This window comes from Sturnira hondurensis, unplaced genomic scaffold (assembly GCF_014824575.4).
Source record: "Sturnira hondurensis isolate 20B ecotype Veracruz unplaced genomic scaffold, ASM1482457v3 Scaffold0008196, whole genome shotgun sequence".
Lineage (NCBI taxonomy): Eukaryota > Metazoa > Chordata > Mammalia > Chiroptera > Phyllostomidae > Sturnira > Sturnira hondurensis.
Genome location: NW_028080827.1, coordinates 6857709 through 6914898, shown reverse-complemented (window position 1 = coordinate 6914898; position 57190 = coordinate 6857709). Strand labels below are relative to the sequence as shown.

The following is a 57190-nucleotide window of genomic DNA, read 5'->3' as shown; positions in this document are numbered from 1 at the left end:
ACTTGTTTCTTTTATATCAGTCTTAGACTGGACTCTCATAATCTGTTCCAAAGTAGGCATTATACCAAAGTCCAGGCTGCTTTGTCATATTTTCCCCTCTGTTTTAACTGCTCATTGCAAGGGCAATCATTAGATTGTAAATTCTTTGACTCAGAGATATCTTCTATTTTGTAGCCTTCTTTTATGCATGATAATAACACACTTCAGATGTGCAGTGAATTATTTCACCAAGTGAGTCTTAAGTGTGCTTCACTTCCTAGGCTGTCACCAGCCATCTTGTGTTCACTAGCTCAAAATATGAACTTTCTGTGTTCTTCCCCTCATGCTTGATCCTCCTGAAGAATGTTAAGCTTCTCTTTCCCTTTTTTTTTTGACAGCTTTTAATTGTGCTTTTATTCACCCTAGTTGGTTCAAAATGTACTTGTTTCAGAGATCCCACAAATACGGAGTGACCACCGACTAACACAGGATATCAGCCCCGCCTCTCGCCAGCTTCTCTTTCCTTGAAACTGGAAGAACTGAGTGAAGAAAGAAGGATCGAGGCCCGTGAAGAATTTTTTCTGCATACTGATAGAACTCTTTCTGACAGTTATCTGCGGTAGGCTGAATCAGTGACATTTTGTCCACATACACTTGCCTATCTGTCAAATTATTTCCTCAGGATAAATTTCTAGACACAGATATGTTGAACCAAAGAGTACACCCATCTACAATTTAGACAGATAATACCAAATTGCCTTTTCTTTTTTAAAAAAGATCTTATTTACTTTTCAGAGAGAGTGGAAGGGAGGGAGAAACACAGGGACAGAAACATTGATGTGTGAGAGACGCATCAATCGGTTGTCTCTTGCACATCCCCAAATGAAGAACCTGACCCACGATGTGGGCACATGCCTGACTGGGAATCAAACCAGTGACCTTTCGTTTTGCAGGCTGGCACTCAATGCACTGAGCCACACTGGCCAGGGCCAATTTCCCTTTCAAAAAGATTGTCTCATTTTTATACTCCATTCACTAGTATATGATAATGCTCTGAAAAACATAATTTTAAATAATTACATATCATTTCAGTTTATGGATGACTGATAATTTATTTGTTCAATTCCCTACTATGGTGTTTCCAATATTTCTCATTTCTATAAATAATGCTATAATAAATACCCTTATACATGTTCCTGTGAATATCTTTGAGAAAAATTCTTTGATGTTGAGTTACAGAGTGCAAGATAAGAGTGTTTTTATGACATTCTGATATATACTATTTACTTCAGGTCAATACTTAGAACTTAAAGTTGTTTTAAGAATTTACTTGATGCTGAATAGAAAAATATTTCTAATGACTAATATTGTTTATGGAAATAGAGGCTTGTGGAGTTACAAAAAAAACTTTAGACTGTTTTCCCTTTAGTTACTTCTTTGGTATTTTAGGCCCAGGATTCTAGCTTATTCCCTCATCTGGATTTTGTTCCTGTTTTAAGTAACAGATAAAAGGTACGTGCATGTGCCTTTGCATGTTGGAAAGTTAAATGTATCCATACATCAATATGAATCATTATTAACATAAAATGACACACCAATTTAAGGTAAGGGATTAACCCTTAATGAGTAAGGAACTAAACTGCAGTCAAGGAAATAAAATCTTTACCTGGCTCTTCAGGGAAAGTTCCTTTTACGGAGCTGGAGGAAAAAATTAACATTTTCCCAAAAGGTAACAGTTAAAGGTAACAGTTTAAGTGTATTGCTTATGACTAGATAACAAAAAAATCAGTACCTGTAGCTAAAAATCATTTCCTCAGTGTTGACCAGTCTTACAAGTACTGCTTTTTTTTTCAATTGTGAAAAAAGAGAAACCAAAAAGAATAATACTTCCAAGTTTTGTTGCAAGAAGTGTTTTGATTACCATCTAAAGTTAGTCAGATATTCAAATCTCTTCTCTTCTTCACACCACCGCCTCTCTGCTGAGCCAATTTTTGGCTGAGGAAAATTGGCAAGGGGGTGTTGTGTGTGTGTGTGTGTGTGTGTGTGTGTGTAATTTTGGATGTATTATCACCCTCTTGTGGCCTTTAGCCATATTACCATTAAGGGTTTTGATGCTCCAGTGGGTTTTTTTGTTTTGTTTTTGGGGTTTTTTTTTTTGCAGTTGGAAGCATGAAATACAGTGTATCTCCTGTTCGAAATCCCTCTGTAATGACATGTGCTCAGGGTCAGATTTGGCCAGCATGCTCAGGGTTCCCAGCCTGCATGAGATGTTATTGCTGCATTTATGCTGTGTTCTCACGTGGCTCCACAGTGTCAGAAGGAAACCAGATTTATCAGGGTGATGACTAAGTTATACAATGCCCAATCACTGGGTCATACCCCTTAAACTAACATAATATTGTATATCAACTGTCATTGAAAACAAAAAAAATTTTAATAAAATAAAAATTTGAAATTTGTTTATCAAAAATAAAATTAAATAACTAGTTGAATAAGGATATCTGGTAAAGAGATTTAATCCAAGTGATTTTGTGGTAAAGTGAAATTTTCATTTTTAAAAACACTTGAATGTATTGGGGTGACATTAATAAAATTATATAGATTTTAGCCGTACAATTTTATAACACGTCATCTGTGTATCCCATTGTGTGCTCACCATCTTGTCAAGTCCCCCTCCCTCACCACTATCTCCCCTTCACCCTCTTTTACCTCTCTCCTCCCTTCCCCTCTGATAATGACCACACTGCTGTCTGTTTATGAGTTCCAGGAGTGTTTTTTTGCTTAAGCCTTTCATCTTTTTCACTCAGCCCCCAAACCCCCTCCCCACTGAGAGCTTCAAATTTTTAGTTTTTTTTATGCTTGAGCTGAATCTGTTTTAGTGGCTCCTTTTGATGTGTAAGCATATTGGCTGGCAGGGGAGTCTGTAAAACCTAATTTATTTTTCTGTCTCATTGGTTATACTGTTGGTTTTCCCCTTTTTGTTTCAATAGTCCCCCATCTTAGTACAATTTTATTATGTTCTTTTTTAAAAAATGTCTTTTCTATCCTGTTCTCTTGTGGATGGTTCCTCCTTTCCCTTTGTCTTCTTCATTAATTTTTTCTTCTTTTCTCCCCATCCTCGTTCTTCTCATTTTCAGTTTCTTTGGTATCCTTGCTGCACGTCACTTACTTATTCAGCTTCCTCTACTAACACCCACACCCACAGCGGCTGCCCTCCCCTTTCTGCGTCCTCCTTTCTTGTTTCTTCCAATTCCTTCCCCAGAAGTTGGCGTTCCGGCTCAGTGGTGTTGAGTGCACTGACCTCATCCGGTCTGCTGTTTGGGTCTTTTAAGGACACCGCTCTCTCGTAACTCTTAAGTTTCCGGGAGGAACCTCAATCCTCCCTATTCATGGAAGCCAGTCCCTGTATTTAACCACAGATTTTAGAAGAAAGGTTTCAGAGACAACCTCTGCTTCAGTCCTAAGAAATAGTTTCTGACTCACTGCCTTTTGATCCTTTTTCTCAACATAAGTGCAGATTTTCACAGGACGTGGACTGGGACATTTCCAAGTTCATATTTGCCTGTCCAAACTCCTATTTGCACAGAGAACAATTATGTAGCAGTGCTTTGGAGTTGACACTTGAATCTCATGAAAGTGAGTTAGATTCATAATAATGAGAGGGAAAAATTTTGTGGAAAGACTTACTATCATTTTGGAAAACAGTTTAAATTTTATTATGAGATGTTTGATAACCTGAAAACTCTTCCACGAGGTAACCAGTTTTACATGTAAATAGTTTTTATCACTCCAGCTGAGTAAACAGAGCTCCTGTAGAAAAATAATTATTTGAGGACCACCATGGATAATGACAATAGCAACAACTTTCATTTATTAATCCAGAATCCCAGATTTACACATTCTCCAAATCTGAACATGTCTATAGTCATAGAATCTTGGATACCAAATTAGTAAGAAAAATATAGTTGAAGAATATACATACTCCCAAAAGAAGGGTTTCTCCTCTCCTATTCTAAAACTGATCCATGTTTATTGTAGAAAATTTAGAAAACAGAAAAGAAGAAAATAAAAGAAAATCTCAGCATCCAGAGTTAAATAGACAGTACTGACATTTTGGTATCTATCTTTTCACTACTTTAAATTTAGTTTTGGGGAAAGGGTTTGCAGGAACAAGTATAAAGGACACATAGACAAAAACAAGAGGGAGCGGAGACGGCTGGGGTGGAAACAGGAGGGAGGTGGGAGGGCTGGGGGGTGGGCTGGGATGGGCGTAAAAGGCAGAAAACTGTACTTAAACAACAATTAAAAAAACAAAATAAGTTATTTTAAAAATTAGATCTGAATTCAGTTACTTGGGACAAAATTCAAATAGTACAAAAAGGTACACAATACAAAGTGACATTTCTCTCCTACTGCCTTCCAGTCCCCTAGCTCCTCCCCTCTGGGGTGGCCGCTGTTTCCGGCTTCTGCTGCAGTCTCCCAGAGATAGTCTGGCCATTTACACGTCGCACACACACACTTAATTTCAATGGCAACTTTATACACATGCTAATCAGAATGTTTTTTTCTCCATAGGTACCTTGAATCCTTCCATATCAAAACATAAAAATATTCCTTGTTGAAATCATGAGGGTGTGTGACATTATAAAAGTTAAGTATTACTACTACACTTAAAATATTCAGTGTTTACTATACTATGACTAAGCAAGTTTCAATAGCTTTGTGGCCTATGGCAAAGCCACTTAACTTATCTGTGCTTCCTTCTGGTTCTTCAAGTATAAAATAGGAATGTAATAGGATCTATCTTAGAGGCTTGTAGTTTGGATTGAGTAAGTTAGTTCTTGCCCACAGGCCCTTATCCACAACTCTGAGATCCATATAGCTCTAAAATAGAAAATTGTTTCATAATTCGTTTGGTGGCAAATTCTGCCTGGAATGACCTAAAGTTATTTTAAGTTTTGTTTATCCCTTTTAGTTTGGATTTTCACACATCTTACCATAGAAATTTAGTTTTGGTTATTGGGTACTGCTCAGACATGACTGGAAATGTTAAATAATAAAGACTATGTGTATGTACTGTATTACCTTTCTAAAGTCTGGGAAAAGTTCTGACTTTTGAAACACATACGGCTCCATGGTTTTTGGATTAGAGACTGAGGACCTATATATAAAAAGCACTTAACACAGCACCTGGCACAAGGTATTATCGGTTAGCAGTATCAGCTTAACCACACAGTATGCTGTCTGCACATTCATCTTGTTTTTCTTAGAGTTAATAATTGCCTTGGTTTTCTGTTTGCTTAGTTTTAATGGGTCAGCTACAAATTTTTATATGCTCATTACAAAAAAAATACTCATTCAGAATATTCAAACATATCAAATATAAATATACAAAACTAAAAAAGTGTGTGCGTATAAATGTATGTATGTTTATAAATACAGTGTATTTGCCTGGCTGGCGAAGCTCAGTGGACTGAATGAGGGCCTGTGAACCAAAGGGTCACAGTTCCATTCCCAGTCTAGAGCACATGCCTGGGCTGCAGGCCAGATCCCCAGTAAGGGGAGCACAAGAGGCAACCACACATTGATGTTTCATTCCCTCTGTTCTTCTTCCATACCTCTCCTTCCCTCTCTCTAAAAATAAATAAATCTAAAAAAAAATAAATACAGTGTATTCTGTTATTGTCTCATCTTCTGCCAAAATGCAAGTTTCTGAGAATAGACGGTTGGTCTACTTTATTCTCTGTTGTAGCCAGTGCCTAGATCAGTTTCTGACACAGAAAGCACTAAAACCTTATTTGATGAGTAAATATAGCAGGTATTCTATTAGTTCATTTCCTTCTTAGCCTGCTTGCTCTTGGAACTTCTGTGCTCTTGCTCCAACCTGGACCAGTGCCCTCTAGGCCTGCAGGCCCAACGATCATCCTGCTAATTTTTTTGCCTCTTTCCAATCTTGGGTTTCCTGCCTCTAAAGCTTTTCTTTTTCTCGGTTTAGTCCCTCATTTTTGTGGACTACAATTCATAGATTGTAAAATTTCTAAGTAACTATCCCAGTTGGTATTGCTGTGTAACAAACCTACTTGAAACTTAGAGGCATTATGCCAGGACACCCACTTACTGTCTCCTAGTTCCTGGGAGACGGGAGAAGAGGAAAGGCTCAGCTGGGCATTTGTGGCCTGTGGCCTCTCACTGAGGTTGCATTTAAGGCTGGAGGGGGAAGGCATCTGCAGTCCCTGGGGGCTGTCAGCATTCTGCACAGTTTCAGGGCCTCTCCACTTGGTCTCTCGGTGTGGTCTACCTGGGCTTCTTCAAAGAATCACAGCCTCAGGGCAGTTACAACGCTCACATAGATGCAGGTTTCTGACCAATACCATTATTCTTCCCTTGTCCTTAATGATAATTTGATGGATATAGAATTCTGGGGTGGATCATTTTTCTTGATGATTTTGTTTTCTAACAATTCTTCATTGTTTTCTAACTTTCAGAATTATTGTTAAGTCCAATGTCATTTTAATGCCAGATTCTTTCTCAGCTGATTTTTTTTTAAAGATTTTATTTATTCATTTAGAGAGAAAGGGAAGGAGAGAAGGAGAGAAATATCAATGTATGGCTGCCTCTCATGAGTCCCCTGCCGGGAACTGGCCTGCAACCCAGGCATGTGCCCTGACTGGGAATCGAACCGCGATGGTGTGGTTCGCAGGCCCGTGCTCAATCCACCGAGCTACACCAGCCAGGGCATGATTTTTTTCTTTAGAAGTTTTTAAATGTTCTCTTTATCCCCAGTGTTTGGAAACTTCCCATGACTCAGGGAATAGATTTGAAAAACTAACTGAAGTCTTGCTTGGTTGAATTTTATGTTCTGCTCAATTTTATGTCCTGAAAACTGGGTTCCCTCCTGTTACTTCATCAATCTACCTTGAATTATCCTATCTGTCTTAGTCTTTCTGGGCTGCTACGACAAAATACCACTGACTGGGTAGTTTATAAGCAGTAAAAATTTATTTCTCACAGTTCTGGAGGCCAGAGGGTCCAAGAACAAGGGGCCAGTATGGTTGCATTTCAGTGAGAGGCGGCTCAAGCCTGCCCCTCCTGTGTCCTCACAGCTAGAAGGGCTAGAGTCCTTTGATAAGAGCACTAATCCTATCCATGAAGGCTCCATCCTCATGACCTAATCACCTCCCAAAGGCCTCGCCTCCTACTACCATCACTTTGGTATTAGGATTACAACAGGAATTTTGAGGGGGACACACATTCAGACCATAGCAATGTCTAANTTATTTCTCACAGTTCTGGAGGCCAGAGGGTCCAAGAACAAGGGGCCAGTATAGTTGCATTTCAGTGAGAGGCGGCTCAAGCCTGCCCCTCCTGTGTCCTCACAGCTAGAAGTGCTAGAGTCCTTTGATAAGAGCACTAATCCTATCCATGAAGGCTCCATCCTCATGACCTAATCACCTCCCAAAGGCCTCGCCTCCTACTACCATCACTTTGGTATTAGGATTACAACAGGAATTTTGAGGGGGACACACATTCAGACCATAGCAATGTCTAAGCAACCTTTCCTAATCCCCATTCCTAATGGTCATTTTCTGATTTTCCATTCTTCAGCACCTGCACATAGTTTATAATTTACTTCTGAAACTACAATTCTTTAGATATTTTAGGCTGTTTCATTTCCCCCAAAACTCTTTTGCATATATAAACAAATCAAGTTTGCTATTATCTTTATATTCCTATTTTTTATATCCCTATAGCACCCATTGCAAAGGCCCAGTTCAGAAAAGAATCTAAGGCAGACTTTGAGTGCATAAAGGCTTGGCATCTGCCTAGAAATGAGCTGCGCCCCATGTTTACTGCAGGACTTTTCTCTTCCTGTCTTTAATTCCAATCAACCTGCCCCTTCCAAAGACTAGTTCCTTCTACAGTACTCAGAAATAAGTCACATGGTTCTCTCACGGCGTGGCAGTTTATCATAAATGGAGTGAATTTTCAGTTAATGCATTATTTAATCGAGCTGTTGTTTTTCCTTTAAGTCTTTAAGATGTTATACAAGTCTAGCCCTGGTTGGTATGGCTCAGTGGATTGAGTGCCAACCTGCGAACCAAAAAAGGTCATGGGTTGGAATCCCAATCTGGGCACATGCCCGGGTTGTGCGCTGGGGCCTCTCACTGAGGCTGCATTCAGTTGGGGGTATGCAAGAGGCAACCAATGGATGTATTTCTCTCACACTGATGTTTCTCTCCCCTTCTCCCTCCCTGTCCCTCTCTCTAAAAATAAATAATTTTTTTTCAAAAAAAAGATATTGTACAAATTTAAAAACACATATTCCTATTTTCCTACTTAATATGAGCATATATTTTATGAGTTTAAAAGTATTTTTGCTACATTGTAAGAACATAATGGATACACTGTGTTGTAATGTAAACAACCTAGGTGAATCTCTGTCCTTTGACTGGGATATCCTGGTGCCTCACAGGTCACTGTTCTGAGGATCTCTCTTCCTGTTATGAAGGCAGAACATGGGTGAAAAAGGACAACCTCTCGAAAGCCAGGAAACAAGGTAAAGTTACCCTGGAGTTGTTTTATTCAATCTTATGCATCTAATAAATGAAATTCTTCACCTGTGGGAGGAAATCAAGAAATTACCTTGCCCTGACCAGTGTGGCTCTGTTGATTGGGCATCATCTCACAAAGCAAAACGTTGCCAATTGGATTTCCAGCCAGGGCACATGGTTGTGTTGCCAGAAAAGGTGTGTACTTGTACCGTCAATGGAACCAAAGGTTTGGTTCCCAGAAAAGGTGTGTACTTGTACCGTCAATTTTTTTTCTTGCTCACGTCAATGTTTCTCTCCTCTTTCTTGCCCTGTTTCCTTCTCTCTAGAAATAAATACATACATAATCTTAAAAACATATATATATTATCTTGACCTGGCTGGTGTGGCTCAGTGGATTGAGCGAGGGCTTTGAACCAAAGGGTCACTGATTTGATTCCCAGTTGGGGCATATGCCTGGGTTGCAGGCCAGGTCCCCAGTATAGGGCATGTGAGAAACAACTGCACATTGATATTTCTCTCCTCCTCTCCCTTGTCTAAAAATGAATAAATAAAATCTTAAATATACATATATATATATAATCTTTTAACACCATATACTTGGGTTTTTCAAACACAAACCCAATAGGATGAACTTTTCTATCTCTGCTAGTAAATGAAAAGGTTATTTTAACAATCTAAATATCAATGAAAGTGATCTGGGTGTGATCTCAGGCAAGCTATATTGGAAAACAATTGTGATTGATTTAGCTGAAATCTAATTCATTATATTATATCCCATCTGAAGAATGACAATGAATAGGTCGGTGTGATGTATGGTAAAAACAAAAGCAAAAAAATATCAAAGTACTAGAAATGATTTGCTTTGAATTATCCATATGGGAAAGACACATTAATTCTGCTCCCCATGATATGGGCACAGTGCTTCAGCATGCCTCACTGTAATTCAATTTAAGATTTAATTAATGCAGTTTTCAAGGCTAGTACTTTGGGTTTTTTTCTACTTTATTTTTATTTTTGACACTATTAGAATTGCCCGTTTCCTCCCTTTTTGCCCCCCTCCACCCAGCCCCTCCCTTCCCTCTGGCCATCACCAGGTGGTTGTCTGTGTCTAAGGGCTGTGCATACAAATCCTTTGGCTAATCCCTTCCTCTTCTGTCATCCAGTCCCCCCTCCCTCCTCTCCTCTGACCACTGTCAGTCTGTTCTCTGTAAGGGACAGTACTTAAATGAAAATAAAACTGAATCTCAATCAAATAGGATACTTGTTTTTCCAGTATCCCACAAAGTTGGTTTTTTTTTTAATTTTTGAAAAGGTTTTATTTATTTATTTTTAGACAGAGGGGGAGGGAGAAAGAGGGAAACAGCAATGTGTGGTTGCCTCTTGTGCGCCCCCTGCTGGGGACCTGGCCTGAAACCCAGGCATGTGCCCTATCTGGGAATTGAGTCTGGGACCTTTTGGTTCGAAGTCCACTGTACACCAGCAAGGTCCAGTATTCCACAAAATTTTAAAGGGATCCCATCTACCTACTCTTACATCACCCACTTTATACACAACAGCTCTAGGACTGATGACAACATACCAAGTTCCATTTCTTTCCCATTGGAACCCTGCCAGGCACTCTGATTTGCAACAAAAATATATCTCATAAACTCCAAACTAAAAACCCATGTTGCTTGTCCAAGGTCAAAATCCTCATACTGGCTTAATCAGGTAATAATTTAACACAGGATGTACTTTTTTAAAAAAAAATTGAAGCTTTTGAAAGAGACCTAGTTCTTTAACCTACGCAAGTCACTTCATTTTATTTTGAGCTTCTGTAAGGCAAGATGATTTACCCATTACTGTCTGCTTTCCCAGTATACAATTATGGTCATGTTTTCTAGAAGAGCAAACTTTTTCTCTGCAAAATAAATAAGCCAATGGACCCCTGTGAATAGTGTTTTAGCGGTAGTTTGTAATCCATTAGCAAATCACAAAATCAATTTAGTGGGTGCACTCCCCGCCAGCATTAAAAATAAAACAAAAAAAGCTGACGTGGAATAAAATAAAGGAGAATAGGAAATCTAGACTGCATCTTAGCAGAAAGGGAAGTATTATTTTGTGAAATATTTATTTCAATATTTTACATAATGTGTGTACTGGATTAGAAAGGAATTTAAAAAATCCTCACTTGAATACATGTTTACTGATTCTAGAGAGAAGTAGAGGAAAGGCGGGGAGGGGAAACAAGATAGAAAGAGAAAGAGAGAGAAACAAACATCCGTGAGTTGCCCCCCAATCCGCCTGGGGTCTGTATTGGCCCAGACGGGTTCGAGCCCACAACCTAGGTATACGGCCTGACAGGGAATAAGGGCCTTGACCTTTTGGTGTACAGACAGCATGCCAAACAACTGAGGCACTCTGCCACCAGGGCAAGGATGGGGACTGTTAGTGTGTGAGATAACACATTGCTCTAAAGCTGCGGGTGTAAAAGAGTGGTGCGAGGAAGACCCTTTCTCCGGCGCGGGCTCTGAAAGGGCCTCCTTTTCCCAATCACAGACACACCTGCATGCGGCCAGATTTTCTTCATATGCCTTCAACCAAAGCAGACTGAATGTATAAAAGCAGGTAGGAGAATCCAGCTGTCTTCTTTTAACAGATTGAATGAATAAGCAGGTACGAGAATTCAGCTGTCTTTTTGTAAGCCAGACATTAAAGATATTTTCAAATCTGTGAGACAATTTCACTCTAATTTTTTTCTTAGAAAAATTTAGTCATTTAAAAATTAAAAATGCTATTTATGTTAACCCGTTTATTATTTTTAAATGAATTTAAAAAATGTATGCTTTGGCTACTAATTCGGTAAATAGCGACAGATACCCACATATAATAAAGCTCTTTGGAATTCGCAACAATTTCAGAACCGCTTGTTAATATGAAACAAAGGAATTCAGGCCTGACTCCTGGCAGTTTTAACACGGTTAGAGGCCTTTCTAGGGAGCGGTTCAAGCACCAACCAATAACCGACACCCGGACGATAAGAATCTTTGCCAATAAGAAGAGATACTGATGAAAGGGCGGGGTTTACCCACCGTGTAAACGTACAAGAGTCGACAAACATACGTTAATGGGCACGCGAAATCGAGGTCACAGAAAGAAAGAAGCCTTTCAGCGGATCTTTGCGACACTGTCGCGTGTCGTTGGTTCTGTGCCGTAAAGACAGTCGCGGAGCAGACTCCAGCCAGGCAACGGTGGAAGTGCGCGGCGATGGCGGATATGGAAGACCTCTTCGGGAGCGACGCCGACAGCGATGCTGAGCGTAAAGGTGGGGTCGACTGGGCTTCGCGGGAGGGGCGCGTGGCGGGACTTCTGCGGCCGGAGCCCAACCTCGATCCTGTTCCGGGTCTGCGGACGCTACGACGCTGCGTGCGAGAGTGGTCGCTCTTCTTCCTCCCCTGCCTCAGCGCCCCCTGCAATCCAGGCGGTGCCAGCTTCCCTAGGTGTTCATAGAGCATTCTTGGTGTTCGTGGAGTATTCGGTACCTTGGCAGTGTTTAGAGAGAAGCGAGCACGGTGCAGGGGTGCAGGCGCAGAATCTTGGGGTCCCGCTTTGACTTGTCTTGCATAAGCTAGTGCAGAGTAAGTGTTGTTTGTAAGTAAGTGGAATTAGATGTTCAGGAATATGAGGAATGGGGGGACAGCTTTACAAAGGACCTGGGAATGTCCTCTTGAATGAAACCAGACAGACCATGGTGTGATGGGCAGTTCGAGATGTCTGGGTAGAGCAATTGGGAGGGATACCGGGATTGGGTGTGCATGGGCGTTGCACACCCGAGAGAATGTGTTTTCTGATAACCTGTGCAGAAACTCGAAAATTTCTCGAGTCACTTGTATTAGATCCAGGAGGGTATGGGGTCTGTGTTTGGAGAGGAGAGATGAAGTATTTATTGATGGAATGAATGAGTGTTTATGGTGCATGGAAGTATTTCTGGCACAAAGACTGGACATTTGAGTTTGGAATATGAATAGGAGTTAATTTGAAGAGAAAAGTGGCCCAAGACCAAGTTCAGAATTCTTGCAACCCTCCAGGCTCAAAGTAATTTTATCTACATTTTCCCTAAGCAAAGTGCATTATTGTGTTTGCTTTTGTTCCCTCTAACTCCAATTTATATATATATGTATATTTCCCTTAGAGTGTAGAAAGGGGAGCACCAGGTGAAAATCTAATCTGAGGGCTCTATCCGAGATTCTAGTCAGGATGAGTCTGGAAATAGAGTCCTATATACTACCTCTAGTTCCACTACCTTTGCTAATGTTTTCATTCACCCTCATTTTTGCTTGTCCATATCCCATTTGCCCTTCAAGTCACACTTCTATATGAGCCCTCCCACGACTCACTTCCATGAAGTTGTTAATTCAATTCAGTTAAGTTTTTATTGATCCCCCATCTTGTTACGGCTACCTTGCTAGGTGTCGAGGATGTAATGATGAAAAGATTGTCTCTGCATTCCCTCCTTCTCCACTCGCTTACATTGATGCTTAGTGCTTATTTGATAAATAATTAGATGGGTAAAAATAATAGTTTAGTAACATGTATCTTGCAGTGCTTCCCCACTCAGTGTATGGGGAAGTGATGTATGGAAGTAGCTGCATCTCTGGGCTCCATGTTTTACCTTCTTTTAAGTTAGGGGTGTCAAACTCATTTTCACCAGGGGCAACATCAGCTTCAGGGTTGCCTTCAAAGGGCTGAATGTAATTTTAGGAATGTATAAATGTAACCTACTCCTTAACTAGGGACAAGGAGCTTGGGGCTGCCACTGGGTAGAAACAAGGTGCCGGGCCAGATGAAACAAGGTGGAGGGCTGGATCAGCCTGTGAGCCTTGGTTTTGCCACCTGTGTTTTAAGTCTTTCTTTTATCTTACCATTGGATAACAGGACTTGGTAGGACTTCCAAATCTGCCCGTGAAGGTTGCTATTGGTCTTTAAGGTAGTGTGGGTGTGACAGTGCAATTCCCGTTGTGCCTAGCATATTTTATTATCTCCCTGTGCTAAAAGAGTTGTGGAAAATAACTGTGCCTGACAAACGTGTTGGCATAACAATGGGTAGAGTCTGTACCAGGGCCCCGAGTGTTTGTTTCATGCACAAACATGCTGCATAAATCCTGCCCCTACTAGGTTAAATTTATTCCTAAGTATTTTATTCTTTGGGGTACTATTGGAAATGGAATTGTTTTCTTAATTTCATTTTTGGATTGTTCATGGCTAGTGTAGACAACTCATTTTCATATGTTAATCTTGTATCTTGTAACCTTGCTGAATGTGTTAGCTCTAATAGTGTGTGTGTGTGTGTGTGTGTGTGTGTGATATAGAGAGAGAGAATTTCGGATTTTCAACATATATGATCATGTCATCTGTGAATGGAGATAGTTTTACTCTTCCCTTTCAATTTGGATGTCTCTTCTTGTCTAATTGCCCTGGCTAGAACCTTCTGTGCAGTGTTAACTAGAAGTGGTGAGTGGACATCCTTGCCTTGTTCCTGACCTTAAGGAGACAGCATTATGCTTTCATACAGTATTAACTGTGGTTATTACTCAGATGCGTTTTATCAGGTTAAAGAAGTTCCCTTCTATTCCTAGGTTGTTGACTCGTTTACACAGAACCATGTTGGTTGTAAAAATAAATCTTTTTTTAAAAAAGATTTTATTTACTTTTAGAGAGAGGGGAAGGGAGGGAGAAAGAGAGGAAAAGAAACATCAATGTGAGTACATCGATCAATTTCTCACATGCTCCCAGCCGGAGACCTAGCCTACAAAGTGGGAGTGTACTCTGACTGGGAATTGAACTGGCAACTTTTTGGTTCACTGGCTGGCACTGAATCCCCTGAGCCACATCAGCCAGGGCATAAAGTGAATCTCTTTAGACAGCCTATAGATGGGTCATTTTTTAAAATTGATTCTGAAAATTTCTGCCTTTTCATTGGAGAGGTTAATTCATATTCTATTTCAAGTAACATGAATATACATGAATATCAATTGGTTCCTCTCGCATGTCTCCAACTGGGGACCTGGCCCGCAATCCAGGCACATGCCCTGACTGGGAATCAAACAGGCAGCCTTTTGGTTTGCAGGCCAGCATTCAATTTACTGAGCCACACCAGCTAAGGCTGTAAGACAGCTTTTTTATCTACTCATTTACTTGTGGGCACTATTAATTGATTGATTTTGGAGAGAGGGGAAGAGAGAGAGAGAACCATTGATTTGTTTTTTTCCATTTACTGATTCATTCATTGATTGTTTCTTATATCTGCCCTGACCAGGGATCAAATCATTAACCTCCTGGTGGGGGGGAGTGGAGAGGGGAGTGGGTGGAAGTGTAAGAAGGTATAAGGGAGATGAATAGTAATGGGAAAAAATACAATTTAAAAATTAAACATTTAAAAAAACCCCAGCAACCTTGGCGTAACTGGACAATGTTCTCACCAACTGAGCTGCCCAGTCAGGGCCTGTGATTCTTTTTGAATGAGGTCCTTTCTGCTCCCTCAGTAGTGGTGCATGTACCAGAAATTCAGGCTCTTATCTTCAAGGCACCATTGAGCTGGGGAGCCGGTGGCAGGGTTTGGTGGGTGGCAGGTATGTCTAGGGTGTGCAAAATACCACAGAGTTTTCTTTCTAAAAATTTAGAAAGCATTCTCTGTTGCTGCAACTCTTGGCTAGTCTCCAGAGTCCCAAGAAGACTCATACTAACAGTTTTTGAGAAATATTTTCATTGCTTTTGTGTTGGGATGGGCTTTTGGTGTTCCTTATGCTGTCTTTTTTGCTGACATCACCCAGTGTTTATGTGATTCCATAGATTCTGATTCCGGATCAGACTCGGATTCTGATCAAGAGAATGCGGCTTCTGGCAGTAATGCCTCTGGAAGTGAAAGTGATCAGGATGAAAGAGGTGATTCAGGAAAGCCAAGTAATAAGGAACTGTTTGGAGATGACAGTGAGGATGAGGGAGCTTCTCATCAGAGTGGGAGTGATAATCGCTCCGAGAGATCAGACAATAGATCAGAACCCTCGGAGCATTCTGACCGTGAAGACAATGACCCCTCGGATATAGATCAGCACAGTGGATCAGAAGGCCACAATGATGATGAGGATGAAGGTCATGGATCAGATGGAGGGAGCCATCACTCAGAGGCAGAAGGTTCTGAAAAAGCACCTTCAGATGATGAAAAGTGGGGCAGAGAAGATAAAAGCGACCAGTCAGATGATGAAAAGATACAAAACTCTGATGATGAGGAGAGGGCACAAGGATCTGATGAAGAAGAGAAGTTGCAGAATTCTGATGCTGATGAGAAGGTGCAGAACACAGACGATGAGGACAGGCCTCAGCTTTCAGACGATGAGAGGCAACAACTGTCTGAGGAGGAGAAGGCTAATTCTGACGATGAACGGCCGGCAGCTTCTGATGATGGTGATGAGAAACAGCATTCTGATGACGACGAAGGACCACAGATGTCTGACGAGGAGAAAATGCCAAACTCTGATGATGAACGGCCACAGGCCTCAGATGAAGAACGCAGGCATTCAGATGATGAAGAAGAACAGGACCACAAATCAGGTAATTTGTTTCTGAGGGTCAAAATGGACGAGTAGAAGCATCTAGGTACAGGTATATCCCATTTGTTCTTTTTGCAGCCTCATCTTCAGTGCCCTATTTTTTCTCCCCTGTCCTTCCATTTTAGCCTTTTCTAAGTCTATACATTTTGCTTTTGGAAAAGTTTCTTAATCTGTGTATTATTTCGATTCCCCTTCCATTTGTTAATTGATGATAGATCAGGAAGAAAATAATTTAAAGATGACAATCTTAGAGAAGGACGTATGGTGCGAGAATAGCTAAAGGTGGTTCCACATTAGAGGTGGATAACTGCAGAGCATGCCTCCGGTGAGAATAGGTTTGCTCAGTGGAAAAAAAACCAATACCATTGAAACGTCTCCATAGGGTAGCTGCACTGAGATGTGAACAGTATGTTTCAGCTCAGGTTTCTGAGATACAAAAATTATTCAGAGATAATTAGGCTCCAAGTCGACTCAAAATAATTAAACTCACAGAAACTAATTTATAAAAGTTGAATTGCAAAATTGTCTCAAGAGAATCAGTTTTTTCTCTTCTGATAGTATTCTTCCCTTGGGGAAAATTCACATTGAGTGCCAGTTTATAATAATCAGAAGGTTGCCTGGGGAACGTAACATCCAGAAAGTGAAGAAGAGCTGGATGATCCCAAGGAGCTAGGATAGCTCCCAGTCTGCATCCCTACCCTAGGGAGATGGGCTTGGGTCAGAACGTGTGTCCGCTGGAGCATGCTGGGAATGTGCAGATGGCCTTGGGCCCTGGACCCCCTTCTATAACAGTTGTCTCCACTGTTCTGCTCGAGTTAACACATTCTTGATGTAAGAATTTTTTAAGGGGTAGAGATTTTTTTTAATTATATAAAATTTACCTCGATTGGGTTGGAAGTCTTCCAGAAGGAGTATCTGGGTTGCTTCATTTCTGTAGGTGATTCATTATCATTATATAGTAATTCTATTTTCTTAGCTTAAATATCAGGGGAAGGGTTTTTTCTCCTGCAATACATACGTGATGGGGTAGTATTAAAGACCACATTTTGTCATTATTTGGGAGAGGAGGCCAGAAAATTTCCAGAGACATATGTAGGTCCATGTGGTCTATAGGACTGCAGTAAGTGTTCAGTAACTAGTTCTGAGTGGAGTTATTAGCACTGTTGTCAGAATTGTTAGGGCTCCTGAACTGCTTCTCAAGTACTAGCAGACTGACCCAAGACTAGGGTCATAGTCTTGTAGCTAGCTGGTTATTCTGCTGAATTCTTATATTAGTTCTGCGGTGGTTCAGTTGATTTTCTTAAAGTTTACAATTAGGTAAACAGTCGTACGACCCAGAACATGATGTATTTTTCTCTTCCATTGCAGTATTTTTACCTCTTTTTTAATGTGATGAGTTATAGATAAATTTAATCACAAGTTTCAGTACTGCTTTTCTCATTCTGCCGAGTTTTTCTGCTTACAGAAACCAATATTCTTTTTATTAATTTTATTTCTAAATTAACTACAGTAAGTTGATTTTTATTTATGTGTGTACAGTTACTTTAGTGTTAATATGCATACAGATTTGTGTAACTACCACCACCCCAGTCAGGATACAGAGCTGTTTTGTCACCTTAAAAAACTCCCTTATAGTCCCCCTTTTTCAGTCACATCCTTCCCCCACCTCTGACCCCTGACAGCTACTGGTCTGTTCTGTCACTACTTTTGGTATTTTTGAGAATGTCATCATATAAATGGGATCATACGGTAGCCTTTTTTCTTTCACTTAGGCTTCTTTCCGTTAGCACAATGCACTTGAGATGTATCAGTAATCCCTCCGTAGTCGTTGCTGAGTAGTGTTCCATTGTGTGGGTGCACCGGTTTGTTCATCCCCAGTGTTGCTTTTAAAATGCAAAATTCAAGGTTATGATGTGACTGCGATTATGCAGAACCTCTCATTTTACTCTTACAGAGTCTGCACGAGGCAGCGATAGTGAAGATGAAGTTTTGCGCATGAAACGCAAGAATGCAATCGCATCTGATTCAGAAGCGGATAGTGACACTGAGGTTCCAAAAGGTACTTCAATTACTTCTTTTTCGTGTATTTATTTCTGTTCCTCTTTCTGCATTTAATGATAGTACGTGCTCAGTGTGGGTACACTTAGTGTACACAGGGAAGTTGTGCAGATAAGAGAAACTGCTTAGGCTGTTTCACTTGACGGACCTGTTTCTTCATTTACAGTTAGAATGACTCCGTCAGTAGGGGCTGAGGCGGTGGTTCGGGCGGAGGCGGCAGGGTTCATGCTTCAGTTTGAATGACAGTTCCAGAACAGCTTGTTCTTAAGTTCTTAACAGGTTAATGTCAGATGATGAACCTGGTTCTTTGAGCTATGGGTCAGATGAAGAGTTCGTAGAAAGCAGTGTTAGATGAGGTGGGTTTGTTGTGAGGATAAAAGATCTTCCTCTTCATCTCCATGGATGACTGTTTCAAATGGCAAATTACTGTGCATAACGATGTTAGTATAAAAGTTACAGCAAACTATTTTGATGGTTTGATTATGCACAACCGTCATCCAGCTGACTGGTAAATAAACATTAACGTTAAATAGCTTATGTAAATTGTCATAAGTAATGTAACTAAAGCAAACCTTATACAGGCAACTGGAGAGAAAAGGTGAGCTGGACAGAACAGCATGCTCTTTGGATCTGTAACTAGTAGTTATGAGTGTGGACTTCAAAATTAGATAATCCAGGTTAGAATCTTTGTAGCTCCACTTTCCAAACATATGATTTTGGTCAAATTAATTACTACACTTCAATGTCCTGATCTGTAAAAGGGAGGTGATACTAACCATCTTATAGGGAGTATTGGGTATGTTCATTCTTTCATTTCATTCACGGTTATTTCTTGAGCATCTCCTGTGAATTGGACTGTTCTGGGCACTGGGAATACAGCAATGATCAAAACAGATAAAGACCAGTCTCTAGGAGAACTCACAATCAGGTGGAGCCCGGGAGGGCAGGGAGACCGATGATAACAACACAGTAAGTGAATTAAACGTATAGTGTCTTGGATGGCGGTAGAACTAAGAACAAAAGGAATCAAGAAGAGACATGAGAATGTTGATGGATGGGTTGTAGTTTTTGTGAAATTTTTTTCACGTATGGATGAACTCTTTAGTACCTGACCATCCTCGTCTCCTCTTTATTATTATTAAGACTTAATTTTTAGACCAATTTAAGTTTCATGGCAAAGCTGAGGAGAATGTGTAGCGATTGTCTGTGTACCCATAGCCGTCCCCATTGTCAGCGTTTGTTACAACTGATGAACCTCCACCGATACATAGTTACCACCCAGAGTCAGCACTTTACATTGGAGCTCACTCATGGTGTTGTGTATTCTCTGGGTTTGGACAAATGTGTAATGACATGTATCCTTCATTAGAGCATCATACAGAGTAATTTCACTGCTCTGCAAATCCTTTTTGTTCTGCATATTCGTCTCTCCTCCCTGCTGACCCCTGGCAATCGCTGATCTTTCACTATCTCTATAGTTTTGCCTTTTCAGAATATATAGTTGGAACGTAGTATTTTCAAATGATTTCTTTCACTTAGTAATAGGCATTTAAGTTTCTTCCAGACCTTTTTATGGCTTGACAGCTTGTTTCTTTTCAGCACTAAATGACAGTCCATTGTCTGGAAGTAACAGTGTGTCCACTCACCTACTGAAGGACATCTTGGTTGCTTTCCAGTTTTGGCAGTTATGAATAAAGCCGCTATAAATATGTTTGTGTAGGTTTGTGGGTGGATAAGTTTGCAGTTCTCTGGGTGAAAATACCAAGGAGGGAGTTGCTGGAGTGTTTGGTAAGAGTGTGTGTAGTTCTGTGAGAATCTGCTAGACTTCCAAAGTGGCTGCACCGTTCTGCATTCCCACCAGTAAAGAATGAGAGTCCCTGTGCTTCACATTTTTGTCAGCATTTGTTGTTGTCATCGTGCTGGACTGTGGCCATTCTAATAGGTTGCCTCTCCTTTCTCAGTGATCTGCCCTCCACTTTGTCTCAGTAACTCACTGTTTTTATCCTGGACCAGGTCACCAGTCACTGTAACACTTCTATGATCTCAATTTCAAGCAGTCCACTTTCTGACCATTTCTCTTCACCCCCATACTGCCCGCCTTGGCTTGTTGGTTTATTACAGATTATTATTGTTTTGCCCAAACCCAGGTGAAGTTCTGCTTGTGAAGAGAGGGCCCTGGAGAGATATGGACCTGTAATTTTTTGTGTGTTTTTTTTAAGATTTTATTTATTTATCTTTAGAGAGGAAGGGGAGGAGAGAAGGAGAGAAATATCAATGTACGGTTGCCTCGTGAGTCCCCTGCTGGGAACTGGCCTGCAACCCAGGCATGTGCCCTGACTGGGAATCAAACCGGGATCGCATGGTCTGCAGGCCCGTGCTCAATCCACTGAGCTATACCAGCCAGGGCTGCATGTTTTTTTAAAAGATGTTATTTATTTATTTATTTTTCGAGAGAAGGGAAGGGAGGGAGAAAGAGAGTGAGAGAAACAGCAATGTGTGGTTGCCTGTCATGTGCCCCGAACTGGGGACCTGGCCTGCAACCCAGGGGTGTGCCATGGCTGGCCCTCAAACTGGCAACCTTTGGTTCACAGGCCTTCCGGTACTCGATCCACTGACCCACACCAGCCAGGGTGGACCTGTAATTTTAAAACTTGAAGGACTGTGTAGAGAAGAGGCCTATATGGACTCTTTAAGCCCCAAATTTGAGTATGTGGACTGTAGGAGGACATTTGGGCTCCCGGGGTCAAAGGAAAGTAGAACAAGGATGCTGTGAATGGAGAAAGCAGTGTCTCCTCTGCCTTTCACTGGATTTGCCCTGTCCCCTCTCCACAGACATCTAGTCAGATCTTCGAGAGCCAGGCTCAGAGTTGTGTTTGAGTGGTTTCCTGGTGTGGTCCAGAAACCTTGGGAATATGTCGAAGTGATAGCTTGGAAGAACCTTTGTTACAGATATTAATACCATGCATTTTTCTCCTAAATTGAAGATAATAGTGGAACCATGGATCTCTTTGGAGGTGCAGATGATATATCTTCAGGTAGTGATGGAGAAGATAAACCGCCTACTCCGGGGCAGCCTGTTGTAAGTAAAATTACTGGTGTGAACTGGGCCCTTATTCAGGGTTAATTAAAAACCCTTTTTCTGAGACTAAGGATCTCTCTTCCACCAAGAAGAGGAAGTTGAAAACTGAATTACAGTATGAAAATACAATGAACAGATGGCTTTCTTAGTCATGTAGGGAACTCTTGGTTTTAAGGGGGAGTAGAAATAACTGACCTGGCACATCTGTACTGAGGCAATAAAAAGGATTGAACTATTGACACATGAAGTTCCAGGGGAAAATGCCGAGTTTAAAAAAAAAAAGCCAATCCCAAAAGGTTACATATTGTATGATTCCATTTATGTGACCTTCTTAAAGTGACAAAAGTTATAGAAATGGAGAAGAAAGTAATGGTTGTTGGAGATTAAGGAGGGGTGAGGGCAAGAACCTAGTAGATGTGGCTGTAGAAGGTCAGCGTGAATCTTTATGTATGGAAATGTTCTATATTTGACTCTGAGGGTTAGCTTCCTGTTGTGATATTATACTATAGTTTTGCAAGATGTTACCATTAGGGGAAACTGGGTTAAAAAAGAAAGAAAGAGAGAGAGAAAGAAAGAAAAAGAAGAGAAGAGAAGAAGAGAAGACAAGACAAGACGAGAAGACAAGAGAAGAGAAAAAACTGCCCAGCATGAGGTTGGTGCCATGTTTTAAGAGACTAGACTGCAAGGGCCTGTGATTTGAAAACCGTTGATTTAAATGTTTTTCTTGTTCATGCTGAGAAGTGTGTTGTGTGCTGTGTTGATAATCTTTGATCTTAATTGGTAGAGTGACTTCATAACTTCCCATTGAAGTGTTAATTAATTTCTCACTTCTCTTGGTGAGTATGTGGAAGACAGGCTTGTCACAAGAGATTTTCTTGTATCGATGCTTCTAAGCTGATCTTGTATCCCATGAGGCTTTGGGGGCTGGGTGGGTGGGAATGGGGATGGAGGGCTGCCCTAGCCCTGTAGCAGTGTCTCAGTGTGCCCTTGCCTACCTGAGTAATTAAAGTGTGGAGGTTGAGCTAGACCGTTTCTAAGATCCCGTGAAGCTCTGAAACTCTATGATTTTTTTTTTAATTAGGATGAAAATGGATTGCCTCAGGATCAGCAGGAAGAGGAGCCAATTCCTGAGACCAGAATAGAAGTAGAAATACCCAAAGTAAACACTGATTTAGGAAATGACCTGTACTTTGTTAAACTGCCCAACTTTCTCAGTGTAGAGCCCAGGTAAGGAGATCAGCAAAAAGTTTCTGAATGTCGGGTAGAAATATGTGGGATGGTGACAGCTTTCTTAGTTTACATGAGTTGACCCATCACAAACTGGTAGACTGGTCATGTGTCTCTGAAGAAATAGATCAAAGATATTCTGTAATAGAAAAAGTGGGGACTGTTATAACAATAAAAGAGATTTCTGATGCTTGTAATTGTGTTTAGCAGTTTGATACTTAGTCATTGACAGATATCATAAGCCTTTGAGTGTTTTTGACTAGTACACAATGCCGAAATGGAGAGTAGGCAGTTTGCTAGAGAAACAGCAGATGTCCACTGTGGCAGCCATCGTGGATCCAGAAAAGCTAGTAGTTTTGGACAGTTGAATGGTGTTGGTGTTTTTCACTGCTAACATGCCAGTTATTGTGTGATTTAAGCTTTTTTTCCCAAGCAAAATGATAGAGAATGTGTGGCCTATTCCTTAAAGACTTACATAAGAATAAAGAACATTTAGAATAGTTAGCTTTGCTTGCACTCTAGTTCAGACAACATGCATTAACACCAAATTGCAAGGAAGTGCAGTGATTTGAATTTTCTTAAAGTTGAACGTGAAAATATTTGACCATTACGAATGTTAATTACATTATGATTTTTTTAGTTTAGTAGTATTAATACGTATATTATTATTTAGCAGTGGTAATATTCCTTACAAAATATGATTACTAGTTTGTGTTCAAAAATTTGCAGACCTTTTGACCCTCAATATTATGAAGATGAATTTGAAGATGAAGAAATGCTGGATGAAGAGGGTCGAACCAGGTTAAAACTAAAGGTACCATTTCATGTTTTACTCCTTTCTGTTTCTCCTTAATAAAGTGACACGTAGAGACCCTAACTTGAGACTTGAGCCTTTGAAAACGATTGTTTAGGGGTAGTAATCACACAATACAGTATACAGATGGTGTATTGTAGAAGTGTATACCAGAAACCTATATAGTTTTATTAACCAATGTCACCTCAGTAAATCGAGTAAAAAAAAGAAAAAGAAAGTCTGTTTTAGTAACGAATGGATTTTCTTCCTTTTCAAATGATTTTTTAGGAAGAAAATATATAGCTTTTGCTCTTTAAATATGTTACTTTCTGTCACTTTTCTTGCTATTATACTTTTTTGATGCTTTAAAAAATTATTAGATACTTCCTTTAGAATAAATGCTACTGTGGACATCAGATATACTGATGTACTCACTGCAGCAGTGAGTACATCAGTGTATCTATTGTATTTTCAGATTATGTAACAAATTATGTGTTTTGGTGTTTCAAACAACTCTCTCCGTGTGTACTGTGGGTTAAGTTGTAGCAACTTCCTGCAAGAGTAAATTCTCCAGGCTCTTTGATCTATGAATAAATAAATCATGTACAAAAGGAGAATTTGTTACTCATACCTAACAATTCCCCTGTGGCTCTCTTTGTATTCTTCTGATTGCTTCTACTGACTCTTTACTGTACTGAGTTCCTATTAACACTTGTCTTTGATGCCATGTACAGTCTTGTTACGTCTGTCCAAGGACTGCCTGTAATCCTCCTTTCATGGAGGCGGGTGTAGATTGAACAGATGAGTTGTACCAAAGAATAAGAAATAGTTTCCTTCATTACACTAAAACGAGCTGTGCATTTTAAATTCTTTTTTTAAATTTATTATTTTTCTTTTTTTCTTTAATTATTGTTCAAGTACAGTTTTCTGTCTTTTACTCCCATCCCAGCCCTGCATTTTAAATGCTTAAATCTGAAGGACTTCCTGTAAACACTTTTCAGTGAATATTGTACATGGTGTTAGACTGTTAAGAAGTGGCAGTCTGGCATTCTTAGAATTTAAGAGCTGAACTTTTAGAACAGTTTCATCCCTTCAAGTGTGATAGACCCACAAGTGCCTGAAGAAGCTTGATATAAGATGGTTTCTATCCAAAGTGAATGGGTGTCCAAAGCTTTTCAGCAAAATTTCACCACTCCTCCCTCTTAATGCAAATGCAAATCAAATGCAGATATAAAGGTACAAATAACTTGCTCTAGGTCTCAGAATTAATAGGTTTGGTGCGTAGAGTGGTTTTTTGTTGCTGTTCTCTGTGTCCTTTGCCCTGCTTCTCCCTAGCTCCCATTAATCCATCTGTTAGTATTTTCCCGTGGAACACGTGTATCTATTTTTCATGCCTGTTTTAGTGCCTCTGGCATTATTCTGCTGCTTTTCATTATTCCTCATCATTTATATAAGTCAATGTGGTAGTTCCTTATTTGTTCACTTTTTATTGGTTTTTGCATTTTCCTTTACTCTCTGGCATGATGTGTCAGTTAGTACATCAGTATATCTATTGTATTTTCAGATTATGTAACATCAGACTCTAGTAGAAGCACCGAAGTTTAGAAATAAATATTTTCTCTAAAACTTTGGAGCCCAGAGTTCAAAACGTTGGCATTTAACAGACTACTATCTTAAAACCTTGGTGCATGATGGAAAATAACACCAGACCCTTTGTTTCTTGAGTGATATTCTTGAGGCTAGGTTGACCATTCTTAGAGTTGGTGGGGTAATTAATTCTTTAAGGCATAGGGAACTGCGTACAGTTTATGTACGTACCTCTGTGAGGTCCGCTGTCTTTAGAAATACCCTCATGTGTCTTTCAGTCCAACAAGGAAAGACCTAGCATTATTATTACTATTTCTATTACTATTATTATTAGAATCACCTTGTATAATAGAAAGCATTTTTCAGAAGTGGCTTCTCAATTAATAATGGTCCATATGTATTTCCATATTTACATGTGGCTAAATATTTTGTATGAGGGAAAAGAAAGGAATTAGTGACAGGTATTTTTTTTTAAGATTTTATTTTTTTATTAATAGAGGGGGGAAGGGAGGGGGCAAAACTGAAGGAGAGAAACATTGATCCATTGCTTTTTGTACACCCTGAACTGAGCACCTAGCCTGCAACCAGGCATGTGTCCTGACTGGGAATTGAACTGGCAGCCTTTTGGTTTGCAGGCTGGTGCCCAAACCACTGAGCCACACCAATCAGGGCATGACAGGTTATTTTGTTTTGTGTACTTTATTAAGAAAAATTTATTTTTTAATATTTATTTTTAGAGAGGGGGAAGAGAGGGAGAGAAACATCAGTGTGTGGTTGCCTCTGGTATACCCCCCACTGGAGAATTGGCCTGCAGCCCAGGCATGTGCACTGACTGGGAGTCAAACCAGCGACCCTTTGGTTCACAGACCACTTATACAGTGGCACTCAATTCACTGAGCCACACCAGCCAGGGCTATTAAGAAAAATTTAAATATACACAAATCTAGTGAGACCTGTATAAGAAACTCCATGTACCAATCACTCACTTAAATGTTTGTCAAGTTGACAATCTATATTCCCCATGCCACTGTACCCTCATTATTTTGAAATGAATTTAAGAATGACATCATTTTTAATTCATGCATATAATTGAGTTTTTTAATCAACTGGCCTCATAGTTGTTTGTTTATTTAATGAGGAATATAGAAGGAAAGGGGGAAAACTGGAAGGGAACCATTACAAGCCAGTTGCAAAGACAGTCGCATCTAATAGAATGGAAATCCAGAAATTCTAGTGGAAATGGGAGCATCTGCTTTTAGGGTTGATGGTGGGGGACTAGGCCTAGGAAGCATGGCCTTAGCCGTCAGCTTTCACAATGGTGGCTTCTCATTGCTGCCATCTTGATCCACATTCTCTTTATCCCTGTGAGTGCATCCTTTTTAACTTCTTTACTGTCCCATTAGTGGGTTCCCAGGGTGCAGCAGTGATAAACTACATGCATTTGGTGTACTGTATCTTCCTGGAAGTCCCACCGAGTTTTTAATTGCAGTAACAGTGGCTTTCATTGCCAGAAGCTCTTGAATGTTTTTTACGTCTGCCTGGTATTTCCCCTCCGTGTAGTTAAGATCAAGTTAGACTCTAAATCTGCTCAAAGCTGGGGTTTTAGTTTTCACAGGGTGTTTCTTTTTGCCTGTGAATGTGTGGGGAGCCTCCCTAGCTCCATTAGGCTGGTAGACACAGTGTTGGTCCCACATTTATAGGGTCTGTAGCCATGTGAGAGAACCTGCTTTATATAGGGAGTTGCAGTTCTAAATTGCTACCTCACACGGCTTCAAGCCTCACCTTCTGTCCTGGTAGCTCTTGCTGTGACTTAAAACATCCCAGGGCTACTATAGGTTTAGTGTCTGCTCAGGTGCTCTGGCCCTCAGTTCCTTCTGTGGTTCCAGCCCTGGGAGCTCAGAAATTCACTCAAGCATATTTTTGTTCTTGTAGTTGAATTATTCAATATCTCTTAGGTAATTAAAATTAGAGGGCTTCAATGTTTTATGTTCTTCTCTCACTACCTATAAGGCTTATTTTATGATTATGTGTTTCTAGAGAAAAAAGGAAGCATAAACTAGAGTGTTCTAAGGCACTTATGCTTTAAAACAGGTAGAAAACACTATACGATGGAGGATACGCCGGGATGAAGAAGGAAATGAAATTAAAGAAAGCAACGCTCGGATAGTGAAGTGGTCAGATGGAAGGTGAGCCCCGGCTGCCTGCAGAGTATTGAGATACCCAGCATAGTTTTGAAATAAGATCTTATTGGTGGGTCACCTCTTATTAAAGGATTTCCAGTGCCTAGTCCCTGGCATTGAATAGAAAACCTGAGAGAAATAAGTAGGTGGTTGAGGGTCATTCAGGTTGGTGAAGACGTTAGGGTGGGCTGAAAATGTGATCATCCTCTTTGGTTACAGTGTAGTGGTTTGGAAAGGGTACACTGCTCCCCTCCTCCTGTGCGCTGCCCACTGTGAGTGGGCATTTTAGAAAAACTGCCATTCGCTGGGAAGGCAGGAGAGGCTGAGTGAAGGTCACAGCACGTTGTACTTTTCTAGGTAGGTTGTTTTCTGCATCATGCCTTCTTTACTCTTCTGCGTTCTGTGTGAGGAGAGAAAGCAGCAGTTGACTCACATTTTCAGTGAAGTAAAATGGTAGGAGGAAAGCTCTATAACTCTTAATACGTGAAGTGTTCCTTCTTTTCAGCATGTCTCTGCATCTGGGCAATGAGGTGTTTGATGTTTACAAAGCTCCACTGCAAGGCGACCACAACCACCTTTTTATCAGACAAGGTACCGGTCTACAGGGACAAGCTGTCTTCAAAACCAAACTCACGTTCAGGTAACTATTCTTACCAATCAATGCACTGTTTTTTACAGTAAAGCAGCAAAATACAGGTGTCCAAAATGCCTGACTTCTGACCGACGTAATCTCACAGTATAGTTTGTCAAAGGCCAAGATCTGGCCCTCGGCTGTCTGGATTCAAAGGCTATTCTGTCTCGTGCAGTAAAAGTTGTTGTTCCACAGGGAATCAGGTCATGCTAACCAGACTTACAAAAGACTGTTATATAAGCCAGAATGTCAACTTATTAATTTCAGGTGGCTACTGTACCTGCCAAGAGGCCTAGAATACTTGCTAGGCAGTGTGCCCTGTCCTCGTGGTACAGGGGATCTGGGAGACCGGTGACCAGAGGGTGTTAGCCTGCCCACAGTCAGAGGAAGGGCGTTGAGGTGTGAGGCTGGGCCTTCCCGCCCCGGAGGCTACTGCATCCAGGACGGCTCCAGGGTGCGCCCCTGTGCAGCCCCGGACGCTCAGGTCAGCTGGCGAGAGCCATCGCCTGCTCCAGACCATAGATACCACACTGAAGTGTTCGTGTTTTTCTTTCCTTCGCGCTGAGCAGATTATCCTTCTTCGGTAATGCTCATGTTTGAAAGGGCACAATAATCTTGGTCAGGGCTTAGCTTTTTGAGAATTCTAACAGTCAAAAGTATAGGCTTGGGAATCAGATAAACCTGTATTTGAGTCCTGTTTCTACTTGTGTGACCTTGTGTAGCTCTCTCAACCCCTCTATGCCTTGGGTTTCTAATATATAAAATGTAATCATTATCTCTTAGAGTAGCGGTGACATGAATTCGTACAACATCTCAAACACAAAGCACAGTGCCCAGCACTTAGTGTTCAGCAAATGCTGCTTGAGCCTATCCGTGGGCTGGTTTTAGAGGGTGATTGTTCTTTGTAAAGCCTTTTTGATTCCAGCTTTCCATTCTTCACTTTACTCGTGAGATACTGTTTCGGTGAGCCATAGAATGAAGAAAGTTCAAAATCTCCCATTTGCTACATTCACGTTAGTGTTCCTGCCTATTTTTTCTAGAGACTTAAGTAATGGTCGCTGGCCCTTTGGTTTTGTGATGCTTGACGTGACTGGTTCACAAATATATATGGGAAGTAGTGAGACGTTTTGTTCACTTCCTGCAGGCCTCACTCTACAGACAGTGCCACGCACAGAAAGATGACCTTGTCACTTGCAGATAGATGTTCAAAGACACAGAAGATTAGAATCTTACCAATGGCTGGTCGTGATCCTGAATGCCAGCGCACAGAGATGATTAAGGTACGTTTGCTGAGCTTATTCTGGGATTTTTGGTATATTAACAGTAGCACTTTCCAAAATGTTTGTTCATTACCTCTGACTGACCCACCTTCGTTCCTTCCAGCTGGCACGAACAGTGAGTCGGGTTCGTGTCCTGAACATGGGCTGCGCGGTGGGTGCGCCGTGGTGGCCATAAAGCAGCTGGTGACTGAAAGAATCTGAACTTCAGCAGATACTTTCAAATAGGACTCAATCATATGTCTGGTTTAGAATCCATGTCAAAAACCAGTGGAAATGCTAGAGATTTAGTCTAAAATAGAATAAAAATAGGACAGAGGATTGACGGGAAAGTGCCTAATGGGAGAATCGGACAGAGAGTAGATGTGGTTTTTCGGGGCAGTTTATAACATTCTGCCTGCTTGGTTGTCGACCCTGACACAACTGTCAGTGAGGCACAAATGCAGCCGTGGGGCATCGCCCCTGGGAGATGTGTGTGTGAGCATTGACACCGTTGGCCTTCCGGCCGCACTCGCCTCGGGAAGCTGAAGGCGGTGGTGCGGGCTCCCTCGCTCCCCTCCGCCTGCTCTGACCCCTGCAGCCCTGCCCGCTTCAGGAGGTCTCGCTCCCTAGTGCCGCAGGCTGAGGCGCTGTGGTTGCCTCGGGGTCTTTCTTAGTAATCTCGGCGTCGGGCTCTGTGGAAGATTTGGCCCTTTTCACTCCTTGTATTTTCTTCTGGGGGCCGGTGAGTGGAACCAGATTCAGTAGCAGTGCGAACTCGGNTGAGGCACAAATGCAGCCGTGGGGCATCGGCCCTGGGAGATGTGTGTGTGAGCATTGACACCGTTGGCCTGCCGGCCGCACTCGCCTCGGGAAGCTGAAGGCGGTGGTGCGGGCTCCCTCGCTCCCCTCCGCCTGCTCTGACCCCCGCAGCCCTGCCCGCTTCAGGAGGTCTCGCTCCCTAGTGCCGCAGGCTGAGGCGCTGTGGTTGCCTCGGGGTCTTTCTTAGTAATCTCGGCGTCGGGCTCTGTGGAAGATTTGGCCCTTTTCACTCCTTGTATTTTCTTCTGGGGGCCGGTGAGTGGAACCAGATTCAGTAGCAGTGCGAACTCGGTGTGAAGGGACATTGGCTTTGAAGTCTGGTGTGTGCGTGTTTTCTTGCTCCATTTCCCCACCTTTTTTCCTTCATGGGAGCCAGGAGGAACTGCAGACTCCAGTCTCAGCATTATTGGAAGACCCTTCTGGACCACCTTGAGAAATCCCCCAAGCTCTCCTCCACTTCTCCTACCCTCCCCGGGAATTCACAAGGGGTCAGCTGGCTTGTTTTTGCGCCCTGTCGTGCCAACAGTGGTTTTTACGCCACAGGGTCCGGCACAAATTATACCCCTCTTCATTACAAAATCTTTTATTACAAAATCATAAGCATGTGATTCTGTAACATAATAACATTACACTCAAGCACGCCATGTGACATTTTAGGTGAAATGTTCAAATTAAAACTAAATTATTAGACTCATATTATTACCTTACCAACCACACTCAAGCAGGCCTTACTTCTGCCAGACCCTGTATATTCAGTACAACCACATTCTACTTAATGAAACAATTTGCTGCATACAATTCTAGCAACAGAATCAGAGTTGTATGTAGTAATACAGAGCAAATGCCAGGATATCCCCGACTGCTCATATCCTGCCTCTGCCTTGTGCACCCCAACATGTGGATGTCAGGCAGATGGAAGGGGGTGAAGGCTCTCCTTTGGGGCTCAGGCTCCCTCCCCCGCCTGCACCTCTTGTCAGCAGGCGCTGTGGGGAGCTAGCTCTCTGGGTGGAGGGCCCCACACAGGACTGTCCGGGCACGGTGGTGGTGTGGCAGAGCCTGGGCAAGTCCGGTGTCTGTGTCGGGGGGACAGAAAGAGCCTCCCTCAGGCGTCTGCTGGGCACAGATGGCGTTGCTGGGCTGGTCGCTGCTCTCCGGGCCCTGCCTGGCGGCACAGGGGGTGTTGCAGCTGCCAAGGCTGTGCCCGGGCCAGTTCTGCTGAGACGGTGAGTGTGGGGAGCATTCTGCCTCTTCGCCCGTGTGCGGCCTTCACGCCCTGGAGCAAAACACGGCGGTCACTGCGTGGTGACAGGTGTGGCATGGAGAGAACAGTCCTGACAGGGGACATAGAGAGGAATTAGGTTCAAGTGGGATGAAACCTGTTTCTTTTTAAGTTCCGTGGCTTATTTGCTTCCTTACAGAAAGAAGAAGAACGTTTGCGGGCTTCTATTCGTAGGGAGTCTCAGCAGCGCCGGATGAGAGAGAAGCAGCACCAGCGGGGGCTGAGTGCCAGTTACCTCGAACCTGATCGATACGATGAGGAAGAGGAAGGCGAGGAGTCCATCAGCTTGGCTGCCATTAAGAACCGATACAAAGGGGGCATTCGAGGTGAGTCTGTGCAGAAGTTTTATTTCAGGGTTCAGGACTTCATCTTCGCATTGGGCTTGCTCTGAGTGCTCACTCACTGGACGTTTACTTCTGAGGGGTGGTGTACTTCCAGGTTCAATGACTAATCAGTGCAGAACTCCTTCAGGTGAGCCCGAGAGAGTAGAAACTGCTGGTGCTCCCACTTTCAGACTATTGCCAAGCTTCTGCTTTTCTGGTTTGAAAGTTTGCCAATTATACTTGTACCTTTTCTCAACCTTTTAGAAATTACTAATTGGTACAAAACACCATGAGGTTGTGAAGTTTAAGGATAATAGCACATATAAAGCACTTCGCCCAGTCCCTTCCGCATCACAAGTGCTAAATAGATGTCACCTAAAAGTGTTGTCATCGGTGTTGCCACTCCTCCGCTTTGGGCAGGTGACCTCACCCTCTGAGTGTTGCATCCTGCATCTGTACAGTGAGGCATTGACCCAGATCAGCTTGGCGAGAGCTTCGGGAGTACTGTTCACTGTAAGATATCACCGTGCAGGACCATGCACTCTAGTCTTGTCCATGTTAAGGGATAAATTTCGAGCACACTTCAATTTCCCCTTCTGTGACTGGTGTAAAACTCCTTTCCCCTTTTCTTGCAGTGATTGCCTCTGTTCTGGTGTGCTTCCTTCCTACCAGTTCTTTAGTTCTGAGCTATATACAGAGACCTTTTACTTATTTATTTATTTATGTTAGTGCTAATTTCCCACAGAAAGCATTAATTGTGGAAATAACCATACACACACATACCCCAGAATAAAAACAAAAAATTGAGGATGCTTTTAAGGAGAGAGTTCTATAATTTTCAACTTAGCAGAGAAGGAAAGCCTAATGAGACAAACTCACTGACCCTTAGTTTTGTCCGGGAGTCAGGTAGGCAGGGAAGGGGACACCGGGGGGGGCTTTGGCTCCGAGGCTGGGGGTGCGTCTGGAGCAGGCTGCTCCTCGCCGAGACTCACCGGGGCAGGGGCATCGGAGGAGGTTGCTGCTCGTCCACACGTCCTTTTGAAATGTCTGCCTGGTAACAAAAGGTCCTCAGAGGACCAGGAAAGCACCTGTTGCTTATATCTTAAGCTTATTTTGGAATTAACTTACCTCTCCATGAAAGAAGGGCTTGGGCTTCAGTAGCTCACTTTGGGAGAGCGGCGGTGTCTGCTCTCAGTCACCTTGCACACAGCCTTTTTCATGTGTAAAGAGGTCATGCATCATTCTTTTATTTTGAGAGGGTAAGTGCTTTATTGCAACACTTCTAAATTTACATTTATCTTTGAATCAAAACACTTTAAATTATTTGCTTTCTCTGGGAAAATGAAGGAAGTAATGACATTCGTCAGAAGAAAAATCCAGAAATGAATAGCTAGCCGTCTTTGAAAGTCACTCACCGAGCTCATTCCTTTGCTTTCAGAGGAACGAGCCAGAATCTATTCATCAGACAGCGATGAAGGATCAGAAGAAGATAAGGCTCAACGATTGCTCAAAGCAAAGAAACTCACTAGTGATGAGGTAAAACCAAATTTATTCGGTCCCAGGGCTTTTCCTCCCGGCCCACAAGGCAGCTCCTGGAATGAAGAGGCCCTTCCAGACAGCCCAGGGGCACAGCAGCCATCTGCACGTGTCACTGAACCTCAGATGACTGTAGTGGCCCAGATGAGGGCCTGCTGCCTGTTCGGATGGGTGTTGGAAGGCTCAGAGGAGACCTTTCCCTGGCTGTTGAGGAAAGAATGTTAGCATGTAGGGTGTACTGGTGAGAGTGGGCGTGCCAGGTGGACAGGAAGGCTTGTAAGGAAAAACGTGATCCCGAGATGCCAGGGCCTGACTAGAGAACTAGAAATCATTCACTGTGGTGGATCAGGGGGTGTATCTTTTTCATTTTAATTTTTATTTTCAGTATATTGTTTTAAGCTATGGGAATAATTCTGATGGTAGAAAAACTGATTTCTTTTTATTCAAGTGAAATAATACTTGAAATAATATTAACTCAAGAAATTAACATAAATTTACAATTTGTTATTGAAACATTACTTCAAAGTAACTTTTCATTTATATTCTTAATAGTATCCTTTTCCAATTAGAAGAGAACAGGCACTTAATTTAAATCTTTTTTGAGATATAAATTTATGTATATAGCATCAGTTTCAGATGTACAACATAATGGTTCGAGTGATATATGTATGAGGCCTGTCCAGAAAGTATCCAGCCGTGGACTGTGACAAACAGGGACATTCATTGAAGAAGCTACAAGAAACATTGTACATAGGACAATGACACCTAAGTCCCCTTCAGAGTAGGCATCTTAGGACCTGACATAGTTCTCCCAATCACCGTCAGCTGCCCCATTGTATTTCCTGAGTCTCGTCTATGGTCTGAAATCTCTTCCCTTCCAAAGGTGATTTTAGTTTTGGGAAAAGCCAGAAGTCACGGGGCACTCAATCTGGGCTGTCAGGGACTGAGTCACCTGGGTGATTTGATGTTTCACCAAAAAACTGCACAGGATGTGATGCATGAGAGGGCACATTGTCATGATGAAGCTGCCAGTCATCAGTTGTCCATCACTGTGGACTTCTGAATCACTCAAATAGTTCCTGCAGAGGAATGTTTAAGCTTAATGCAAAATTTGATGCAGGTTTGTTACTCTACTTAGTCATCTTGAGTGTGATGGCCACACAGTGCGCATGGTGTGCACTCATTGGCATCTACGGCTCCCCCTGACTAGTACAGTGAAATCATCGACTAGTACAGTCATTGTTCACACGTGCACATTCCAGTCCGCTCCCCTTGGCTGCCAGGTTACATTGATGCCACACAAAGCATTCTAGTAATATTAACAGTGGCTGCACTTTTCTGGACAGACCTTGTATATTTTGTGAAATGATTACTGCAGTCAGTCTAGTTAACCTTTATCCCCTCACTTAGTTTTACATGTTCTTGCAATGAGAATTTTAAAGATCTCTCTCAGCAGCTTTCAAATATATAATATAGTATGAAGTTTATTCTCCATGCTGTACGTTACATCTCTAGGACTTACATTTTTTAAAAGTCTTTTTAGGTCAATATAATATAAAGGTCAAAAAACCCACAAAAAAACACAAAAACCAAAAAAAACAAAAAAAAAGTCTTTTGTGTTTTTTTTTTAATCTGGTGTTCTAGAATTATACTGTGATACCTATTTTGAGATTGGAATTTGTTAGACTTATTAATCTGTAGATTGGTGTCTTTATCGGTTCTGAATACTTTTTAGCTATTAATCCTTCAGATATTACTTCTGTACCATTTTTTCTCTTATTTGTGAAATTCTGATTAGAGCATGTTATTCCTTCTCTACCCTCCATAACTCTTAAACTGTCTTTCATACTTTTCATGTCTTTGCCTCTGCATTCTGGGATATTTCTTCAAATCTTGCTTCTAACTCACTTCTTTCTTCAGCTGTGTCTTATGTGTTAATACCTTTCATTGAGTTATTACTTTGTTTTCCTTTTCATTGCTAGAGATTTAGGTTTTCTTTTTTTTTAATTTGTCTTTTTCTTTAAAAATCTTTTACATTTTTATTTATTTTTTTGGAGAGACAGGGAGGGTGGGAGAAAGAGGGAGAGAAACATTGATGTGTGAGATACATTGAACTGTCGCCCCTACACGTCCCCATCTGGGGACTTGGCATGAAACTGAGGCATGTGCCCTGACCGGGAATCAAACTGGCGACCTTTCAGTGTGCAGACTGGTGCCCAGTCCACTGAGCCACACCAGCCAGGGCCAAAGTGTCATTTTTAAAACTCTGGCTCCTAATTCATTTTCAGTTTCTCCTTTTTGTCTTTAAATATTTTAAATTTATTTATATATATATGATCTTTCATGTCTGCTGTTTCCAGTGACTGAAATCTTTACATGTTTGACTTTACTGCCTATTACACAAGTCCTCAAACAATGTCTCGTTGAGCGTCGTTACGTTACACATTGACGTGCTGCCTCAGGAACTTAAGTCTGTGCATATCAGTCAGCCTGTGGTCACGTTGGCCTCCTCGTCCTTTCTCTTCACATTGCAGAACCTGTTGACATTGAGGACTTACTGTACTTCTGCTGGCTCTGTTTCATGATGACTTACTTCTCTGTGTGATCTGTAATTAAATCATTTACTTAGTTCAGCTGAGTGGAAGTTTTTGAGGCCCAGAGTGATTGGTCTTCTCCCAAATTCATTTTTATTTCCCTCAGCCAGTTGCATTGGAGAGCCCCTCCCTGGGCCCTCTCTAAGCTATATTCTGGAAGTAGGGTCTTTTTAGATTATCTGGAAGTATGATTTCTGACTTACGGTTATGAATTTTCTTAGAATTTTGTTAAATCCCCTGCTAATTAGTTCTAATGTTTCAGATTAGAAGTTACTCTTTTTAGCCATTTAGAATGGAGGCTGGCAGATTACACGGTGCTTACTAACCTGGCTTGTTGGACTGGAACCCATACGTGCTTATTTACGTGTCATCGGTCGGTGCTTTCCTGCCGTAGTGGCAATGTTGAGTAGTTTCGGAGGCTGAGGCATTTATTACTTGGCCCCTTACCAAACCAGTTTGCTGACCCCTGCCTCAGAGAAATGGGCCTGGGCGTGTTTCTGGGTCACCAGTACAGTAAAGAGGGGGTACTTGGGGCCTTCTGTTAACCGCTGCACTGGGCCTTTGTCTCCTGTCCTCAGTCGCCCTGAGATCTAAAAGCCCAAGCTCAGGTTCACAGAGTGGGGTAACTGTGCAAGGAGAAAGCCTGCTTTAGTGTCTGCTTATCTCTGTGAGTTTCTGGTTTTACTCCATTTTTTGGCCTCTGATCATACTTTGTTTTCTTGCCATTACACTGATTTGTTTATGTTTTCCCATCATTGTGAGTTGTTTTCAGTGGCAGGGTTGTTGAAAAAATTATTCCGTCCTCCAGGAAATAGATGTATGTTCTTGGTATCCATGGTTTCAGTGTATTTCAGTCCGTTTGGCCCTCTGTGACCCGAGCTCCTGCAAGCTCTTTTCTCATGTGAAGCAGAATTCCTTTCTTGTGTTATTGTTTGTTCATCACAACATGGAATATTTCTCAGTCATTCTTGGAAGTGGCATGCTATGGAAGATAACCAGATAGAAATCGTTAAATTATTCTGCAGCGTATTTGTTGTAAATTATGTAGGAAACATCTTAATGATGCATTTACAATGTGTTGAACTGTTGGCAAGTGGGAATCTTCATCTGAACAGATGCTGTTCTATTTCTTGGCAAGCAGAGACTGAATGAAAATTGAGAAGTGCCATGGGATTTCTCTTTATTCCTTGTATTCGCAGAAAGGAGATTTTAAGATGTGATCCATTAAATCGCCTTCTTTGAAGTTGAGCAGTTATAAACATGTAACTGCCCCCTGTACAAATGTCTCTGTAAATGCCTCCCAGCTGTCTGTTTTAGCAACCATCCTCTGTCTTCCTCACCCAAGTACTGTTAGGTCTTCCAAGACTCCTCCTTTCCTTTTTCGTGACACCAAAGGTTTTACTTCTGCCTGGACCTCCCAACTCCTGACACGTTATCTCTGCATTTACCCCAGGTCAGTCCTGGCTGTGGGTTACAGGGTAGGAAAGGGCCGTACCTGCTCCAGGTCCCTCCCCAGTAAGTGCGCGTGAAAGCCCTACCTACATGCCAGGAGCCTGGGTGTGCCTCTGAGACACACAGGGGCCTTTGCAGACCCCAGTTTCCCTGTGCCAGAGAACCACTGTTACCGCCTGTCACAGCGTTTCTTGGTATTTGAAGGAAGGATCATGAGTCCAGATTAGAATGAACTGGATTATCAAATCTTGGTGCTGCCCACGGCCTGGAGCAAGTCATCTCTCTGCGTTTCCTCCTCTGTGCAGCAGGATTTGTGCTTGCTGCCTTGTAAAGTCGTCGTATTACAGTAAATGTCAGATGTGAAACCGGGTAGCACAGTGACACGCAGTATCTGAACAGTCTCCCTTCCCCAAAAGGATCTGAGTTACAAAAGAGGAGACAAATAGAGCTTCTTATCTTCCCTTATTTTTGAAAGCCATGAAAACTGGAAAACCTCAATTACTTCAAAGGTAGAAAACTGATAGGAGGAGAAACTGTGGGAAAGGGAAAGAGGAAACATGAGAACAGTGGAAAGGACAGGCATCGTGGCTGGTCCTCAGCTCTCTGTGTCTTTATAGCGTGAGTTACTCTGTGTCGTTCTCATTTTTGAACGTCTCCTGGTACTTGCTGGTTTGGAAACTGGCCATGACCTTGACCACTGTTTTTATTCATCTGGTGAATGTTCTTTTTAAAATAGTTATTTTGAGTTATATGGAGTCATTCATCTCAGAGCTACTTTTGATAAACATTTCTAGAAATACTCTGTTGACATTTAGATTTAAATTTTTTTTATCTGTTTAGGAAGGTGAACCTTCTGGAAAGAGAAAAGCAGAGGATGATGATAAAGCAAATAAAAAGCATAAGAAGTATGTGATCAGTGATGAAGAGGAAGAAGATGATGATTGAAGTACAAAATGTGAAAACACTTTATATATTTTATTGTACAGTTTGTTTTATAAATATGATGTAAACATGAGTTATTTTGATTGAAATGAATTGATTTGCTTCTCTGTAATTTTATTGTAATAAAAAAAATTTTTTAAAACAAGTCTCTGTTCAAGAAATCGACTTTTCCCAAAGTGAGTTGGTTTTGTTAATGGTGAGTAGGTTTTGGTGAATTGCTGGTGCTCCCCGCCCCTCCCCCCCGAAAGAGACTCATGGGCAGGACCAGATGAGGCCAGTGAGGCATTCTTCTGGGGTGCAGAGTTTAAAGGGGCACCAAAAAGTCCATAACTGGATTAGTTTGCTAGGGCTGCTATAACAAAGTACCACAAAGTGGGTGGTTTAAACCCACCGAAATGCATATTCTCTCACAGTTCCGGAGCCTAGAAGTTCCAAATCGAGTTGTGGGCAGGGCCACGCTTTCTCTGAAGGCTCTAGGGAAGAATTTTTCCTTGCTTTGGCCTAGCTCATGGGGACTCCCAGCTATCTTTGGTTTGTGGCAACATAACTCCAATCTCTGCCTGTCTTCACATGACTTATTTCCCTGTGTGTTTGCTCTGTGTTTCCCTGTATCTCCATGTCTCTGTCTCCCAGATGGACGCTGGTCAGTGGGTTTAAGGCCAACCCTAATCCAGTGTGACCTCATCTTAACCAATTAACATCTCTAAGACCCTATTGCCAAATTAAAGTCACATTGTAAGGTTTTGGGTGCATATGAATTTGGGGGGATCCCAACCGCAGTCACCAAGATAAATAATAATGTAATGCAACATTTAAAAATTGGAATTAGTGCCCCTGGCTGATAGAGCTCGGTGGATTGAGCACTGGCCTGCTAATTAAAAGGTCACTGGTTTGATTCCCAGTCAGGGCACATGCCTGGGTTGTGCAGGTGGGAGTGTGTGAGAGGCAACTGATCGATGTATCTCTCATGACTCTCTCCCTCTTTCTCCCTTCTCTCTCTAAAAGTAAATAAGATTTTGTAAAAATTAAAGTTAATGTAAAACCCATGATGAACAAAATGTCAACATCTTATGTGAAGACAGGATCCGCTCAGTCTCTGCCATCGGGGTGTGTGTCGTTGACACTTGCCATATCTTTTCACAAGACTTGCAGGCTAGAGTGATTCCTGGACAGGAAATGAGAACTGGGCCGTTCCCCAGTGGATTCAGGTGAAAACCTGTCATAAATTCAGGTACAACAACAGGAGGAGACACTGGAGCAAAACTAAGCTGGGTCTTTAAGGAATCCCACATGAGGTGGCTGACGTGTGGTATCGGGTTGCTTGCATCTCACCTTGTTACTGCTAGCTGGACAGCGGGGGGTGTTATATTGAGAAATTGTTGGAAGAATGATTGTTCTCTTTGTCATTGTGCTTCTGCACTACTGGGCTGGTTCAGTAATAAATGTGTGAGACCTTTAAAAAAGGATGGGTTGTGACTGGGCCGGATTAGAGTAAGGAAGTGAGGTCTCCTCAAGTACAGCTGGCTGGGTTCCCTCTTTATAATTCTGATATTTCGTTCTTTTTTTTTTTTTTTGGCTTGGGGTTAAAAAAAGACTACAATATTATTTATCTTGATTGCTGAGATTTTGGCACCCCTCCAATTTTTCACCCAACGTGAGCACTTGTTGCATCCTGGCCCTGCCTCTGCTTTCTCAGCACGGGGGCTGAGTTCCAGAGGTGAGTACCACAAAGGAGCGAGCCAGGTGAAAGCCATGTTGCCTTTTCTTGGTATCTCCTTTCGTGACTAGCCTCAGAAGTCACATAGAAATCGACATTCTGTTCATTGGACTGAGTCAACAGTGCGAGTCCATATGCAAACGGTGGGAGGCTTGACACTTTTTTGACGGTAGGAATGGCAAGGAATTTGCAGGTGTGTCTTAAATCCACCCCTTCACACTTGCACGTCTTTTCTGTGGCGTGCTGCCTCATAGCCCTATTCTTCCCTTACAAGTGGAGTGTACCTCCCTTCCTTCCTAGTGCTCTTCGTACAGTCTGGGCCTGGTGGCTGTGGGAAGCTCATCAAGTTTAAGAAAAGTGACATAAGAAAAAGAAAGGTTCTGGCCCTGGCTGGTGTGGCTCAGTGGGTTGAGTGCGAGCCTGCGAAGCAAGCGGTTGCTGGTTCTATTCCCAGTCCGGGCACATGCCTGGGTTGTGGGCCAGGTCTCCAGTAGGGCACATAGGAGGCAACCACACATTGATGTTTTTCTCCCTCTTACTTCATTCCCTTCTAAAAATAAATACAATCTTTAAAACAAAAGAATGTTCTGAATCACTCGCCTAACTGAGAAAACCAGTCCCTTTGCCGTTTTTTGGCTGACCAAGTTGAGGCTCCTCTGCATCGCTTTTGAGAGCCTCTATTCTGACTCTCCTTTCCAAGGCAATATAACTTCATTGTTTTAAGGAAAAAATGTTTTAATGTTGTTTACATAATGATTTACTTTTTATAATTTATAATTTGTTGATTTTAGAATGGGGGAGAGAGAATGAGAAACATCATTTTGTTATTGTAGTTATTTATGCATTCATTGGCTGATTCTTATATGTGCCTGACCGGGATCAAACCTGCAACCTTGGCGTATGGGGATGACACTCTAAGCAACTGAGCTGCTGGGCCAGGACCAATAATGATTTTGTTAATGGGGGGAAAACTTGTACCTACATAAGAGCCCATTACAGTAGTGGATGATAAAACTACTGTTTCTGTTCCCAGATTTTACATATTTGTCAATGATTTTGTGACAAATTATTAAATGCATATTCATTTTTACCATAAGTAGATTTGTCATTTTTTACTTATTGTTTATCGAACACTTTACTAACCTAATTTCAAGAAATTCTCATAAAGCATCAGATACTCATTATTAGGAACAGTCTTACACATAGGATAAATAGACAGTGATTCATAAAATATCATTTCACAATAGATTCCAGAAATTTCAATTCTCTCCTCTTGGATTAATTCTAGCAGTTTTCAAATGTCTCTACAGTGGAAAAAAATTTAAACACAAAAACTAATCACATAGAGTGGCAGAATTTAAGTTAGTCAAGTTCTATTTCTTCATCTTTATCACTGTGTTTTTTATTGTTTAAATACAAAAATGCATAGTCCTTCATGAGTTGGAAATACAGCCCTGGCTGGGGTGGCTCAGTGGATTGAGTACCAGCCTGCAAATGAAAGGGTCACCAGTTCAGTTCCTAGTCAAGGCACATGCCTGGGTTGCAGGCCAGGTCCTCAGGAAGGAGCCTGCAAGAGGCAGCCACACATTGATGTTTTCTCCCTCTATCTCCCTCCTTTCCCCTCTGTATAAAAATAAATAATAAAATATTTTAAAAAAATATACACTGCACCCAAAATGAACTTGAATTATTCTGAACTGTTGTAAACTGCTCTTTAAATAAATACATGTGACTGAGTCCCTACATGTTGGGACTTCAATGGTATAACCAGAGTTCCCCAAAGTAACTTTGATGTATATACAAATTTTTTTAATATTGATTTTTTTAGATTTTACTTATTTATCTTTAGAGGGGAAGAAAAGGAGAGAAGGAGAAAAATATCAATGTATGGTTGCCTCTCGTGAGTCCCCTGCTGGGAACTGGCCTCCACCCCAGGCATGTGCCCTGACTGGGAATCGAACCACGATCGTGTGGTTCGCAGGCCCGCGTGTATATACAATTTTTATTTAAAGATAAATAATACGTGTTCATATGAATACTGCACATGTTATTAAAACAACATTCAACTGTAATTGCAGCAATTGTAAAAGTGGAGCAACAAAAGTTTTGTTTCAGGAAAGAACATTGGGTCATTGACATTACTCAGAATGGCTGGGTAATGAATCCTACCTCTATTGAACAGTTCCAAGGTACACCTCTCCCAACTGTCCTGTTCTTGACACCCCGCTGTTAGGAGACAATTTTTTATGAGTGTCTCACTCATATTTATTGTTTGGTGAACTGAGGCACTCACTTGTTTCTAGACTATCTTCCCAAGAAGCATAGTTTTCTTTTTGTCTCTTTTGTCCTTTTTTTTTTTTAGTGCGTAGGCACTTGGGTGTCATATATTAAGCTCTTGTTTCTCATCTGCAAACCCACCTGGTAGGACACCAAGCTTGGCAATGCTGGGGCCAATCAGGTTTCAGCTTCGCCAGCAGCCCCCTGTTAGGGGGCGCCACAGAAAGACTGGAAGCCTGCATAGCCAGGACAAGATTGCTCCTTCCTGTTTGTTTATGGTACTTTCCGGGGGCTTCCTGTTGCCTTGCAGGGGCCAGCACTTCTTCACCCCCGGAGAGGCAGTTCCCTCCCACGGCAGCGGGTCTGGTGCACAGAGCTGCTAGCGCCTGGAGGGCCAGCTCCCCTGCACTCCCCCGAGAGACGGCAGCACAGCTGGGCACTCCCTCAGGTAGGAGTTAGGTTTAATAATTCCCCCTCGTTGTTCCCTCGTCTTCAGCGGCGGGAGTTCTCCTCTGACTCTGCTACTTTTGTAACCCCTTAGACTTCTTCTACTTTTTGAAACATAATTAACAACTTTAAACCTAATGATGTTTTCTATGCAATCCTGTCTGTACAGACAACTGGTATGTTTTCTGTTGCTCAACTGGGACCCGACTGGAAACTGGGTAGCCCAGGAAACAAATCCTCAAAGATGAGATTTGGAGATTGGTTTGGGTTTGGCCACAGGTCTGGGCCCCCCACCAATGGGGAGGGGGGTGCTGGTGACCCACTGTGTGCAGGGGCACCTCCATGGGTCTGGCCGCCCCCTTGGGGCTCAAGGGCTGCTGCCCTTATTCAGCAGGTACTACTCTGTGGGACGGATACTTGTAACTGCTCAGGGCACTTACTGAAGAAAGATCACAAGCTTAGGTCTCTCAGATGTGCAGCTCGAGGCCTGGACAGAGAAGCAGGGAGCTTTCCTGACAGCCCTACAACAATCTCGTACTTACGGTCAGAGGGCTCTGGGATCTGGGAAGGCAAACAGCGTTCAACAGTGCGCTTGCAGAATTACCTAGCCCATTGAATTTGCAGCCTCTTCAAGTCTTTCATGAGAAGGGACATTGGAGTGAGATAGAAGCTAGGGGTAGGGAAATCTGGACTCGATGAAGCTAAAATGCTCACACTTCCTGGTCACTCTGAGCCTCCCTGGCCTGTGAGAGATGCAGCTTGCCTCCCCGTGCTTTCTGAGGAAGCTAGTGGTGTCCCGTTGGAAAACACTGGCGCAGCATCACCTGGGACAGTTTCCACTCTCTGCACTCGTTCAGCTGAGCGCTGTCTGAACCACTGTTTACTGGTAGACCCATCACTAGGGTATCGGCACTCTGGCAAAGACAGCGCAAACAGACCAGAAGAAATAGCTCATGTACCAAAAGAATTACATGATTTTGCTGACAGATACAGGCAGAAACCTGGGGAATACGTAGGGAAGTGGATTCTAAGAATGCGAGGTGAAGGGCAGACTGTAACACTAGTCTGAGCCCAATTTACCGATCTGGTTGCACTTGAATATTCTGAATTCGATGTGTTAGCGCGTATAGCTGGGCCTGGCTCTATACATGGATGGTTAACTGCAACAAACTCAACAGTTACTTACCTCCATTTAATGAAGCTGAGATGTCAAAGCTTCCCTGGGATCATGTGGAGGGACCCCAAAGGCTGAGGGAGAGAGGACTGTTGGAGAACACACCTCCTATGTATGGCATACCACCCTCCCCTTCTCTAACTGGCCCCCATGGAGGGCCAGCTGAAAACAAGCATTTTCTATAACTCACAGTGTCTGAGGGCCAGAGGCAGCTGAGCAGGGCGGTGCTGCTTGTCAGGGTCTCTCAGGGCCTCTCTGGAGGCTGCAATCAGGACAATAGGTCCTGCTGAGACTGTGTTATCTAACTACCGGCCTGGGGCTGTTTCCAAGATGGCTGGCCTGGCTCCTGGCGGGAGTTTCTTACCACAGCCTTTATACCACAGGAGCTGGCTTTCTCTAGAGCAAGCGACCCAAGAGAGAAAGAGTGAGGCAGAAAAGCCCCAGTTCGGGGCCTGGCCTCGGAAGTGAGGTTGATTGGATCACAAAACCACCCAGGATCCAGTGTTGGAGGGGACCCCACCAGGGCGAGGACAAGAGAGGAGGACTTGGGAACCACCTTGAAAGCTGTCTGTCACAGCAACATTGCCTTCATTGCCTTCCTCTGACCAAATTTGTCACCGTTCGTCTCTATAGACACTCTCACCAGGCTTCTGAGATGGAGGTTAGGCTTGTCGAGTGTTGGTTAATGGATCTTGGGAATATGTCGAAGTGACAGTCTAAGAACCATGTGAAGGATTTTTCAGAGAAATTAATGCTGTGCATTTCCCCCCTACAGTGAAGACTGTAGTCGAGCCATGGATCTGTTTGGAGACATAGACGACATTTCTTCAGAGAGTGACGATGACCATCACCTGCTTATCCCAGGACAGCCGGCTGTAAGTACAGTCACTAACCCCACTGGTCCCACTGTTCAAAGCAAAGAAGAGGTTTCCAGAGGCTGATGGTCGACTCCCTCGTGTGGGGAGGGCACGTGGGTAGCTGAGTGGCCTTCTGAAACATCTGATGAATGGGTGACTTTCTTAGCTATGCCGAGAATTTCCGGATATTAATGGGCAAAGAAGGAACTGCTTGGAATGCGGTTGGTGTCAAACTTGAGGGTCTAGACTGTGAGGACTCAAAGGATTTAAGAACCTTTGATTTCCAGGTTATTCAGACCTATGTAAAAAGTGTGTGCTATTTGATATTCTTCTCTGAGTTTAATAGTTACTTAACCTTGAGGGTGTTGCATCATTTCACACTCTGTTGCTATCTTACACAAATTAGATATGTCAGCAAAATAGACAGTTTTTAAAAAAGATTTTATTTATTCATTTCCACAGAGACGGGGAGGAAGGTAGACAGAGAGGGAGAGAACCATTAATATGTGAGAAAAATATCGATTGGTTGCCTCTCGCACACCCCCTACTGGGGACCTGGCCTGTAACCCAGGCATGTGCCTTGACTGGGATTCGAGCCAGTGACCTCTCAGTTTGCAGGCATGCTGCTTAACCCACTGAGCCACACCAGCCAGGGCAAAATAGACCATTTCTTTCCCTGATAATGAAGGCTACTGACTCTAGTGGGTTTTGCGGGGTGCAGAGGATGAAATTTTAGGGAAGGCCCTGAGGGGTTGCTGACTGCTTTATCCCTAAACCCATGTCTAAATGTACTTCCAGTCAAACCTGTACCTGTCTGGTGTCACTTCAAGCCCTGACATTCTGATTCTTCTCTTAGGATGTATACAGATTGCCCCAGGGCCAGCCGGAGGAAGTGCCGATTTCTGAAGCCAGGATGGAAATAGAAATTCCCCATTTCAACTCTGATTTAGGAAATGAATTGTACTTTGTTAAGCTACCCAAATTTCTCAGCATCGAGCCCAAGTAAGAGAACTGATTAAAACTGTCTTTTTACTTAAGATACTGAATAAAAATATGTAGAATGTAAATGGTTTTTCTTATTTATCATGAGCCAGCTAATTGCAAAGATGGGTGATTTCTCATGTAACTAGAAAAAATAAGTTTAGGGTGTTCTGTGATAGAAAAATGACGGATTACTAGTGTGAGATTAAATGCTAATACTTCTAGCATTTTGGCACTTTCTTATAAATAAACAGACATCACAAGCGATAAAGGTATCAGAAAATGAGAGTAAGCTTGCTAATCGCAAATGTTCAGTACAAAGACCATCATGAATCTAGAAAAGACAATGACTTTTGGACAACGAGACAGTGTTGATCGGTATGATTTACCCAGGGGCATGAATATAGCTCTCGTGCAATTAAACATGACAGTTTTCTTTAAAAATACAGAAATATAGATCATGTGTTACCTATATTTTAGAAGACATTTTTGTCAAGCAAAGAAGACTTTGAATTATAAGTCATGTTTGGATTCTATTTCACGTAATATATTATAAAATCAAATTTCAAGAATGTATAGTAATTTAGATATTTCCTTGAAGTTTTTACATGAAGTGATGGGTCTACTGTGATTTTTAAAACGTATTGGTGCATGTTGTAAAGATTATAATTTATAGTATTAAACATATTTATTACTAAATGTGGCTAATATGATATTAAAAAACAATTTTTAGACCTTTTGATCCTCAGTATTATGAAGATGAATTTGCAGATGAGAAAGTACTTGATGAGGAAGAAAGAACCAGGTTGAAAATAAAGGTACCAGTTCATTTAAATCTTTTTTTCTTGTAAGCTCTTCCTTTTATAAAATGCAATGCAGGCATACTAACTTGAGACTTGAGCTTATGAAATGATCTTTTATGCAAGGAATTAAAGGTCTTTTCAGAATATTTTTAGGGGAAAGGTATATCATCTTTTGTTTAAAATGCTTTTATTAATTTTAGAGAGAGAAGAAGGGGGTGGGGGGAAAGAGAGAGATGAGAGAGTGAGGAAGAGAGAGAAACAGAAACATTGATTTGTTGTTCCACTTATTCATTCATTCATTGGTTGGTTGTTGCATGTGCCCTGACCAGGGATCGAACCCACAACTTTGGCGTATGGGGACAATGCTCTAACCAACTGAGCTACCTGACCAGGCCATCATCTTTTTTCTAATCTCTGTAGAATTGTCACTTTTCTAACCTTTTATGTGTTGTTGTAGCTTTTTGACAGAAGTAAACACAAAGATTCTTGAAAATTGTTAGCTACTTTTTTTGAGATAAATGATAATGTAGCATGTGTTGTAGGGGACAGATACTAGCGACTTCCCACAACAGGAATATCTCAGGTCCTTTATGGACGTTCAGACTGGGCACAAAAAGAGGCCTAGTCCTTAGGCAGTCCCTCTTGAGAAGGCCTGGGGCCGTTGAGCACGAGCGTTGCCCTCACAGTGCCTCACGCGTGCTTCTGTCAGGGCTCCCATGGCAGCCAGTCGTGGGCAGGATCCACTTCCAGGCTACTTCTGTGACTTGGCGTTCCCTACCCTATTGGTAGGGTGAACGTGAACTGAAAAACAGGGCAAAGCACAAATCTTAGGCTTTAATTTGTTGTTAATTCCTTGTTGATTCTTTAAAAATATTTTTTAATGTAATGCCCAGAGCTTTGTTGTCATATTAGGCTAATGGGCACTTTTTAAGCCTTCTTTCATTGGGTTCAAAGCCCTTCAAGTGGCCATGCCACAGGCGGAGGTCTCAGCTTCAAGTGCCCACCTCAGGGGACCCAAAGCCTCCTCTTCTGCCCCTCGGAGCTGTTGAAGGGCTGATACCCGCTCCGTCCAGCCTCGTGTTTAGCTTCTGCTTCCACTGCTATCTGTGAACTGGGGCCCAGAAGAGATTTAACACAACATCTGGTTGGTTTAACCAGTACCTCTAGGTAGTAGGAGGGGTCAGTGTGGCCCGATCAGCTGTTGTTGGTAAGCTTGTTCCATGACTGCCCATGAATTCTCAGCACGTGATTAGAAGTCACTTGAGGGCAAAAACATGCAAGCCCATCACCCTGGGTTTACAACGCCTTTGTGCTTGGAGCCAGGTGGAGAATACTATCCGATGGAGGGCACGCCAGGATGCAGCAGGAAATGAAATTAAAGAGAGCAACGCTCGGCTGGTGAAGTGGTCGGATGGAAGGTGAGCACCAGCTGCCTGCAGAGGGAGGCCTGGGACACGTGTGAAGTTGTCTGTGTCGGACCTTCTTTGGGGTCGTCTTTCGTTAAACCGTGAGCAAAGTCTACGTCTCTGGCCTTACCTGGAAAAGCTGAGAGAGAGAAATGGGGCGGCAGCCACAGGTTGTGTTGGTGGGACACGAGGACCGGACCCCGACGTGGTTCGGTTCATGGTGTCTGCCTGCCCGTGCACGTGAAGCCACGTGCTAGTTCCCATGTGGGAGCTATTAGATATTTTACACCCATGTGTTTTTAAAAGTTGTTTGTTTGACTAATGAAGTGGTAGAGACTGGGAAAATGACACAACAGCTATATTTCAAGTGGGGAGGAGGATGGGTTTTTACCACCTTCTGCTTTGAAAGGAGACAGGCTAGTTATTTACAGTGTCTGTTCTTAGAAGCTCAGCAGGAGGACAGGGCCCTGCACTCCCACAGCATTTTAAGTGGGGCTCACGGGTGGAGTGGAGACGGCAGGACTGCTTGACTAGCCACCCTCATAACAGACCCGTTGCTCCTTTCCAGCCTGTCCCTGCACTTGGGGAGTGAAGTGTTCGACGTCTACAAAGCCCCACTGCAGGGCAACCACACCCACCTGTTTGTTAGAGAAGACACTGGCCTACAGGGACAAGCCATCTTCAAACACAAACTCACCTTTAGGTAACTTCCTACGGGTGCATTGCTCTTTGCCGTGAAAGAGCGACGAGGGAGAGAGGTATGCAAAAGCCGTAATGACCTGATTTGGAGGCGCAGTTCACCAAGGACCAAGGTCTGGTTCCCTACTACTTTCCACCGTTGCTGTAGTGGCAGTTTCCCAGGGAGCCGGTTCACGCTGACAAACCACCGTGAGAAAGCTTTATAAACCAGAGGGCCACGGTATTAATTCGCCTTGATCCAGGTGCCTCGAAAGAGGCCTGGAAGGCTTGTCCTTGCTGCTCTACTGGTCAGCGTGTGCTTTCTCTACTGAAACTTACCTGGGAAGCGAACAGATCATGAGGACGTTGGTGTGTGCGTGCAGTCGAGGAAAGGGAAGGGCTAGTCGGTGCGGCAGGCGGCTGCCCGACCCACGCAGTCAGCTGCTCAAAGCTGGGCACGCCCGCACTCCGGCTCCTTCCCTGGGCGCTGCAGTCACTCCTTCCCACACCCTCCCTCTGACAGGCGCGCCAGGCAGCTGTCCTGGAGAAGTGGAGCACTTGAAAGCTGTAACAATGCGCAGAAGGCTTTTCTTAGGGGCTCGTGGAAAAGCTCTAAAGTCAGGTTGCGGTAATGGTCGCACAACTGTGTAAATTAAAAATCGTTTAATTATATACTAAATTGGGTGAATTTTATGGTGTAAAAATTATACTTGATAAATCTTTTGTTCTGTTTTAAAGACAGTACTGGGTAGCTCAGAGGTGCTGCTTCGCATCTGTCAGTGGAAGCTGGAGGAGGAGTCTCAGCCTCACTAATGTTTACTTTCCTCGTCTATAAAATAGAAATACAGCATCCACCTCACAGGAATGCTGTGTCACTTAAGCCCTGGCCAGGTGGCTCAGTTAGATGGAGCATCATCCCTTACACCAAAAGCTTCAGGGTTCAGTTCCCAGTCAGGGCACATACATAAGTTGCAGGTTCGATTCCCTGTTGGGGTGCATATGGGAGGCAACTGGTCAATGTTTCTCTCTCCCATGGATGTTTCCCTCTCCCCTGTCCCTTTCCTCTCTCCTTAAAATCAATGAAAACATATCTTTGGGTAAGGATTTAAAAAAGTATCATGTAGTGCAGAGACCTTGCACAATAAATGTTGCTCACTCCAACCTCCTGATGACCTCTTCTACAACGGCATCATAAAAGACAAAGGATTCTGAGAGTGCGCCATTTTCAGGGTGCCCCACGCTCCGTCTGGGACAGCACTTCACTGTCCAGCCCAGTTTCATTCCTTATGTCCCATCTCTCACAGCCACGCCCTCCTTCAGATGCTCTCTCCGAAGGACCATCCTTTCTTTGCTATGATGCCCTTAAAATCTATCTTCCTTTAGTCAGGAGGGTGGTGGCCCTTAAAATCTATCTTCCTTTAGTCAGGAGGGTGGTGCTTTCTGCACCAGGGCCTCTTGTTCCATTTTGGTCCCCCTGAGCTGTCACGAGGCCGCAACACCACTATGACCTGCCTCCTCGATTTGACCTCCCTTTTAATTTTATTCAGACAGAGGGGCTTCTCTTTAGTTCTTAAACTCTGCCTTTTCCAGCTTCCGAGCCTCCCTCCCGGAACTGAGATTTCACAAACCTTCTCTTCTGTGATTGTAGTGGGGGGGTTTCTTTGTAAAAATCCTGACCCTGCCATGGGCCTCTCCTCCCCCTCCCACTCCACGCCATGCTGTTCTCCAGCCCTGGGGCAGAGGGAGGAACTTCTCCGGGGGCAGAGGAGAGGGCAGGTCCAGAGGCGCCAGGACCCACGTGCTGCCTGCCCACTCTGCCCGAGGAGAGGTGGATATTGTCTGCAGCTGTTCGTGGGTGCGATTGCCTCCACATGTTCTCAGTCGCCAGATTTTCTTGTTCCCGTCCTGCAGACCTCACTCTACAGACTATGCCACACGTAAGAAGATGACCCTGCCATTTGTGAATAGATACTCAAGGACCCAGAAGATTAGAATCTTACCAATAGCTGGTCTCGACCCCGAATGCCAGCGCACAGAGAAGATTAAGGTACGTTGGCTGAGCTTTATCCTGGGATTTTGGGTATTAATAGCTGTGTTTGGCAGAATACTAAGTCACCATTTGTATTACCATCGTCAGTTTATCTCCTGTAGTTGTCAGGGAGCCTTCTGATGCATGGTTAGCCACGGGCCGCAGGTGAGATACAGCAAATCAGGTGCTCTCTCTCCACTCTGAGATTTCAGAGGAAAACTGGTAGTTTTTTTAAGATGACGGCCTTTGGCAGATGTCACAAAATTGTGTTAGCCTGATAAGAAGTGATTCAGGAAGGTCAAAAGGACATCGCTGACTCCTTTGAAACTGGCCCTACCTGTGCACCTCAACATCAGGCAGATGGAAGGGGGTGAAGGCTCTCCTTTGGGGCTCAGGCACCCTCCCCCGCCTGCACCTCTTGTCAGCAGGCGCTGTGGGGAGCTAGCTGTCTGGGTGGAGGGCCCCACACAGGACTGTCCGGGCACGGTGGTGGTGTGGCAGAGCCTGGGCAAGTCCGGTGTCTGTGTCGGGGGGACAGAAAGAGCCTCCCTCAGGCGTCTGCTGGGCACAGATGGCGTTGCTGGGCTGGTCGCTGCTCTCCGGGCCCTGCCTGGCGGCACAGGGGGCGTTGCAGCTGCCAAGGCTGTGCCCGGGCCAGTTCTGCTGAGACAGTGAGTGTGGGGAGCATTCTGCCTCTTCGCCCGTGTGCGGCCTTCACGCCCTGGAGCAAAACACGGTGGTCACTGCGTGGTGACAGGTGTGGCATGGAGAGAACAGTCCTGACAGGGGACATAGAGAAGAATTAGGTTCAAGCGGGCATGAAACCTGTTTCTTTTTAAGTTCCGTGGCTTATTTGCTTCCTTACAGAAAGAAGAAGAACGTTTGTGGGCTTCTACTCACCCGGGGACAATCCTTCTTCTGGAGCAGCAGAAGCGACAGGGGCCAAAGGTCCCCAACCAGGAGTCTTGCAGCGACGATGATGATGACGACGGCAGTGATGAGGAGGAGGAGGAAGAAAGTGATGAGGCCATTAAACACCAGTGCTTCAGGGAACTCGGAGGTGAGTCGGGTGTGGAGGTAACTCCGCACCTCGGAGCCACAGGGCCTGCTGCTGCTCCGCAGGGCTCCCTCTCATTCCCGACCTGCTGTTATTTACTCAGGGCCACAGTCCCGGGGTCTTTCTGTCAGCTTGTTTTTGTTAGGGACACTGTCCCACTGTAAAGCCCAGGTGGGAAAGTAAGGCAAAAGTAAGAAAATGAAATAATTCTGTCCTTATATAGGAGGAAAATGTGTAACAGAGGCAGTTTGCCTTCTTGTAAAATTAAGGACCCAACATTTAAACTTGGCAGCTTGAAAAACAATGTGTGCTTCAAGCCTCTTTGGTGTTTAAAGGTGATCAGTCTGAGGACAAAACCTCTCCAGGCTACGTTATTTCAGCGTCTGAGAGCTACATGGGTGCATCTGCAGCTGTTTGTGTGGACGGCGATGTGCAGGCTTTGAGGATTCCAACAGCCTCACTAACCCAAAGACCGTCACGGTGGCGCGGTGCATGCGGGGATGGACGGGCTCCCAAGTGCTCGCATGGCCGGCCTTCATTATTTACACATCCTGTAGTCCACTTGCTATGCAAAAGCACACTTCGGCACAGAGTTCTTACCTACTTTGGCCCATCTCTGTATGGAGCTTCTCACCAAAACTTTGAAAAACCTGTTGATTCCTCAAGGAAGAATGTGCAGTGGGAAGTGACAATAGTCAGCAGGAGAAGAATTCAGTAGTAAAAGGGTCTCCATCTGGGGAGGTCAGCCAGTCTCATGTCTGTAGTTGCTTCGCTTTCAGAGGAACAAGGCGGAATCTGTTCATCAGACAGCGACGCAGGATCAGAGGAGGAAACAGCTCAAGGATTACTGGGAACGAAGCAACTCGCCAGTGGTGAGGTAAAGGCACATTTGTTTAGTTCCCAAGGGTTTGCTCTGTACCCAGGAGCCGGCTTCTAAAGAGCAGCTCAGAGCCCGGAGCACGTCACCGAGGCTAGCGGGGTGAGAGCAGTGGCAGGACTGGAGCGGCCGGTCCTGTGCTCGGGTGGGTGTGGGAGAGTGGCAGTGCGTAGGGCACCCCGGCCCGGGTGGGTGTGCCAGGGAGACGGGAAGGCCTGTGAGAGAGGCTCAGGGCCCTTGCCCACCAGGTCTCGTCTGGAGAACGAGAAAGAGTTCAGTGAGGAGAGCAAGGGGTCCACCATGTTCATTGTGGTAACTGGGCGTCTTTATTGTTTAGGTGTAATGGTGGTAGAGGCATATTTCATTTACATGTTTTTTAAAAAATATTTTAATTGTATTTTTTCATTACCGCTCATTCCCCTTATACTCCCCTCCCCCCAGCAATCAGCACACTGTGGTCCATGTCCACGAGTCCCGTTTCCATTTTGCTCAGCCCCTCCCCCACTAACCTCCCCCACCTTCAACAGCTGTCAGCTTGCTCTCCATCTATGAGACTCTCTCTCTTCCTTGTTAGTTCAGTTTGTTCATCAGATTCCACATAAAAGTGAAATTATAAGGTATTTGTCTCTCTGACTGACTTATTTCACTTAATATAATGTTCTCCGTGTCCATCCATACTGTCTCAAAGGGTAACATTTTAGTTTTTTTTTTTTACAATTGAGAAGTATTCCATTATGTAAATGTCCCATAGTTGTGTTACCCACTCACCTACTGATGGGCAGTTGGGCTGCTTCCATAACTTGGTGATTGTAAATAACACTGCAATGAACAGAGGGGTGCTTATGTTCTTTCGAATTAGTGTTTTGGGTTCCTTTGGATATATTCCCAGAAGAGGGATGGCTGGCTCAAAAGGCAGATCCATTTTTAGTTTTTTGAGGTATCTCTATACTGCTTTCCACAGTGGTTGTACCAGTCTGCATTTTCATACTATTAAAGTATTTTTTCTTTAGCCCTGGCTGTTGTGGCTCAGTGAATTGAGTGATGGCCTGCGAACTGAAAGGTTGCTGGTTCGATGCCCAGTCAGGGTACACGCCTGGGTTGCGGGCCAGGTCCCCAGTTGGGAGCCTGCTGAGGACAGTGCAAGAAGCAGCTGATTGAAGCATCTCTTGGACGTCGATGTTTCTCTCCCTCTCTCTCCTTTCCCCTCTCTCTAAAAATAAATAAATATATATATTTAGAAATTGGTCATTTGTGTAAGGGAGGCATTCATTTTCACTCATTCATAAAAATATATATTTAAAACCTTAAGAGCACATAAAATACCAGCAGTCATTTACAAAAATCAATAAGCTTCCAAGTACTGGATTTTAGACAGAGAGAGTGAAGTACCGAGGAAGCAGAGGGATGTATTTCAAGACACTGGCAGAAATCCTAGTGAGCACAGTGAGAAGGAGTGTCCCTTGGCCACGACCACCTCCAGGGGAAGCGCGGGTTTCCTTTGCCAACCTGCTGGACACAGTGTCCGCACGCACAGGTCACCAGTGGGGGGTCATCGAGTTCTCACGTGAAGGCGAGCTCTCCTCAGTGAGCTCTGAATCCCTTTCAAAAAAATTCCCAGAAATGTTTGATAGTGAAGTTTACCTCTTATCTCTCATGTTTTTTCAGGAGGCGAAACCTCCAGGAACAGGAACGCAGGGGGAGAAGAGAAGGAGGATGTCAGAAGCATGAAATGTGCACTTCGTTGTCTGTCTTGTTTTGGACAGTTTGTTTTAAACTAATGATGAAATGATTTGTTTTGTTTGAAGTGATTGAGTTGCTTTTGCATAATGCCAGTTGGGAATAAAGAATGTTCAGAAGCAAGTCTGTGACCTTAGAACATCCATTTTATAACTGTTTGCTCTGGGTCTTAGTTTTGTCTGCCTTCTTGCCATTCGGGCTCGCCCTGGGCCCTGGTGGGGCCCAGATGTGAGGCGGCATTTAAGGCTGGTATCACCTCCTCTGGGATGTCCTCCCTGTCTTTCTAGCTGGGTTGAGATTCCTCAGTGCTCTGTCGTATACATTGTGATTTAATATTTATATTTCTCTACCTCTGAGGATTAAAAATACTAACTAGATGTTTTAAAAATGTTTTATTGCAAAATAGCAGAAAACCTGGATTTACATGATATTTTCCTCCCTTTTATACTTTAAGAACAATTTCAGCCCTCGCTCCCCAAAGGCAAGTTAGAGGCTCATTGAGAACACTGAGGGGTACTAGAACAACTGGAGGTTCAGCTACGCTTCCCCCAATTTTTTCATGTTTTTATTTATTTAATTATATTTTATTGATTATGCCACTACAGTTGTCCTGATTTTTCCCTCTTTGCGCCCATCCACCCAGCACCCCCCTCTCTCTCAGGCAATCCTCACACCATTGTTTACATCCATGCGTCATGCATATGACTTCTTTGGCTACTCCATTTCCTATGCTGCACTTTACCTCCCCATGGCTATTCTGTAACTACGTATTTGTCCTATTTTTTCTTTTTTTCCTTATTGTTCAAGTACAGTTGTCTCCATCCCCCCCCATAGCTATCCCCACCTCCCACCCTCTATCCTACCCACCTTCTATTTGTACTTCTTAATCCCCTCACCTCCTCACCCATTCACCCACATGCCCCTCCCATCTGACAACCATCAAAACACTCTCTGTATCCATGATTCTGTCTCTGTTGTACTTATTTGCTTAGTTTGTTTTTTAAATTTAATTGTTGACAGATATGTATTTATTGATATTTTATTAATAGTCTTGATCTTTTTCTTAAATAAGTTCCTTTAACATTGCATATAATAATGGTTTGGTGATGATGAACACCTTTAGTTTTTTCTTGTCTGGGCAGATGAAGCTCTTTATCTGCCCTATGTTTCTAAATGATGCTTTGCTAAAGCAATCGTGGCTATAGGTCCCTGCTTTTCATGACTTTAAATATTTCTTGCCAATCCCTTTTAGCCCGCCAAGTTTCTTTTGAGAAATCAGCTGACAATTTTATGGGAACTCCCCTCTAAGTAATTACTTCTCTTCTCTTGCTGCTTTTGATTCTCTTTTTATCTTTAACCTTTGGCATTTTAATTATGATGTGTCTTGGAGTGGGTGTCTTTGCATCCATCTTATTTGGGACTCTGTGCATCCTGGACTTGTATGTCTATGTCTTTTGCCAAATTAGGGAACTTTTCTTTCATTATTTTTTCAAATAGATTTCCAATTTGTTGCTCTTTCTGTTCTCCTTCTGGCATCCCTATGATGCAAATGTTGGACCTCTTGAAGTTGTCCCAGAGGCTGTTTATACTATCCTAATTATTTATTTATTTTTTCTTCTTGTTTTGTCTGGCTGTTTTTTGCTTCCTTATGTTCCAAATCATTAATTTGATTCTCATCTTCATCCACCATTCTGTTGTTTCCCTGCATATTGTTCTTTATTTCAGTTCATGTATCTTTTGTTTCTGACTGGGTTTTTTAATGCTGCTGAGGTCCTCCTCACTAAGCTCCTTGAGCATCTTTATAACCAGTGTTTTGAACTCTGCATCTGATAGATTGCTTCTCTCCATTTCATTTAGCTCTTTATCTGGAGGTTTTTGTTTTTTTTTAAGATTTTATTTATCTACTTTTAGAGAGAGAGGAAGGAAAGGAGAAAGTGAGGGAGAGAAATACCAATGTGCGAGAGATACCTGATTGCCTCTCACATGCCCCCAACCAGGGACCTGGTTCACCACCCAGGCATGTGCCCTGACCAGCAGTTGAACCCTTTCAGTTCACAGGTCAGCATTCAATCCACTGAGGCACACCAGCCAGGGCTTTTTCTGGAGTTTTGATGTGGTTTATTTGACCCATGCTTCTTTGTCTCCTCTTTTTGGGAGCCTCTCCCTGTGTTTGTTTTTATGTATTAGGTAGAGCTACTTTGACTCTGTGTCTTGGTGGTATCACCCAAAATAGTAGGTATCTTGTAGGGTCCAGTGACACAGCTCCCCTATCATCCAAGCTGGGTACTTGAGGTGTGCTGAGTACACCTTTCTCTTGTAGTTAAGCCTTGGTTGCTATTGGCAGGTCAATGGGAGGGATTTACCCAGGCCAGTCAGCAGCAAGGATTGGCTGTGACAACTGGCCACCAACCTCTGCCCTCCACGGATGATCAGCTGTGCAGGGAGGGGCAGGGTGGCGATGCTCCAGTCTGGCCTGTAGCTGTCTACTGGGTACACTGGCCATGGTTGTTACCTGGGTGCAGTCCAAGGTCAGCTCCCACCTGTGTTTTGCTTGGGGCCACCCTGCCTGAGGTATAAAGCAATCTGAGATGGCTGCTCCTTTTGTTGGGCTTGGAAATTCCCAAGTAAAGCCAAGCTGTGAATCTTGGCTAGATGCTGCTAGTTTCAGACCTGAGGCTCACTGAGGCCAGCTGTTGCTTGAGAGAATTTAGGAAGTTGTGGGGTAAGAGCCAAGACCAGCCTTTCACCAAAAAGGAGCTTGGGTGGGTCTGTAGTTGGGTGGGGTAGTCTCTGGGGATCTCCAAGGTGGGTCAAACAGTGTTAGCCAGGTTGATGGAGTCTCAGATATGGCACCAGCTTGCTGGTCCTGTGGCTGTTGGGGGAGGGTTTAGAAAAGGGCCAATGGCCTCTGGTTGCCTTGATACCAGACACATTAGTTTCTCCCAGTGTGTCACTAGTGTCTTTCACGCTGCTACCCCGGTGGTGGAGTAAGTCTGAGTGGTGAGTCCGTGTGTGGGTTCTTATAGAGGAACTTCTTGGGGCTCCAGAAGTTTCTTCCAGCAACTCAATCCCCGCTGGTTTTTGCAGCCAGAAGTTGGTGAGACGTATCGCCTTGCACTGGAACCTGGATGTGCAGCTGGGAGTCCTCGATCCTGAGATATACCTCCTGAATTTTTATCCACCACACGTCCATGTGGGGTCAGCCCCATTCCGTGTCTGCACCTCTCCTATCCGTCTGGATGGATGTGGTTTCTTTAATGCTGTAGTTGTCAGA

General features: G+C 43.2%; 1 protein-coding gene across 3 annotated transcripts; it reads left to right on the top strand.

Moving 5' to 3' along the window:
- The first annotated feature begins 11599 nt into the window (after nucleotides 1–11599).
- Nucleotides 11600–53908, top strand: LEO1 (LEO1 component of Paf1/RNA polymerase II complex). Of its 3 annotated transcripts, none has more exons than XM_037054640.1 (12): nucleotides 11600–11835; nucleotides 15360–16118; nucleotides 18072–18176; nucleotides 21160–21254; nucleotides 22336–22481; nucleotides 23211–23295; nucleotides 26953–27047; nucleotides 48107–48241; nucleotides 50128–50263; nucleotides 51113–51305; nucleotides 52082–52179; nucleotides 53845–53908. In XM_037054640.1, exons 1-12 carry the CDS (start codon nucleotides 11778–11780, stop codon nucleotides 53905–53907), a joined length of 1968 nt encoding a protein of 655 aa, XP_036910535.1. In that variant the 5' UTR covers nucleotides 11600–11777; the 3' UTR covers nucleotide 53908. The 3 variants fall into 3 exon arrangements, with proteins under 3 accessions (XP_036910535.1, XP_036910534.1, XP_036910536.1); XM_037054639.1 differs by lacking the exons at nucleotides 48107–48241; nucleotides 50128–50263; nucleotides 51113–51305; nucleotides 52082–52179; nucleotides 53845–53908 and adding exons at nucleotides 27547–27681; nucleotides 28817–28952; nucleotides 31169–31355; nucleotides 32791–32888; nucleotides 37775–38014; XM_037054641.1 differs by lacking the exons at nucleotides 48107–48241; nucleotides 50128–50263; nucleotides 51113–51305; nucleotides 52082–52179; nucleotides 53845–53908 and adding exons at nucleotides 27547–27681; nucleotides 28817–28952; nucleotides 31169–31355; nucleotides 32791–32888; nucleotides 37779–37847.
- The last annotated feature ends 3282 nt before the right edge of the window (nucleotides 53909–57190 follow it).

Bases quoted from the DNA above. Each gene is read 5' to 3' on its own strand.
- LEO1 (XM_037054639.1), top strand. From the start codon at position 11,778: ATGGCGGATATGGAAGACCTCTTCGGGAGCGACGCCGACAGCGATGCT. The intron at 27,682-28,816 runs GTAACTATTCTT...CACTTCCTGCAG, and splicing joins AAAACCAAACTCACGTTCAG to GCCTCACTCTACAGACAGTG. The intron at 31,356-32,790 runs GTGAGTCTGTGC...CTTTGCTTTCAG, and splicing joins ATACAAAGGGGGCATTCGAG to AGGAACGAGCCAGAATCTAT.